Genomic DNA, 72,089 nt, shown 5'->3' on the forward strand with positions numbered 1-72,089 from the left:
AAGGAGCAGGGCCCATAAAAGGCCCTAAGTTCCTGGTATGAGCCAATCCCTGTGTCAACATGACAGGCAGGTGTTTGTAATGGAAGTGGATGACAGAGTCTGACATAGCTCCTCAGTGTGCATGGGCTGCTCAGTGGCGTAGGAGTTTTCAAACAACCCATCCAAGTCCTGAAGAGGCACACAGAGGGGGAAGGCGGCTCCTGGAAAGAGTGGGTTGGAATAGCAGCGGAGGGATCTGGGTTCTGGGGTTATCTGCTCCATCAGGCACTGTGTTATGGGCCGTGGGCGCTGGGCCCCAAGAAGCTCAGGGAAGTAGAGAAAACCTTGAATTAGAGCTGGGCCCACACCAGAGCTGCTGGGGGAGAGCTGAGGTTACTTTTCTCCAAAGGTAAAAGAAAAAAGTTTAGCTCACAGCAAGTAGAGGTTTCAATCCATAATCAGCTGGCTCCCAGGCATGGGGGCTTCACAGAGGAGAACACTTCTTGGAGCCCACAAGGCAGCAAAAGCAACAAGGGACCCTAACAGCATCTTTCTGCTCTTTTTATCTTATTCAGACTACTTAGGGTTGGCAGTACCCACATTCTGAATCCGGGCATCCTTGAGCCTAGCATCATTCTTTTTTGAGACAGGGTCAGCCATGCAGTTGAAGCTGTCCTTGAACTCACTATGTAGCCCAAACTGAGCTTGAACTCCCAGCAATTCTCCCCTCAGCCTCTTGAGTACTGGGATTACAGGCATGTACCATCACCCCCAATTTGAGCTTAGCACTGTACTGTGAATCAGTTCTAGGTTCACACTCTCTAGATCCAGCTGCCTCTGAAGAAGCCCCACCTGTGACTGCTTGAGGCTTTGAGAGGCCACCTAGACACAAACCATAACCAACAGCAAAGGCACCAGGGACGCTGCTGGGAGCTGACACCACACACCACCACTGTGAGAGGTCATCAGGACCAGCCATGAAGAAAACCACGCTTGGCAGATGGTTGTTTACCCAGAGCTGTGCTCTGGCCCTGTGTTACTGGGTTAGAGTCAGCTGCCCAAACACGTCCCTACAGAAAGCCAGGAACTCGGAGCACCACTTTAGAATTCAATTCCTTGGAGTTATGTTCCCCTTGTTAAGAGGTGAACATCTCTGTCATGAGAGACGAACCAATTTTCTTTTTCCCTGCTGGAGCTTCCATTTGAGAGCCACACCCCTCCACAAGAGAAGCAGAAGTAAAATATGAGGAAATCAGGCCGGTTGGGAACTTCCCTTCAACTCTCTCAAGACCAGTGAAGGGCACTGGCTCCCAGGAGAGTCCTCACCCAGCAGGTAGCCTGTGCTAGCTTGGGCTGTGGGTTGTTCTGATGTTTTTGGCACTCTTAAGGCAGAGTCCATGGGGCTCGGTTACAGACATAGTTCAGAGAGTTTGGAAGCTGTAACTGTCACATCTAGGCCCAGAGCAGGAAGACAGGGTCTCAAGCAGGAGCTGCGGGGACTTCTGGGACCAGGGACCAGCGTGCTGGCTTGACAGGCCTTCAAGGCAGGACTGAAGGCAGGGATGCGGGGGGAAGGTGGCCTGCACCCTGAAATGTTCCCTGCCTGGGCTCAGCGAGGCCTGGCATTCCTTTAACCTGGAACAGAGGAAACAGTAGGCTTGAAATGGGAGGGAAGCCCCAAGGAGGAGGAGGGGAGGGAGGAGAGGAGGCGAGGAGAGCCAGGGGCCGGGCATCAGTGCGCGCCTCGGATGCACCGCCGCCTCGAAGTGCGGCACTGCCCCCTGCTGGCCGCGGCGGGCATGGTGCGCCGGAACCCAGCAGGGCTCCAGGCCTCTCCGCTGTGAAGTGGAGAAGCCCGACGTGAGTCCTCTCCATCGCCTCCTGAAACACACCTGGGCTCTTTCGGACTCGAAAATAAACAGGTGCCTCGATTTCCCCAGCCAGCGCACACTGGCTTTCAGGTCCAGAGAAGAATGGTTTAGAGCTGTGCCACCCGCCGGGCCCCCCATGGACCCATTTGGAGGGTCACAGCCTGGCTCGCTGCAGCTGGGCTGCGCTGGGCTGGGCAATGTCTCCTCTCCTCCTGGCCCCGGGAGGGACGGTTCCCTCTGGCACCCTAGGGACCTGCTGCCCCCTGAGTCACGCCCGAACCCCACCTCTGCAAAAGGGGCACAGCAGAGGCCTGGGTTTACCCGGCGGGATGACGCACAGCTCCAGGCTGGAGCTCTGGTTGCCTGGTACTGTGTGTGTACAGAGGCGCCACGCTTCAGGGACCTTCTCTCCTGCGAAACTCCTGACGTCAGGCCCAGTCTCTCTCTCCTCCCCTGACGTCTTCCTCAGGGTCTGTACCCACTTCCTTTGAAAACCTCCCCAGCGAATCGAAGCGTGGCCCCAGTCCAGGTGCTGTTGGGTGAGGAGGGAGCAGAAGGGAGGGAACTTTCCCAGCACGGCCCTACGGGGACCTGTGTATTAAATTCCTCCCTGGGGAGAGGCTGGAAGATGTTTCCGGGTTTATTGACCTTTCTCAGTGGCACAGTGAGAAATCTGGGTCTGAATTCAGAGGATGACAAGGGCTAGCATAGCCAGGTTTTGTGGGGCTGTTTATTTATGTATTTATTTATTTAGTCTTTTTGAGACAGGGACTTGCTAGTAGTAGAGGCTGACCTTTAACTCACAGCAATCATCCTGCCTCAGTCTCTCAAATGCTGGGATGACAGGCGTGCACCACCATGCCTGACCATATTCAGTTTTGGAAGCAAATCAAATGCAACTCATTCTTGTGACACAGAGTTCTTGAAGATTCCTTCACCTATCTGGGTCAGAGAGAAGAGCGAGTGACTCAGGATGAGGAAAGAATTGAGTCTGGAGATCTGTTCAGTTTGGTACTGGGATGACAATAAGGACCCACAGTCAGAGTGACTGACGCTCTCTGCAAACTCCATTCTGCGGGGCCTTTGCTGGGGAGGTGAGTACCGAGTGTCCCCTTTCTGTGCTGCTGGGGCATCGGCTCTGTGCGTGGTCTGGCAGGAGCATGGGCAGAACGGGACGGTGCTGCCCAGGCAAGCGAGGGCAGGGAGTGAGCACAGGGCAAGCAGGAGTGGATTCATCCCTCCAGCTGCTCTAACTTGGGGTACGGAAGTGGGGGCGCTATTCCCAGCTGTTGAGGCCTAGGCATTTCCAGCTTCTCCTGGTGGTGCTGTAGAAGGTCTACCAGTCAGTTAGCAACCACAGTTGCCGTGCAAAAAGTGGCCATGTAAGGCAGCTCAAGTGCTGAGGGTTCTGGGGCCAGGAAAACAGTGCCTCTGGGAGGGGCTGGAGAAGGGGATCACAAGAGTGGGGGTGAGGGCAGGGCCGCCTGAGAGTAGAGGGCAGGGGGCACCGGGCCTGGATGTGAGCCACACCATGAAGGGCTATGGGGACAGAGGGCTCTTGAAGGGCGGGAAGCGCCTCCAAGGCACCCTGAGTGTGAAGCCAGCAGAAGGACCTGGTGTCCACACGCCACAGGTCAGTGTGCAGCTTGACAGTATTTCCATGTGTTCGTAATGTCCAGTGTTTTTTCTCCTTCCTTCCTTCTTTCTTTCCTTCCTTCCCTCCCTGCAGTTTGTCCCTCCCTCCCTTCCTCCCTTCTTTTTCTTTTTTGCAGACCTTGGGGGTTGAACCCAAGGTCTTTGTACTGAGCCATATCCCTGACCCCTTCTCAAAATAGGTTCTCACCGAGTCTTTAAATTTCCCAGACTTGCCTTAATCGCAAAGATCGTTCTCAGCCTTCTGGAATGCTGGGGTTACAGGCACTCACTGCCAGCTAGTTTTCAAAGCACAGGAACTGCCAGTCACTTTCTTGGTCCTAGATTATTTATGTCTTTGATTTTAAAAAAAAAATTGGTCAAGTTACACAGGCAAGGACAGGGACATAGCTCAGTGGCACAGCACCTGCCTGGCAAGCACTAGATGGTGAGTTCGATTCTCTGTAGAAGAGAAATGATGCACAGGCGGCCAGTTATTGTAAAGTAAATAGAGGGAGTTACATCTTCCTTCAGGGGGGAAGTGACAGTGCCATACAGGTGACCGTGCGGGTTGCAACTTTGGATACATTTATATGCTCCCAAGAATTACTCCTGGGAATTACTCTGGGGAACCATGAGGTTATGATACTGACCTGCAGGCTTAGGGGTGACTTTGGTTTTTTTTTTTTTTTTTTTTTTGTCTTTTTCTTTTTCATCGGTACCAGGGATCGAACTCATGACTGCCTGCTTGCAAGGCAGGCGCTTATGCCGCTGAGCTAAATCCCCAGCCCCTTAGGGGTGACTTTGGAATGTCCCCATCTCAGAATGTCTCTGTGCTCTTTCAGGTGGTCAGTGGATCTCAGGGGCTGATCTACGTGGTTATGTTCTTATATAACCACATAGGAATCTAAGTGGGGGTCTCAGCCCCAGGAGGGAGGGTCTCTAAAGAGTACTCCCCTTCCAGATATCATCAGGGGGAGTCAGTGGCACCCAGGAGTGCTGCATGCCTTGTGGTCTAGATGGTCAGGTGGCTGCAAGGAATATGCATGATATACAGCTAGATGGTCAGGTGGCTGCAAGGAATATGCATGATACACAACCTAAATAAATGTCACTGTGTTCTGTGGGATCACTTTAGGTCTGAGACCTAACAAATGATTGTAAATGTATTCTTCATTGAAGGCTTTGTTTCTTAACTACAATAGCAGGCAGAGCATGATATTTTGGACACTCCCACCCCAGTCCTCAGGCCACTGATGTTGAGCTACCAGCCTAACAATGGTCCATGTCTGTAAGTCTAGCAGTCTGGAAGGCTGAGGTAGGAGGATTGAAAGTATAAGTACAATCTGGGCAACTTCATGAAACCCTGTCTCTAAATTAAAAATTTTAACAAAGCGCTAAGCTTAGTGTGAAGATGGTGGGTTCAATCCCCAGTACCACAGGAAGAAGCAGGAAAGAGAAAAGGAGGGGGAGGAGGAAGGATGAAGAAAAGACAGAACTGTCTTTGCTTATAAACTTCCGATTTGCAATTATGCAGATTCCTCAAAACTATAAGCCAAAGCAAAATGAGTCCCTTCTGGCCTGCTGTCATGGAGGGGACTTTGGAGTGAGGGGCTGGACCAAGCTGGTACTCTCAGCTTGTTCTAGATGCCCAAGGCCCTGCACTATGCCTCCTCCTGCTAAATCTGGGGTGCAGTTGTCATTGGACAGGGTCTGAGGAGGTCCCCAAAGTGGAGACAGGGAACCTTCACTCATTCTATCCACAGGGCGGGTTGTAGGTTTCCTGACCTTTACGACAGAAAAAGAAATTTCAAGACCCATCAGTAAGAGACAGGCAAAAAGAGATTTGTCATGCAGAATTTTACAAGCATATATGCAAGGAAACAGAGTGTAGACCCTCAAGAGGGACAGGGACAGGGAGAGGGACGGGGACACTTGTGGCCTTGGCCTGGAGCTGTGCGGGGTAGAGTCGTGGGGATTTGAAGTTTTCCAAGGTAGGTTCCCTTAGGAGTGCATTCTGGCATCTGCTGGGCTTGCCCTTTTGGTAGACTGTGTTAAAATGCAAACAGTTGACTTCCGGGAGAAGATGGTGGATAGATAACAGCAGCTATGGAGGCTCTCTGAGATATCCAGCTTAGAATCCAGGAATGGTGCAGTGTGAGGAGTCCTAAGCAAGGGGAGATATACCCTGCTGACCCAGGAACGAACTAAGCTGAGAGAAACCAACTGGAAATGCAATCCCGATGCTATGACCAGAACAGATAAAATCTCAGTGCTGAAGGTGGAACCCATGTCTCAAAACTGCGATTTGAATTTGCTGCCGCCACTGCTGCATCTGAATCAGCTCAGCAGGGATAGAGATGCGAAAGTTCTAAGAGCAGGAATTGGCGAACTGAGTTGAGAAAACTGGCAGGGAGCCCCGCATCGACCTGTGAGAGAGAGGAATGGGGTCCCTTCCATAGATAAGGAGGCTCCAACAGAGGACATTCTGGGACTGGGCAGACTAGCCGGAACAGGACGCTGCAGTGACTTTAGTCGCATATTCCCCTCTCAAGCGGGACTGGTGGGGAGCGCCTGACCTGGGTGAAGCCGAGGACTAATACCCAGTAGGCTAGCCCAAACCAGGTCTCTGCGCCTGGCAGTGTACCCTAGCAGTGAAGCCTGCAGCAGGTTGACCTGGAGGGGCGGGCCCAACATATGCTGCCTTGGTCTGTGTCTCCCTAGTACACTGCAGTGGGCAGGAACACCTAGCCGACCAGATTCAAACAAACTGTAACCCACAAAGAAAGAAACTGGGCCTCTTATATATGTCTGTATGGAAGGAACAAAAAATATGAGAAGAGGGAGCACTAAGAAAGGGTTCTTGGTCCCCAATCCTGAGAACACTGATCCAGGAAAGGTAAATGTAAAGGAGAATGAGGACAGAAATCATGCAATATCAGACACAGCACCAATAGATACAAAGTGATATCTCCGGAGCCTCATAGACGAGTTCAAAAGTGAAGTATTCAACGAAAGAAAGCAAGATATAAGTAGAATAGTTAGAGAAATGCTAAGCACCGCCCAAGAAAAGACAGATGGTGGAATGGAAGAACAGAAAAAAAGGGGAGAATTGTTTGATGGAGAAAATAGAGAAAACATAGAATAAGTGAAGCAGGTTCAAAGAGATTACCAGGAAACTAAAAACTCTATTGAAAGCTGGCATAACAGCTTGAAAGAAACTAAGGATAGGTTATCTGAACTGGAGGGCAGATTTGTAATGTAGGAGCATGAAATGAAAAACTTCTTAAAAATAACAAGGAAACAAACAGCAATAATACAAAGGCTAGAAGATGATAAGAGGATCTATAACTTAAGAATTAAGAACGTAAAGGAAGAAGTAGGGACACAAACAGATGAACTACAAAGGCTATTCACAGAAATAATCCAGGAGAATTTCCCTAATTTAGCAAAAGGTAAAGATACTCAGATGTATGAGGCATACAGGACTCCAGCCACCTACAACCCAAACAGAGCTACACCCAAGCATATAATAATCAAAATTCCAGAAATCCAATATAAGAACAGAATATTAAAAGCCATCAGAGACAAGAAACAGATCACTTACAAGAGAATACCCATCAGAATTACAGCAGACTTCTTGGCACAAACCATCAAATCATGAAGAGCATGGGGGGAAATAATTCAAGCTTTGAAAGATAATAACCTCCAGCCAAGATTGATATATCCTACACAACTGTCCTTAGAAATTAATGGAGAAACAAGGTGCTTCCAGGATAAAAAGGAACTAGGGGAATTTGCAACCACGAATTCAACTCTACAGAGAATATTGCAGGACACTCTCTTTTTTTTTGTCTTTTTCCTTTTCTTTGGTACTGGAGATCGAACTCATGACTGCCTGCTTGCAAGACAGGCGCTTATGCCACTGAGCTAATATCCCCAGCCCCTAGGACATTCTAAAAAAGAAAAATACCAAGATTTCACAAACAGTGGCAGAGAGGCCACAATGAATGGAGCAGAAAGCAAAATGAAGAAGACAAACTGACAACTAATGACAGAAAAAGAGCTCAACAGAAATGAGACAGAGAAGGTTGGATGGTAAGAACAGATATTTTGGAGAAAACAAGACATCATAATAGCTAGTGCTGATTTAATATCATCTTGTTTTGAAGTTTCATCAAACTTTTATTCTTCTGTCTCCATTGGTCTTAACATGTTGAATCTTATTGGATTTTATTATATGTGATAATATAAACAAAAACTTTTATAGACAAGGAGATTATACAGAAACCATTGTTCATTTTCTGTTAGTTGGTTCTAAATACCTTGTAATCCTGTCATTCTCTTGAATGGTTTTACACTGTCTTGATATGTTTGATGCTACAGTATATGAAGTTAAACTCAAAGATTTCAAGGAAAGAGACACTGTGGTAACTACTTTTATGTCGGGATATTTTGTAGTGAAACATTATTTTGTTTAAATGGTTATGTTCTGACCTGTGCTATTTTGTTGTTATGTACTCTTTTATCTCAATCTCCTTTTTTAATTATTTACTTTTTTATTTTTATCTTTTTAATTAAGGGAAAAAATAAATAAAAAATAGCAGGATATATTATAGTAACCCACTTTGATTTCCTATTAACTTGATTTGAAACCCTGTATTGCTCTCACCATCTTGTTTTGACTGATTTTCCTCTATTCTGTTTTGCTTGATAGTATCAAGTTCTAGAGTATAGGCAAAAACTGTGAAGACAATAAGATTCACTATGATGCCCATTCTGGTTTGACTATTATCTTCTTTTTTTATTTTTATTTTTTTGTCTTTTTCCTTTTTATTGGTACCAGGGATCAAACTTACGACTGCCTGCTTGCAAGGCAGGAGCTAATGCCGCTGAGCTAAATCCCCAGCCCCGACTATTATCTTCTTTTGAAGTCCTGTAATGTCTCCAATGTTTTGGTTTTATTGGTTTTGTTCTTTACTGTTTTGTTCAATTTTATTATAACTGATGATATAGGCAATTCTTTTTAAGATAGCAAGAGGCATTATGGTAACCATTGTTGATCACCTTGTATTCTGTTTTTACTTTATACATTATGTCCATCCTTTTGATTTGACTGACTCTGTTTTGTTATGTCACATTTGGTTTTATTCCCTTCAAAAAAAAAGTAATAAGAACTGTGGGAATAATAAAACCCAAAATGTGTAATTGTCATTGTACAAAATAGAGGAAAAGAAAGTGCTCTAAAGGCTATAACTGCATGTATATTTAAGTGTATAAGATAGATAACCATATTACTGAGTTTTGTTGGGTCATTGAACAGAATTGTTTGCAGTCTCATTGTTTGAATGTCCACTTTATATGCTTTAATTTTGTAACTTGAACAACTATTTCTAAGATGACAATATGTAATCTATTAACTAGTGATTTTCTACTGTTTATTTTTTCTGAAATTCTGTATAACTTGTACCCTTTTTCTGTTTTTTTTTCTTTTTCTCCTTAAATAAAATTTTTTAAAAATTTTTAAAAATGCAAACAGTTTACCTTGGCTTGAAGCTGAGGCCTGCTGTCCCCTCCGCGGTAGCTTCCCAAGGGTGGGCTTTGTAGGAGTTTATAGGTGCAAAGCTCAGGGCCTGAGCCCAGTGTACAGGCTGTCTTTCAGACTCTTAGAAATTTTTTCTTATTTTTTTCCCTGGATTAAAAAAAAAACAAGCTTGAATAACTTTTGTGCCCTGAAGCTACATTTTTAAAAAGAAAGTATACTTTTAATACCACAGTTTTCCTTTCCCTTTTTTACTTTTTTAAATAAAATTCTACCTCAGGATGGCCCAGCCAGGAGCCAAGCCACAAGTCCTGTCTTCTTTGGACCCTCCAGTGTGTTGTCATCTGGTCATCGCAGGGCTGATGCTGCAAGGTCCTGTTATGATAGACAGATAAGTTAGGGAGAAATATTCTAAGCGGCCAGCCCAGGGCTGGGCCTTCACGGGAGTCAGTGCAGAAGACAGAACACCAGGCCTCAAGTTAACACAGAATGCCCAGGCCTGCATGTCTCCCCGGGGAAAAGCAATATATTATAATTGGTATCATCTCGTCCAGTGAAGTCTAGACAGACATCAGTCAGCCACCCAGCTAGGTGGCCAGGACCTCCTGATACATCTCTTCCAAAAAAGCCCTTGTGCTTTCCATGCATCCTTGCTATGTGACCTGCTGTCCCATTGGATCAACATTACCTAATCGGCTCTACTTGTAATCTGATTGGTTGATCATAGTTTTGACCCACCTCATGATTCTGTAACCCACCTCATGATTTTTGCTCTATAAAGCTTCCTCTGGAAAGTGGGAACCTCAGTAACCCACTTGGCCCCCCTCCTGTCTCTCTCAGGAACTGTGTCTCTCAATAAAATTTCCTATTCTTAACCTCCGCTGTTCTTTAGAATTAATGCTTTGATTTGGGGGATGTCTTATCTGACATCTCGAAGGTTGGGAGTTGTAATATTTCCCCTGTATCACTGGGAGGTTCTGTGTCACTGTCAGGGAGTGGCTGAAAGCACACACAATTGACTTGATAGAAGGAGCTCTGAGGTGTGTACACTGAACTAGAGAAAGTTTCTCTATAAGCTCCTGGCCTCTGCCCAGCAAATGTACTCTTCAGACCCTGGTTTTCCTGGCTTTGCTATGGTAGATGGTGGTGAGAACCCAGAGGCAATTACTTATCTGCAAGTCAAAGGGCAGTTTTTAGATGAAAAGCGCAGTAAAAAGTGTTTTTCAGCCAGGTTGCGTACAACACCTGTGTAACTCCCAGGAGGCTGAGGCAGGAGGATTATAAGCTCAAATCTAGCCTGGCCACCACCTTAGTGACTTACTCCTGGCTCAAAGTAAAAAATATAAGGGATGGGAATGTTGCTCAGTGGAAAGGCAGGGCTCACTCCCCAGTAACACACAACACACACACACACACACACACACACACATACACACACACACACACACACATCTTCTTCCTACTTCTTAGAACAGAACTATACATTCCCTTCCAGCAACTTCCCAAGGAGACCAGTGCCTTCCCAGCCCCAAGGCAGATGTGGCCAGGTGCTGCAGCTTGGAAAGGAGAAACAGAGGGCTGCAGTGACTTCAGGCACAGGCAGCTGTGAGCCGGTGAACTTGAACTGAACAGGAAAATAAAACAACCGTTTCGGACTATTGAGGAAGAAAAGTTATTGCAATTCTAATGAGTTAATTGCAATCGACCACTTGCAGTGCAACCCACAGTGAGAATACAGACACCAAGACATGTCTGTAGCCACGGGGAGCTAAGGGAATCCTAGATGCAGCTGGGGTGGTGGCTCACCAGAACAAAGGCCTCAACCCTGGGATAAACCAGGGTTTCATTCATTCATGAAGGGAGTGGCTCAAGGATGAGTGGCCCTGAGTGTGGCAGGAAATACGTGAGTGCCATGAGCTGGCTCTGTAGGAGGCCTGAAATCACCTCTGCAATATGCAGAGAGGAGGATATGGGGAAGGAGTAATCTGCATAACACAGTCAAGGTAGCATCTAATGTTTTGGAGTCAGGGCTTCAGCTGTGATGTATAATTTTTTATGCCCTGAGAGGTCATAGCCTCTTATCTCAAGGCTCGATCCCAGATGATGGCATGGGGTGTGGCCCTCCATCCTACCTGGCTCATGCATGCTTTTTTGGGGAGTTACACAGTGGGACAGCACTGTTGCCTCACTTCAGAGACTAACACCAGCACCTCAGCTAGCCTGAGGTGCATTGCTTCAAGCCAATTGAAGGGATAAGGAACAATCCTAGCCAGCTCTGTACACATCAATACACAGAAGTAGGGCCAGGTTTAGCCAAGATGGAGAAAATTGCTCTTCTCTCAAGGAGAGTCGTCCAGGTGGCCCTCCATAGCTAACATCCACCAAGCACCACAATGCCATACACCCTCTGACACACCCTATCTCTGACCTTTGCCTTCGTGTCCCTGCCATAAATGCAGGAGCCAAGGTCACAGAGAACTAGAAAGCGCCGGCTCTGGTGCTTAAACCCTTGCAGCCTGTTCCAGCCTGTTCCTTTATTCCCCTACTTATTTTCTTATTCCAGAGATGGAGGTCTCACTGTGTACCCAGGCAGACCTGGAACTCCTGGGCTCGAGAGACCCTCCCACCTCAGCCTGCCAAGTAGGTGGGACCCCAGGCATGGGCTGTTGAAGGAGGACCAAAGGGTCTGACCTGCTGAGAATGCAGTTCTAGCGAGGGTGAGAACAACAAGGGCAGACGGTTGCTGGCTGGCAGAGGCTTCCTGCTTGTCCTACTCCAGATAATCTGATGACTCATAGACCAACGAGTTCCCCCTCAGATTGGGTATTTGCCCTTTTAAAATGTCAAGTAAAAGCATTTATTTATTTTTCAAATTTTTATTTATTATTATTATGGTTTTTTAAAAATTTGTTTTGTTTTTTTGGAAACAGTCTTGCTAGGTAGCCCAGGCTAGCCTTGAACTCAAAGCAGTCCTCCTGCCTCAGCCTCCCAAGTGCTAAGATTATAGACATGCATCACCATGCCTGGCTATATTTTTTAAATGTTTTTTAAAAATTGAAGAATCTTTTAACAACATCATCATTTCATAAAGTCAGTGTAAATCAGCCTCAGAAGGATGCACCGTCACAGGACAATCTTGTAAGTCAGGCAGCCCTCTGTTGGTAAGAGCCTCTTTCCACTGTCCTAATTTCCCTCATCTCACAGAGGGCTGGTGACAGTATCCTCATGGGTGGCACCTGTTTAAGGACCCCTCTCGAAGGACCACACTGGTGCCTCATTTTCCCGTTGTTTTGGGGTGCTGGGAATGGAACCAGGGACTTGTACACACTAGGCAAGTGCTCTGCCACCGTGCCACACCATCTGACAGATGTGGGGGAGGCACTCTGAGTAGGGAGGATGGGGAGGGCAGTGAGGCCATCTGTCCCTGGAGGGGAACAGAGAGTGGCTGGGAGCCGCACCGACTGTGGCTCCCACTGTTCTCAGGAGCCAGGCAGCCACACTCCTGGCGAGAGCCCCTCGTGCCTACTGGCTTGTCTCCTCCACTGCTCTGGTGATTTCTGTACACAGCCACACTGGCCCAGAGACACTGCCTCAGGACCTGTGAGCACAGTGTCTCTGCTTCTAGGAACACTGGCTCATTATTTGGTGACTTCCCTGACTCTGGTCTGCTAGCGGGAGGGCGTACAGCTCAGGGCTGCATGTACCCAGGTCCACAAGCAGTGGGCATGCAGAACTTCCCCGTGCACATGGGGTCCAGGGTCAGCACCTCGGGCAGCAGATGCATGTGAGGCCCATAGGAGCATCAAGGAGCACGCCTTGTCCTGTCCTGGGCGAACACAGCGTGGGAGCCTTTCCCTCAGATCTTTGTTACATTCCCCTTGGCCACTGAGGGGCAGTGTTGCTCCACCAGGAAGAAGCTGGGGTTCCAGTGCCAGCAGTGTGCGAGTCCCTTTGAATACGCTCTTTGATTGCACAAGAGATGGATGATGAACCCTATTTTAAAGGTGAAGTAGAGAGGATCGAGCGTGAGAGAAGTTCTCAGTCTTGAACCTTGTAAATGTCAAGCCCGAATACAGACGTGGGTCAGCCTGTACCCAGCCCCTGCATCTGCTCGCTCTCAGCACCCAGGCCTATCTCCGGGCTCCCCCTAGCAGCTGCCTGCTGTGCTGTGCCCCCTTCTTTCCCCTCTTCAGTATGGGTCGAACTAGGGGTCTCGTTGATGGTAGCCAAGCTCTCCACCGCTGGGCTACAGCTCCAGCCCTTCAGAAATTTTTATTTTGACTTTGTGGAGATGAGAAAGGGATCTGAGAGTGGGGGAGGACCAAGGGGATGAAGATAACGTATGAATCTGTACCAATTCCCCGCCATGCATGTATGTATTATAGATCTCAGGTGTATAAAGAAAATACAGTTAAAATGCCCAACAACAGAGAAACAGCTGCATAGAGGCTACGTCTCTTGGCGTCCCTCCCCTGACCCCTGGAAAGTCCAGTACCACCTACAAATATGGTGGGGGGTGGCCACGGTCCATACGGTGCAGTCCGCTGGGTCCTCAGCAAATGCCAGCAGAGGTGCTGGACTTGCCTGAGTGGATGCTGATGAAGGCTTTTTCTATGCTGCCTTCACTCTGCAAGCCCTGAGGTGACCGAGCACCTCCTAAGCTCCTAGATGCTAACCTCCCTGAGGACAGGGACAAGACTATGACCCTCTGGACATGCCCTCTGTCCAACCCAGCTCTGTGTCTTCCATGGCATCTCTAGGAAGATTAACTGGTCTGTTGTGAGAAGTGGCAGGCACAAGCAGGTCACCTCAGGCCACCGTCATTTGAAATAGAGGCAGCATTGTCTCCGGTGGCTGTTGTAGCCCCAAGGAGGACCGTGAGGTGCTTGTCCCTTCCAGGTTCTTTCACCTGACCGAGACAAGGAAGCCACCAGTCATGCATGGAGGGGCTGGGTCTGAGGGCTCCACTCTTGGGGTGACAATGGTGAAGAATCTGGAGAACCCACTCCTGGAGTTCTCAGAGTGGGCTTGGCCCACTGTCTTCTCCTGGTTTTCTTTTTTGACATCTGAAGAGATGTAAATGACCTGTATGCAAAATCTATGAGGTCTTGCCTGGTCCCAGAAACTCTCCCAACAGGACAACTGGGATCTAGAACTCAGCCTCTTCCAGGAAGGGGAAGTTAAGAAATGGGGATCCCACCCTCTGCCTGCACTGTTGTGGCCCCAGCCCCGCCTCTCTCTCCCCTTCAATTCCGGGTCTCCCATCCATTGCTACGTGAAGCCTGCTTGCTCTGGGTTTGCATGGTAGGTAAATTTTCTAATCGTACGGATTTGCCTACTCCCACTCCATGACCAAAGAACCTGGCTGTTGTTTGTGTCCCTATGTGTGCTCTCAAAAAGCTGAAGTCTTCAGATGCCCCTTACACATTCTGAGCCTGGTATGCACAGGTTATCTTCACACTCAGCCAAGCAGCATGTTCCACATTATACGGCATTCAGAGAATCGGGGAGGTCTTGTTCAAAACTACAGGGAAAGCATTGCTATTATTCCCATAAGGACTCTCAGCTGGGCACTGTGGGGCATGCCTATAATCCTAACCTGGACTACATTGTGAAAAGCTGTCTGAACAAAACCAAAAATAACAAGAAGAAGAAGGAGGAGGAGAAGGAGAAGTTCTGTATTCAGCTATAGAATTGCCCTCAAGCTTTATGATATTACAAGTTTATTTAAGTGCCAGGATATAGTTCAGTAGTACAGGTCCTGCCTGGCAAGGATAAAGTCCTTAGTTCAATTCCTGGTACCAAAAAAATTTTTTTTAAGTTTATTTAATAAAAAGACACCCAGATATATGAGGAAAGGAAGATGTGATTCAAATTTTTAATTTTTTTTTTGTCTTTTTCATTTTTATCGGTACCAGGGATTGAACTCATGACCACACACTTGCAAGGTAGGCGCTTTTGCTGCTGAGCTAAATCCCCAGCCCCCGATTCAAATTTTTACTAGAACTAAAATTGAAATGAGACAAGGGCCTTTCCAGAGAGAAAAATAGTAGAAACTGCATTTATTGCATACTTCTCTATGTTGGCATTCTCTGTATATTTTTGTTTAATTTGAGGGATGACCGCAGCCCCTTCCCAACTATGTCACTGAGTGGGCTGTAGCTCTTCACCCTTATTTGACAGACAGGAAGGTGAGGCTTGAAGGGAGTTTCCCAAATCCAGCTCCTCTGACTCAGTGTGTGGTTTGCATTGCTTGGGGCGCTGGGGAGGCAGCAGAGATGCTGTGAGGAGAGCACGGGAGCAGGGATCAGGGAAGACACTGGGGTGCACACAAAGGATGGGAGGGACAGAGCTTCCTGAATGCTCAGATACTGTCCCCTGTAAGACTTGTAACTGTGGGGCTTCTGATACCATTTCATTTTCGATTCGCAGCCACATTGATGGAGCAGCCCTCGCCGCTGTGGCGCATGCGCATGGCGCCGTGAGAGAGCATCTTGGTGCAGACGGCGCTAGCTCTGGCCTCCTTTTGTTCCCTGGGCCTTCGGTTCACAGCTCTCCCTGCTGTTCAGGGCAAAGTAAGGGCCAGTGCTTTCTTTACTTGTTAGATTTCATTAAAGAGGAGTTCCTTTCAGGCCAGGCATAATCCCTCAATTGCTTAAGCAATCCCTACATTGCTTAAGATCTGCCGCTGGGGGCCCACTGCAAGCCTGCATTCACGGGGTACATACTCGAACAAGGCAGAGGCCCAAGGTCAGCTGGTCACCTCACCAACATGCGCATGTCCATGAGGCTTGGCGCTGACCCCCACTTGTGTAGGCATTCGATGGAGGAAGGTGTCCTCCAGAGGCCAAGTGTCTGGCCTGGGCCACACGAGCACCAGGACCAATGCCCACTCTTCTGATTTCCAGCCTGGTCATTCTCCCCTGGCTCACTCACAGCTCTCCTGCCATTTTTCTCTCCTAAAGGCCCAGACAACAGAGTGGAAAAAACAGCCAGGATGTGGGCAGGAAGCCATCAGGTCATGTGTGCGGGATCCAGGGGCTTGACTACCATCCAAAGATAAGCAGGGAACAGCTGGCCTCTGGGCACAGAAGGCAGGACAGGACCCTTGGAGAGAGCAGGTGTGGAGCACATCAGGTGGGAACGTGCGTTTTCTGGGCCCTGAGGTCTCAGTCTGGCCTGGCCGCTGGTGCCCCAGTAGCTTCTAAGGGCTCTGAACCACTGGCACCAGGCCCTGCTCTGGAGCTCAGGGGTAGCTGGACTATGGCCCAGAGCAGCTGAGCCCCTCAGATGGTCCTTGTGAGCAGCCAGGTGACCCCCAGGGGACAGGAACACTGACCTGTTCCCCTTTCCTCTCATACAGAAGCACTGTGCATGCAGAAGGTCCACGTGTGAATATGCCAAGTACAAAGATGTGAGAGTGATCACACCATGTACAGGAGGATCACAGCCACTGAAAATCAGGTTGAAGAATACATCATAAAATGGGATCAGGTCGATTCTTTCTTTGTCTGTACAAGTAATACAAAGCCACATTTGTAAAGGAAAAAAAAATAAAAATTCAAACATCAAGATAAGCTGGGCCTGGTATGCCTACCTGTAATTTAGGCCCTCTGGGAGGCTGAAGCAAGAAGATCAAAAGATTGAACCTAGCCAGAACAATTTAGGGAGAATTTAAAAAAAAAAAAAAAAAAAAAAGGCTGCCATGTAGGTCCTGGGTTCTATGTCCAGTACAGGGGACAAAAAAATAACATACTAATGCTCTTTATCTTTTGAGTGGCTGAGCTATGGGTACCAGTGTTTCTGGGGCAGACTGCCTGGGATTCTTGTAATTCACATGTAATCAACCACTCTGCCTTGGTCTCCAGGTTTCTCAGGGATAATAATAGTACCAACTCATATCACACAGCTAGTCAAGGAAAACTCTGAAATAGAAGCCCTCAGAAATGAAAAGAAAAAAGTTACTTGTAAAGCATACAAGAGAGTCAGATTTCAGGACTGTGCCTCCAAATATGAAAGCGTAGTAATAGCTCTGAAAACTGACAAAACCTGCAAAATTACCAAGACCACTATCATAGTAATCTTGGCATTGAATGGTGGCCATCAAAAGATATGCCCATGATCATGCATGGGCTGCTGGGGGGAGATCCAGATGCCAGCCTTTTCCAGTGAGTTGGCATCATTCGTGGATTGTAGGAGAAGAGAACAAGAAGCAAGTCCTCCCTGTGAATCAGCACCATGCATGTGCCACTGGAGAAAGAACCGGACCCCACCCCTACCTGTGCATGGACTGGGAGATAAGAAGAGCCAACCCCCCCACCATTCACCATAATCAACCAGCTGATCCAGAGAAACACAGGCCGTAATGGTGGCTATTGAGGTAAAATACAACTTAATGCTCATAGTGTTTAGTGTTTCACTGACTTTGCAGGCCTAAAGCCAAGAGTCTGACCATCTATTCAGAGGATCATAATATGCATTGTAGCATCTATGGGAGATCTCCTTCTGAGGGTGGTGGGCATTGTTAATTCCTTATTAATCTTGTTTTGAAGTTCTGTATCATTTTCATTGTTTTGTTGGGTTGGGTTTTATTCTGTTCTGTCTTGTTTGATTTTATCATGTCCAATGGCATGGACAGCTATTTCAAAGATAACAAGGTATACTACTGTAGCCATTTTGGATTCACTATTATCTTCTTTTGAAGTCCTTTACTGTGTTATTATTTTGTTTTTATTGCTTCTATTCTGTTCTCTTTTGTTTGATTTTTACTATGTCTAAAGGTTGCTGCAGCTATTTTGAAGACAACAAGAGGCATTACGTTAACCATTGTTGATTTCCTATTATCTTGTTTTGAAGTCCTGTATCACTTTTGTTTTGATTGGCTTTGTTCTGTTTTATTTTGCTTGGCTTTACTGTCTTTAAAATAAAAATTACCAAAAAAAGATATGCCCATGCTGTTACTCCCAACCCCTAGGAAGTGAATGGGAACTGATTTGAAGAAAGGGCCTTGGGGCTGGGGGTTTAGCTCAGTGGCATAAGTGCCTGCTTGGCAAGCACAAGGTCATGAGTTTGATCTCCGGTATAAAAAAAAAAAAAGAGAGAGAGAAAGAAAAGAAAAAGGGCCTTTGCATATGTAATTAAAGCTCTTGAGATGAGTTTATCCTGGATTATTGTGGTGGACCCTAAGTCTAATGACAAAGGTCTTATAAGAGATAGGAGAGAATGAGGGAGGCAGAGAAAGCCACGGGAAGCTAGCATGCTGCAGCCACAAACCACAGGACCCCTGGGCTACCCTAAGCCAGAAGATGCACGGATTCTTCCTCCAAGTCTTCAGGGGAGCAGAGTCCCATGATACTTTGATTCTGTACTTCTGGGCTCAGAGCTATGAGATAAGACATTTCTGTCGCTTAATTCAGTTTACCCAAGATTAAACCCAGGGCCTCAGGTACGATGAGTAAGTGGAGCTACACTCCTAGGCCTCCCCTCTGTTTCGTAAGGAACTCTTTTTTTTTTTTCTTTTTCCTTTTTATCGGTACCGGGGATTGAACTCATGACTGCCTGCTGGCAAGGCAGGCGCTTATGCCGCTGAGCTAAATCCCCAGCCCCTCGTAAGGAACTCTTTTGTTTTTTAGAAAAGGTTCAGAAGCACTGGTGGGAGTTTAATTAATGTGTGGTGGAGCAAATGGCATTTTTTGCCTAACTGATCTTTATGGGATGGAAGAGAAGGAAGGAAGCAGAAGCAGCGGAGGTCAAAGGACACAGTGTCAGGCCTCCAGGCGCCAGTTACAAGCAGAATACAGAACATTCAAGAGCAAAGAAGTGAGGGGTACAGTGGTTGGAAGGGGGGCCTTAGCCCAGCGTTAAAGGGGCGCCTCCCACAGTTCAGACCTGGACACCCATCCCAAAGCTTATTTTTTTCTTTGACCACAAATTTTTGAGGGGCTGGGGATTTAGCTTAGTGGCATAAGCACCTGTCTTGCAAGAAGGCAGTCGTGAGTTCGATCCCTGGTACCGATAAAAAAGAAAAAGACAAAAAAAAAAATTTTTTTTTTTTGAGCACCTACTATGTTCCAGTCCAGACACTGAGGTTATTAGTGGGGACAGAGCCAAAAAACGTGGTTGACCTTGAGGAGGTTCTGTCTTAGTGGAGAGAAGGATGATTAGCAAGATAGAAAAAGATAATTTCAGCAGGTGAGGCAGCAATTGCTAAGGAGAGAGAAGTGGGGGAGGAAGATGACACAGGGTGGAGGGAGCACGGCCTGGCTGATAAGGTAACACAGGAGTCAACAGCCGGGGAGGGTGCTGGGCGTGAGTCATGCAGGTGTCTGGGGAAATGTTTGCTGCGCTCCCAAAGCAGCTGAACCTTTGTTGCCAGGAGCGGGCAGGGTCTGACCCCGGCAAGAAGTTCGCAGAGAGCCACAGGAGAAGGGAGCCCTGGAGGGCAATGCCAGGAGGCACCCCTCAGTGTTCATAACTCAGTCAATGCGAGGTGTGTCACCCCTCTCAGTACTGAACCCCATCTCCTTTCTAGAAGACTGTGGATGCAAATTAAAGACCACAGCCTGGCCTGGAACCTTAGCAACCATCCGGCATGTGTTTCCACACACGCTGGGTGATAAGAATCCACCAGACTGTTTGATTTAAAGGTGTGCCGCAGCCAAGCATGTTGCCGCGCACCTGCAATCCCAGAACTCTGGGAGGATGAGGCGGAAGGGTGGAAAGTTCAAGCCCAGGTGAGGAAGACCCTGTCTTGGGATAAAAAATTTAAAAAGTGCCGGGAATGTAACTCAGTGTGAAGGCCCAAGGTGGAGAAGGGAAAGGACTCCGACCCCCTCCTCCATCCCAGGGGAGGCCTTGGCATCCAGCATATTTAGTCAGCACCCAGGTGACTCAATGACAGGCAGGCTTGGGAGACAAGGAGAGGTATCACAAACAAGGAAACAGAGCCCTAGGGAGAGGGGACATCTTGCTCAACCTGGAACCGGTCAGTCAGGCAGAGCCAGGAATGATATTTAGATTTCCCAATGAATTTTTGTTTTTGAAACGGGGTCTCACTATGTAATCCAAGCTGCCTCTGCTCTCCATATGTGGCCCAGGATGGCCTCAAACTTTCCATCCTCCTGCCTCAGCCTCCAAAATGCTAGGATTACAGGCACGAACCACCACACCTGGCTCACCTGCAATATTTAAACTTGAGGCAAGACACAAAACCTAAATACAGAGCAGGCAGACGGCTGTTAGCACCCTGGTGGGCAAGCCTGCACGGGAAGTGGGTTGGGTTATTCCCTTCACAGAGTCCTATAAAACAGTGCATAACTATTTTATTTTGTAAGAAAGTTTCCCCCCACCTAACAGATTTTAAAGCCCACTGAATTGTCAATCACAGGAGCACAGGAAGAGGGGAGAAAGAGAAGAACTCCAGGAACTCTGGGCCGATCAGAAGGATTTGTTCTGGGGAGTTTGTCTCCCAAGGGCAGCCTGGATTTGAGCCATGTGTGTGAAGGGGCCCAGGGTAGATTTCTTGAAAGAAGATCTTTCTCCATGCTGCCTAACGTTCTTCCCAGGTACAGGCTGGGAAATACAAGCCTGGTGTGGCTGGTGCTACACCACCCGCCCAAAGGGCCAAGGACAGCCATGGCCCTGGATGGTGGAGCTGGCTGCCTTCCAGGCCGCACACCCTGGCAGTTTGTGCGTCTGTGTGATTGCGTGTGCTGTGTGTATGGCAGCACCATGCCACTCTCATGGTAACCCAGATGCCCGCTCCTCCCAGACCCCCTTTCACTGTGTCTGGAGTTCAGCCTTCCCAGGAGAGTTGAACTTCTGCAAGAAAGTTTCTTTCCAAGTTTGCTAAGCAGGCTGCAAGCAGACACACAGTGGCCTTTGTTGTTTGTTCTTCCTGTGTGGGGACAAAAGCTCTTTCAGCTGATATGGACCATGCACCAAGTTTCATGCAAAAGGCTGCGGGCCTGGCTGGAAATCCAGCAAATCAGGCTGAATGGGGTCCCCCTGCTTCAGCCTGGTGCTTCTGAGGTCCCGCAATCTTGCTTCCACATGGCCAGGGACTACCTATCCCCTTCCTATGAGCACCTCCAGGTGCTGCATCAACCCCAGGCAGGGGCGGTTTGCTGTCTCCTCCACTTACCGCCCCCACCCATGGCAGTGGTATCACCACCACTTTGCTGCCCAGGAATCAATCTTCAGAGGAAAGCCTTGAGGGGACAGCCAGTGACAGGAGAGAGGACACTCCATCCCCACAACCTGCCCTTGCAGCGGAGCAGAGCATGCCTCAGACAGCAGGGTTTACTTCTTGTCTAGAGTTTCAGCAAAGCAAAAAATACAAAATACAAAAATACAACTTCAGTAGATACAGAAAAACAAAACAACCCGGCCACCTTGGGACGGTGAAAGTGGCCTTTCCTCTTTGCATATTTCCAGGCCTGGGTGTTTCCATATGGCCAGAGACTCACCCCAGAGAAACCTGTCACTAAGAGGCTGAACCTCTCTCAGATTATTGTCTGCTTTTGTCCAATCAGAGTCTGGCACCTTTTAAGTTACCAAAGTCAAATACAGTATTGAACTTTGGTCTAGTTTCAAAATGTCGATGAAACCAGAGCCAAAGGGAAGTGCCCAGGAGAAGGTGGGCAGTTGGCCAAATTGGACAACAGGCAGAGGAGGGAGGGCAGGCAAGGGACTGACCTGGGCCACTGGAGGTGTGTGGGAGAGACAGTTGACCCTTTGGATTGTACAATCTTGCCATCTTACAACTAGAGAGGAAAAAAGGAAAGAGAGGAGCCAAGTGGAGATGAGTGTGGGGACCAGACAGGCTTTTCTATGTGATTCTGGGCAAACAAGACTCTTATCAAAGAGTAATACTAAACTTCGCTCCTTCCTGCTATCCCAGCTCCCTGGAGAAGGCATGTGTGACTTTTGCATTCCACTAGGGAGGATTAAATTGCCGGTTTGAAGATAAGCACCCCAAAGAAACAGATAAGGCTGATAGACATGGGGGGGGGGGTTCACTTGTGTCCAGCAGGGATGGACTCTGCTCTCACTGTCTGGATCCATGTCCTCCACACTCAGACTGTGGGACAGAAGAGAGCCACTATCTCATCACACAGCAGACCTGATGGCATTGCCTCCTCTGTGCCACTCTGGGCTATGGGCACCAAATAGTGGTACCAGGGAAAGATGAACCGTGGAGGAATGAACTGGTTAGGGAGGTCCAGTCCCAGGGGATTGAATGGGTTCAGGACTTGAGTTTTACTTTTTATTAAACCGGTACCAGGGATTGAACTCATGACCGTGGGCTTGCAAGGTGGGCACTTATGCCACTGAGCTAAATCCCCAGCCCCTGGGACTTGAGTTTTAAATGCCTGCTGAATCACTATTATGTACCTAACAGGGTCCTTGGTGCTCTGGGGAAAACCCCAAGCAGACGTCCAACTGTTGGATCTGTATTCACTGTCTTATAAAGTTTACAGCGCCACGTTAGAGAAGGAAGGAACACCACAGCCAGCCGGAGAAGGAAGTGCAGGTCCCACAGCCTGCAGGAGCCCACTGCCTCCCCAACTGGCTGAGTGGCTGAGTCATTCCTCTCTTTGCCCTTTTTCTCACATATAAAATGGGAATGATTTCATGGTAGTTGTGCAGATTAAATGTAAAGTGCTGAGCCCAGTGCCTGGCACAGAGTAAGAAGTTAGTCATGGCTTATTATTACTATCTAATGCCTTTGCTCTTGGCCTTCAGCTGTTTACTCCTAGAAGGGAAAGTGCACATTTGGCAAGTCCCGAAATACAGCATCCCAAGCTGGTATTGCTCACAAATGTGCTATGGATGGTGGAGGGCAAAGACCCTTCAAGCAGGACTCATTAAAAGGCTTCAGGAACTTGGGGGTACAGGTCTGTGCTAGAGCATTTACTTCACAGGTGGGAAACTCTGGATTCCGACCTCAGTGCTGTAAAATGAAGGGTTTGGGCTTCCGAGATGGGCTGAAGAACAGCTGGAGAACCAGTAGGAGCAGAGTAAGTGCAGGCAGACAAGCTGGGAGTCAGAGCACACCCGAGGCTGCAACGGCAGGGAAATGCAGGGCAAGTGGGTACTGGGTTGCTATGGCTCGGTGATAGCTAAGGTCCCTGTATGTGAGTCCTGAGAAAGAGAAACTGACACTGGGAGAGACCTCAAAGTGCAGCAGAGCTTTCTTTTGCATGCAGGAAGAAGCCTTTGGAGGCCCCTGAGCAGTGGGATCGAATCCTCCTTTTTCCCTGAACTTGATTGAGAAGTTGCTGTGCACATCAGCAGCAGATCTGCAGAGGCACCTTGAGCTTTGACTTCTTGGTAACTGGTAGGCTGGAGGGCAGGGACTGACCAGTGTATGAAGCAGCCCTTTCTCCACTCCTTCAGGTCCCGTAGGACCAGTGACAGGATGTCCCAGGGATGAGGAGGGGGAGGCTGCTGGTCAGCACAGGAAGCTAAAATTGTCCTGCCACTGCAGTGTCCGATGTGGCTGCCTAGCTCAAGCCTCTAGAGCTTGACCTGTGGCTGCTCCAAATTGAGAGGTGTTGCAGGGGTAACATACACAACCAGACTTCAAAGGCTTAGCCCTAGGAAAAGAATGGACATCCGTAATGATTGGACTACTATCTGCTGATATACTATTTTGGTATTTGGGGTAAATAAAATGGTATTAAAATTAATTTTGCTTTTTAAAAAAATGTGGCTACTACAAAATTTAAAATTACTGTGCAGCTCACATTATATTTTGAACAATACCAGTCCAAAGGGCTGGGTGATCTGTATGTGATCAGGGCTGTAACTATCACTCATGCTAGCTCAGGAGATGTGACTTCCTTCTTATGAAGTCAGGCTCAGATTTGAACAAATTCATCATTATGTGTAAGGTTAGAAGTTCAGTGAGAAAAGAATGTACCAATTTTGCAAATTTTTCCATTATTTGGCTCCAAACTCTTGAGGCTAAAAAGTAGCAGGACTCTTCGCTGAGAAGGTCCTCACCAGTGACAGTAAAGGGAGAAGATCCCAGAAGGTAAGGTTGGCCTGCCATTATTTCTGTTAGTGGCTATTTCGCTGAGCTCCTCTATAAATATCGCCAATACTCAGAAGTCAGGAACCAGAGGGGGAGGAGATCTGGGACTGCTGGAGCACAACTATAATGTAAGAACACATTTATAAAATAGCAAAAGTATAGATATTTCATGATACAAATTAGCAATTAGACATCTCTGACCAAGTTTCTGCTGTGGAATTCAGCTGACCTTAACAGTTTCTAAAGCCTAGCCGAACATCTCTGATGAGCACTGAGTCAGAATAATTGTCTACACCTTAAAGCACCCTGGGCTAGTCAAGGACACCTTTAACTATGCTCACCCTATAAGGGCCCCCTCCCCTTGTTCCCAGAATGTCTCTATATTGTGATAAACAATTCCCTTGTTTCAGCAAATCTGTTCCAGACTAGCCTGCCTGTTAGTATATGACTCAATGAATGTAACTAATTTAATGATGTTTTGTCACTTGCTTTGTGCCTCCCACTTCTAAATGCTGTATGAACTAAGCTCTTTGTAAACTCAGTGCTGTTGCCTTTGGAAGTGATCCCGCAACAGACCACTGCTTGTAAAGATTAAATATTGTCTTCTTGTCTTCTTGGTGCAGTCTTTCAGTTTGACTGGAGAATTTTCTTGCAACAGGACCAATAGTGTTTTGAAAATTACATTAAACTGTTTAAAATGATTATCTCAATCAGGCATCGTGGTACAGGTCTATATCCCAGCACTCTGGGAGGCTGAGGTCAGAGAGTTAGAGCCTTGCCTGCCAAATTAGGGACTTAAAAAGATAGCATCTCAAAATAAAAAAATATACTGAAGTTATGATATAGCTAAGTGCAAAGGCCCTCAGTTCAGGACTGAGAAACAAAACAAAAACACAAAATCTCAAGGTTTTATAATCAGGGATGATTTAACTTTTCTCCTATGCTTTTCTAGATTTTTGTAGCTTTTTTCCTCCCCCTTTGTTTTGTTTTTGTGTTTTGCTTTCTACTGGGAATCAAACTGAAAACCTCACATTGCCTTAGCAAACCCTTTGGGTTTTTTTGAGACAGGGTCTTATTGTGTGTATGTGGTCTGGGCTGAATTTGCAGACATCCTCCTGCCTCAGTCTCCCAAGTGCTGAGTTTTTAGACGTGCAGCACTGTATCTGGCTTCAAAACTTTTCTTTTTAAACACATTTCCAGACCAAAGGGAGGCGATAGTTAAGTTCTCAGAGATTGTCTGGGGAGGGGGCTCAGGAAAGATGCTGGGAGGCCCCAGGCTTGATGTTTCGAAGGCTGGGAGGGCTCCAAAGGCTCCATGAGCAGCAGCCCATGTAGATGGGATAAAGAATGTGTGAAAGCTACCAGGAGCCACAAGACTGAGTTGATTCTCACACTACCCCTTACCATCCATGTGCTATGAGTCACAGTACTCAGCTCCTCAGCAGCTGTGGCTTGGCAGCACCTCCAAAGGTAGGAAGTGCTCTACAGATGCTGGCTATCATTATCACAGGGACTTAGCCTCTGAAACACTCAGGAATAGGAAAAGATTCCTGGCTTCCACCATGGGTCTCTGGGAACCTGTCTTCCTAGGAAAGTCAGAAGGGGACCGGTCGCAGAAGGCCCATGGGGAGGTGAGGTGCCTCAGCCCAGCTCTGTCCCAGTGCTGCCCCTGACATTCCATTCCCAAATTAAGGCCCCAAGGAAATTGTGTGGTTCCAGGAACTCTTTAACTAGGAGAAATTGGCAGAATGACAAACATTTGCAAAGAATTACTACATTAATGGCCTGGAGGGGAGGAGATAATCTCTCAACACCTTTCTGGTCTAAATCCAGGCCTCAAATTGGTTTGAGGCTATGTCTGATTTGACAGTTTTGATTGCCAGGCCCAACTCTGGGGCAATTCAAGTGTGTCACTTTATTGCCAGGAGTGGGCTCCATGTGTAGAAGGAGATGGAACCTTCTTCCATTGTTCTAGATGTTCATATTAAGTCGCCTCAGAGCGTTCTGTACATGTTCACCCCTATCTTAGTTGCAGGCCTCATCTCTACTAGGAGGCTGGCCCACCCCTTTAGCTCTTGGCCTGTGGCATTTTCCCTGTTCTTTCTCTCCCTGCAGCATTTTCCAGCATTTTCTGGCCAGGCTGAAGTAAGGCTGCCCTACTTCACACAGTTAGGGCTGGAGAGGGACAGAAGTCTGGTTTTTCTGTAGCCTGAGAGTCACCACTTACACCCTGAGCCCTGGGGCCCTGAAGGTGTGTGGGAAAACCAGGACAAGAAAAATCACACACAAGCCACGCTCCATCATGAAGCCCTAACCTGGTGGTTCTCAACCCATGAGTTTGCCCCCGAGAGGCCACTGGGCAATGTCTAAAAATATTTTTGTGTGTCCTACCTGGGAGCAGAGGGCCACACAAGTAGCAGTGAGGGCACCACTGGTGCCTGGGAGGTGAAACAGGGGTGCCACTTCTCATCCAGCAATGCACTGAAGGGTGTCCCATCCTGCTACCCTCACACACAGGAGAAGGTGCTGTGGTCTGAAATGCTCACCTTTCTCCCAGCCTGAGGCTGGGGCTGCGCTGCCCATACAAGGGGGGTTCTGTCTGGCACCCCCCAGGGAGGTCATGTCCCCGCCTGTCTTTATTCTGATCTCTGTACTTTTGCCTTTGCTCCTCTGGTCTTTCTGCCTGAAACTTGTTCCTACATACTGTTGGAACCCTGGTTTTCCTTCAAAGCTCAAGCATCTCCCCGCCTGTGAATCAGGGTTCAGCTGCCCTGGATGGAGCTCTGAGTGTCCCCTGAAGCAGCTCCAGCCATGTGTCATTCATGATGCCTAGTTGCAGGCTGTAGTGAGGTGCCCAGTGCCTAACTTTGAAGGCAGGGACTGATGCTTAGTGTATCTGGATCCCCCACAGTGTTTAACCCTTCAATGCCTAGCAGTCTATTTTTGCGCACCCATAACCTTGGGACCTAAAGAAATGTGTTCCCTTCACAAAGAACAAATTCTTGTCTGTGTCTGCTCTAAGCCCCAGAAACAGGCCAAAAACCAGAATGGAAGGTTGCAGTCTACCCAGTGCTGGAGCACTTACCTAGTGTGCAAGGCCCACGGTTCCATCCCCCAGCACCACAAAATGCATACATATATTACGTAGGTACATACACTCCTAGGTACGTGTACATACACATAAATCAAAATGGAGTCACACTGAAGTTCCTTGTTTTTTCTTTTTTCTGTACTAAAGGCTGAACACAGAGACCTTCCCACTGAGCTACATTTCCAGGTCTTTTTTATTTCTGATTTTGAGGCAAGGTCTCCCTAACTCACTAAATTACCAAAACTCAATTTGAATTTGGTATCCTCCTGCCTTAGCCTCCTGGAGTACTGGCATTATAATGATGCTCCATGATGCCCATCTCCTATGTTTCTTTAAAGTAGTTGAGGCAGAAATGTTTGTATATTTGTCTATTTATTTTTGCTTTTTTTTTTTTTTGAGATAGGGTCTTGCTATGTAGTCTGGAATGGCCTTAAACTCACTATTGTAGCCAAGGGTGGCCTCGAACTTGTGGCAATCCTCCCGCCTCAGCCTTCTGAGTGCCACCACACCCAATTTGGGGGTTTTGTCAGATGAGGAGACAACTTCAAGGTAGGAGCCGCAGGGAAATCACATCATAGTTACAGTGTCACAGAGGTCCTCACATGTCTGGAAATGCACTGGCTTCTTGAAAATCAGGCTTCCTTACCACCTTCTCGTTCCTTTTCCTTTTGCTTTAGAATTTATAGGTGGGTGGAAAGGAACATTATGTCCCTATACATTTTTTTCTTTAGGCAATCTCATCCCCACACTGGTCTATAATTACCCTCTACACACAGATGACTCATGAGTAGATCTTTAGAGCTCGCCTCTGAGTTCCTGCTTATCATCCACGCCTAGATTTCGCAGATGCACCCCAAGTTCACCAGACATCATCCGGCAGCTCTCCTGCTTAAAATCCCCCATTCTTCCTGTCATTCTTAGGAAAAGCATGGCACTAACATAGCCATGTTGTTTATCATCTTGCCCCTCCTAGAACCCCAGAGTTGGTATGAAAATTACTTTAAGCTGAAGTTATTAAGATGCAGCAAGTGTAGAAAACTTCACAGAGCTTACATATCTAAGAGCAGAAACGAGATTGTCATAAACTCCCTCTTTAGGGCAGCTTTTCATTCCAGGAAGGTGATCAAGAGTAATCCTATATATGTGGAGAGGGAGGAGAGAGAGAGAGAGAGAGAGAGAGAGAGAGAGAGAGAGAGAGAGAGAAGGGGGAAGGAAGAGGGACAAGTTAAAAGGATCATGAACACTTCAGCAGTTTGTTGTAGTAACAAATATGTGTAAGCCAACACCCAGCACTGTGGAGACCAAAGGTAATTTGTATTAATTTCATGATGTCTCAATAAATTCAGTATTAAAACATTTGCACAAGTGTTTCTTTCCCTGATGTATACGTTTTGGGGGGAGAGGCTCTGTGTATCTGTATCTCCTCACCACGGCAAGTTCCTGCTACTGCAGGAACAGGAAAGACCACCCACTTGCAAGAACGAAGCTAATCACAAACTTTCCGGCCTTCCCCTTGTTTTCCTGACAGAAGCCTTTTTTTCCTTTCTCTTTCCCCTACTCTGTTGGGTAAATAATACTTTAATCATTCATTGAGTTTGGTTGGGGCTTTTTGGTAAACTCCTGCAGGCACACCGATAAGTATTTCTCCCTTGTTGAGCCCTCTGGGGTTAATGTAATTTGCAAAGCCCGGGTGGGGAAGACCATAAGAGGATGGAGGGGGTGGTTTTGCCTCCCTGCTGCTTCCTTGGCTCTATGCTCTTCTCTCTAGCATGCTTTTTGCTTCTTGATTTCTCCTGCCACTGCCTCCTGCCCGTGCTCTTTCCTCTGCCAGGAACGCTATTCTCTCCTCTTGACACATATGTACTACTGCTTATCCTGCAGAACTCAGTCTGGACAGCTCCTCCCTGGGAAGCCTTTGGCTTCCTACTGTAAGATCAGGGGATCCTGTACTTTTCCTTCCAGAGTTTGTTACAGTAACAGCAAAATCCCTATGATTATTTTGATTGACGTCATCTCCTTCCATACACTGTGTGCACCTTCCTCCTCCTCCTCCTCTTCCTCCTCTTCCTCCTCCTCCTCTTCCTCCTCCTCAGGACTGGGGATGGGACCCAGGGTTTACTCATCCCTGCTAGGCGAGTGCTCCACTGCTGAGCTGTAATCCTAGCCTAACTATAAGCTGCTTCTTTTTTCTTCACATTGCAAATGCATTTATTCTTCACCTTAGATTCCCACCATAGATTCATTTACTGTACTTTCTTTGTGTATTGTAGAATTGTTTATTTGCAGACTGGATGTGGCTCAGGCGGCGGGATTGCCACAGATTAAAAACCAGTCCAGGCTATATAGTGAGTTTAAGGCTATCCTGTGCTACACAGCAAAATCCTGTTTCAAAACAAGAACAAAAAAATCAGAAAGACAAAAGAATTGTTTATCAGTGCCTATTAATCTTACAACATGTTGGGTTTCAGTGCATACAATACCTTTTGATCATATTCACCCCCGTTCCTTCCCTTGCATGGCTCCTTCTTGCCTGATGATGGTCTCCCTTCTGCTCTCATGTCATCTCTTTTAGATTCCATATATTAGAAAACATGCAATATTTGTGTTTCTGAATCTGGCTTATTTCCCTTCACATGATGATCTCCTCTAGGGCTGAATAATGTCAGTGAGTACGCACATTACATCTTTTTTTATCCATTCATCTGTCGATGGGCACTCGGACTGCTTCTGTATCTTGGCTAATGTGAATCGTGCCGTGGTAAGCAGAGGTACTCCTGATACAGTAGCATGCTGCCCTAATTCCTTTGGTCACTGATTCTTGGCTTGGATAGTAGGGGTCTTGTTAATTTTTTCCTTACCATTGTATTCTAAATTTCTAGCACAAAGTTGGCACACAACAGAAATTTCTGAATGAGGCATTGGAGATATATCTCAGTGGTAGAGTTGGAGCCCTCTCTCCTGATGGAAGAAAAGGAACTGCTCAATCCCAGTGGCATAGTTATTTATACACTCAGGAGGATGTAACTTCAACCCTTCCACCTAGCAACGTGTTTACCTGGCCAGTCTGGGCCTTTGCAGAACTAGAACAGTATCGGAGACCTGGTCAAGATCCCCAACTTCCTGGATGAGGGGTATGGTGAAAGGATAAACCAAAAAATAGAGACAAATTTAGTGATATACGATGGGGAACTGGGAGGTCAGTGCCTCAGGATGGGAAAAGACAAGATACTGCAAACCAGCCACTATTATTGGCTGTATACAATGTGGGAGGGTTAGTGGAACCTTCAAAGTCAGTGGAAGATTCAGAGGTCAGTGACTCAGCAGGCAACACATAATTCTGGGATGACTCAACAGGGCAGAGATGATCTTACGCTAAGAAGGATCTTACTCTGGAGTATTTTCTCTAATCTTAGCTGATCTTAGTGGATGGGAGATGATGGCCCATCCCAAAAGAGTTAAAGCAAAGTCTCAAAAGGATGATACCATAACCCCAAGCCTCCATTTACCCCTCAGAGAAGTATGCTGAATTAGCCATTGTGAATTCAAGATCCCCACAGGACAGCTTGTGTATCTGGCTTGCTTTGGGCTCTCCATGTTCTCAGGGCTGGCCTTGCTTTAGCCCCACCTGTGACTGATCTCTAGTTTCAGCTCCTCCCTACATTTCTGTGATCTCCATGAGACATCTGTGCTAAGTACAGCAGACCCATAAATGCTTTTAGTTCAGCTAGTGAGGTGTCCTAATAAATACATTTTCGCCTATGATTATTGGTGCATACAGAACATCTTACTTGCATTTATGCCTCTGTTTATTTCCATAGCACGTTGTAGCTTTTTCTCTGTGACAGTTTCCAACACTGAATGGCGGTGCTGGCATTCGGTCCAATGCATTTCATCCCTGTCAAGACCTTCACTCTGTTTTTGGATCTAGTTTTAACATTGGAGCACTCCATTTGGTCAGGTGACCAAATGCTCACAACATTTCAACTAATCAAATATACACTCACATTGTTGTTTTCTTTGTCATCTGAATTAAAGAGGTCTGTGTTTCCTGTGTCTGTATCAGCCAACTCTTGCTCCATTTCACTGTCACAGAAACCTTGGCTCACATGGCCAATGTCAAAGTCACCATCATCACCACCACCGCAACCACCATCTTCATCATCTACCCACACCATTCTTCTGTTAGGAAAGCATTTATTTTACCACAATGGATCATCTTCATCATCCACTGCTGATGCACTTTGACTCCTCTAAAACTTGCAAATCTGTATTTTCATGTGCCATTATAGTGAATTGGGTTACTTCTACCAGAAAAATCAAAAGAAAACTTTTTTTATTTTAATAAATCCTGAAGTAGTGTGGGTCTACTGGACCCTCTGTGATGCTTGGGTAAACATATGCAAAAACTGTCCTATAGAGCATGGTCCAAACCCTGTTCTGCCTCTTTTACACAGGTGCATACTCCTTGCCATTCATCATACCAAGATTGCTTCCTGTATCCCTTGGGAAAAGGTACTGTGATGCACAGCTGTGTACTGTTACACTGAAACACAAATTTACAGTAAAAGAATAAAGAATGGTCTCACTGAACCTTGTCTTATGTTCTAAATCAAGGACCACTCTGGCACTCTCCATATGAGCTATGCCCTTCAGCTCCTCAAGTTGAAGTCTCTTTTCTGTTTTCTCCTACTTTCTAAATCTGAGGCAGGAGATGAGGGCATGGCAAGCTGGCTGTGGCAGCGGGCATTACAAAGGTCCAGAGCACATGTATGGAACAGTTCTCAAAGCCCTGCACCTGGCACCAGAGAATGTACATACAGTTTTCTCATGAGAGCTGGAACACATTTTCCGGAGGACAGCATAAGCATAAGCTTCGTAAGATTATGCTTATAAGCTTTATAATTTGGTAAAATTTTGGTTGGGTGTGGTGGAACACTCCTGTAAGCTCAGCGCACTACCGGCTGAGGCTAGAGGATTGCAAGTTTGAGGCTGTCAGGGGCAGTGTAGCTAGTTTAAGGCTAACCTGGATGACATAGCAAGAGCTTCAAAATTAAAAAAAAAAAAGTGAACATTTGAACTCAAAAGCTCTTAAATACTTTTAATATCTGTTTTAAAATAATTTGCTAATAGTTTTACATTTCTTAGGAACCAAAATGGCTTATCTTCTAGTTTCTAGAAAGGAAGATTTTTGTTGTATTTGTTTTTGAGACAGTCCTGCTGAGTAGGCCAAGCTGGCCTAAACTCACAATGATCCTCTTACCTCAGCCTCCCAAGTGCTGGGATCATAGGTGTGCACCACCACAGCTGGCTTAGAAAGGAAATTGTATCCAGGCAACATGATATAAAGTTTGGGTATAAGGCAGAGAAATATTTGCGTGTGTCTTATCCAAGCTACTTGGCAGGCTAAGGCAGGAGGATCCCAAGTTTGAAGCCAACCTGGGAAACTTAGTGAGATCCTAGAACTATAAACCATATGTGCTGGGTATAGGTCAGAGGTAGAGGGCTTGCCTAGCAGTATGACCCCTGGGTTCTATCCCCAGCCTATAAAGAAAAGCACAAATCAAACCAAAAAACCCACCTGTGAGACTGTCCTAGCCAGCTCATGGGAAGGTGAGCTGGTCTTCTGAAAGAATATAACTTCAAATGAGTAATAGTTGTCCCTTAAGGTACAGGGAATTAAACCCAGATCTTTCACACTGAGCTAAATCCCCAGCCTTTTTTTTTTTTAAACATTCTGAGACAGGACCCCACTATGTAATAAATTGCCCAGGTGGGGCTTAAATTTGGAATCCTCTTGCTTCATCCTCCCAAAATGCTGGGATTGCACCACTTCCCACTGATAGGTGCTGTTATTTTTAACCTGCTCATGGTTTTCACCTCACCTCGGACTCACTTGAGCAGCCCCTCCATCATGGCCCTGTGAGTGAATACAACTTTAGGTCCTATTTGCCTTTCTGACCCCACTAGTTTTAGGTGGCTTCAATCAGTCAGTGAATGTTTGCCAATTTATGGCAAATTAGCTCACGATCTGAGCTTTTAATCATAAAAATATGAGGCTCATTTCTGTGTAATCATCCTGTCTTTCAAAAAATACAGTTCTGTGAGCCATGCCTGCCTGTTGACCACTCACCAGGCCTAGATTGGTCTTTTGGAGACGGGACAGTTTGAAAGGGCTGCTCTGGGTCCCAGAGGCATTGGCCAGAGGCTAACAGGTCAGCAGGGTACAAGACCACGGTCCGCCTTCTTGTGCCAGGAAGCTCTTGGAAACTTCCAAAGGCGAGGTAGTAACCTGGTCCTGCAGGTTTCTGTCAGTATTTCTTTGCTTAGAGGACTCCGTGGGATGGAGCTGGCAGCCTGAGAGAGAATGAGCAGGAAGCTGCAACTTCTGGGGATGAGAGGCCGAGGTAAACCAGGCTGGGAAGCAAGAAGCACCCCGCTGTCCTCCTAGATAAGAAAGTGGGGTGCCTGGTAAACAGGATGAGACTGGAACAGGCAGAAAAGGCAACACCTCTGACTGAGAGCTGACCTTAACAGAGAGACCCACTCCTTGCTGAAAAATACCCTTTAATGATGCTGTCTTAGCGCCCAGGAAAAGGCAGTGGTCCCTTCCTCCACGGCTGCTCCATCTATGGAGGAGCTGGCTCTGCAGTGCTTTTCCCCGCCTGCGCTGTCCAGGGAGCAGCCTACCTTCTTCCTCCTGCTGTGGTGGTCTGCTGGACTCCTTCCCTGTGATGGACTTCCACTTTAATCATCATAACTCATGTATGCGTGATTTCCAGCTTCTGTGAGGCAGCTGCCTGAGGTGACAGACTCGGGAAACACCCCAGAGTGGATGGGAATGAAGTTGTGATCAGAAGGCCAGGGGAGACTTGTTTTTGTTCCCTTGTTGGTTTTGTGTGTATTTTCCTGAAGGCATAGTGGGTCAGGAGGCAGGAGGGTAGAGTCTGGCCCATAACATACATGTCTTGGGATCTTCACCAGTAGACATAGATAAAACACCGCTGGTATCCTGAGTAAGCTTAGGATTGGAGAGTTTGAAGAACTGGGCTCAAGTGATCCTCCTGCCTCAGCATCCAGAGTAGTTGGAACTACAAGTGTGCACTACCACACCCAGCACATGAAATATTTTTAATACTGTATTTGACAAGTAAACACATAACTACATCTGAATTTATGTTCATTAATACTCATCAGATTTGAATCTTCACATAGATAATACTGATTTCATAATTTTAAAATTTATTTTTATAAACAAAGAAAAGCAGAAAAGAGGTAGAAATGATACAGAATTTCAAAAAATAACAAGAAATCATCACTAGTTGGTATGTAACATTATCTTAGAAGTAGTTGTGCAAGTTACAAAATCAAAACAAGAAATGGGGGCTGGGGATTTAGCTCAGCGGCATAAGCGCCTGCCTTGTAAGCACATGGTTGTGAGTTCGTTCCGTGGTACCGATTAGGAAAAAAAACATAAAAAATGAACAGACAATGAAACAATGACAGCACAAACTATTCTATTTGATGAACAAAAACTTAGTAGTGTGGTTATCTGCCTTGTACACTTATGCATACAGTTATATGTGTATACTTACAAGTTGTTCTTTCCTTTCAAGCGCTTTATTTCTCTTTATTACAATGTCTACTATACATTTTGAATCTTATTACTCTTTCAGTTTATTGTTATTTATTTTTTACACTGGAGGGGCAATTCGATATTTATGAATGTGAATCTGATTTATTTCACTTACGAAGATAGTCACAGGTTGCCTCCATTTACATATAAAAGCCTCAAGACCATCCTTTTTATAGCTGAGTAATATTCCATCGTATAAAAATACCACATCTTTTTCATCCATTCTGCAGTTGGTGGGCCTTTTGGTTGCTTCCAAAATTTAGCTATCACAAATTATGTTGCCATGAACATAGGTGCACACATATCATTATGACATGATCTTTTCAGTTTTTCTGGGAAAATACGCAGGAAGGGAATACCTGATTGAATAGAACTTCCAATCCTAGTCTTCTGAGAATTCTCCATACTGATTTCCAGAGTGGCTGCATCTGTCTACACTCCCACCAAGTGTTCTGTTTTCCCCTGCAGCCCTGCCAATATTTGTTATCAGTTGATTTCTCTATGGTAGCCATTCTTTCTGAAGTGAGATAAAATCTCAGTGCTGTTTTAATTTGCATTTCTTGAGTGATTTTGGTTTAAAAACAATTGTACATATTTATCTTGATTTTTTTTTGTGGTACTGGGGAATTGATCTCATAACCTTGCATTCGCCAGGCAGGCACTTATGCCCTTGAGCTAAATCCCCAGCTCTATTTGTCTTGATTTTATCACAGCACGGGATGTAACATAAATGTATATAACATTTTAGGTAGGAGTTGGGTTTGGTTTTGTTTGGCAGTCCTAATTTGAACTTTCTAATTTTTGACACTGGTTTATGATTAGACCATTGTTTCACAAAATATTTAAGATTATGAAATTGTAAATATGTGTTGGTAACTAAGTTGAATTGTAACAAGTAAAGTGTTGATTAAAAAAAACAAACAAGAGGCTGAGGCAGGAGGGTTACCATGAGTTTGACACCAGCCTGGGCTACACAGTCAGTTTAAGGCCAACTTGAACTACATAGACCCTATCTTAAAACAAAATAAAACAGAGAAAATGAAATGAATGACCTCTTGTGAATCTCATATAGTGCTACAATTTGCCCAGATCCTATTACCTCACTTTCAATGACCATGGAAAATTTCTTTCTTTTCTTTTAATTTATAAGCTTATTGGTACATTGTAGATGTATATAATAATCACATTCATCATAAGGCATTTATACTTTTCCCCCCATCCTCCACCTTCCCTTCAACCCTTCCTTATTTACAAAAGCTTTGTTTGACCACAGAAAACTTCTAATAGTCATCTCTCTGGCAATAACTTAATATCAGCGATGATTTCATTATCCTGCAGCTGCAATTCTTCTTCTTCTTCTTCTTCTTCTTCTTCTTCTTCTTCTTCTTCTTCTTCTTCTTCTTCTTTTTGTCTTTTTGAGACAGGGTCTCACTGTGCAGTTCAGGCTGGCCTTGAGCTCATTTTGTAGCCCAGGCTGCTCTCGAACTCTCAAAGATCCTCCTGCCTCAGCCTCCCAAGGGCTAGGATTACACGCCTGGCTCTGCAACTGCAAATTAAGCATAATTTTCAAGGTTCTCAAATAATTTTAAGACTGAGACTAAGTTATTTAATGAAAAATCTTTGGTTATTTTTAAGAAAATTAAAGTTTATATAGCAACAGAGATAGAAAAATACTGAGTCTCCAAGCACACTTTTAACCATTCTTAGCAGTCATTAAAAAAACTGAGTTCAGTATAGTATATCCTTTATGTTGCAATGTAAGTTTAATTATGTTTTATTTTTGTTAGTATCGCTTAATTAGAATGATTTCCATCAGGAAGAACAACTTGATTTTCTCCTCCTTTTTATTAGTGTGTGTTTATGAGGCAGAATAAAAGCACACCTAGCAGGGATCATTGCAGACACACGTGGCCTCTCGGCCTCTTTCCTTCCCCTGCTCTGTCCCTCCCTTGGTAAGTGATGCATGTATTTTTTTGGTTCCAGGAATCAAACTCATGAATTTGCACTTGACAGGCAGGTGTTGTACCCTGAGCTAAATACCTGGCCTGGTTAATTATATTTTAAAGCTACGATGGAAAGTTTTAATTAATAGTGTCATCTAACTTTATATATAATTATGTGTGGGTTTTTTTTTCTTTTTTTGTCCTTTTGAGACAGGGTTTCACTGTGCCATTCAGGCTGGCTTTGAGATCACTTTGTAGCCCAGATTGACCTCAAACTGGAAGCAATCTTCCTGCCTCAGCCTTCTGAGGATTGTGATTACAGGAATGTACCACTACGCCTGGCAATTATATATATACGTACATATAATTATAAAAACAAGGGGGCTGGGAATTTAGCTCAGCGGCATAAGCTCCTGCCTTGTAAGCAGGCAGTCGTGAGTTCGATCCCCAGTACCGATAAAAAGGAAAAAGACAAAAAAAAAGTATAAAAACAAATACATATTTTATATGAGGCAAGAGATTGTATGTTTAAACCCAGGATGGGCAATTTAGCAATTTAGTAAGACACTGTTTCAAAAAAATTTTTCCAAAATAAGATAAAATTTTAAAAGACTGGGTATGTACTGTAGTTTAATTTGAAGGTCCTGAGTTCCATCCCCAGTGGAATAATTTTTTTTGGTACTAGGGATTGAATTCATGACCTCACACTTGCCAGGCAGGCACTTGTACCACTGAGCTAAATTCTTTGCCCAATAAATAATTATTTTAACTGGGCATAGTGGCACACATCTGTAGTTCCAGCACTCAGGAGGCTGAGGCAGGAGGATCACCATGAGTTCAAGGAGAGCTGGGGCTACATAGTAAATTCAAGGCCATCCTGGAATACGTAGTGAATACATAGTGATATCCTATTTTGAAAAAGTACAATATTTTTTTTAAATTTAAAAATAGGTGGGTGTGGTAGTACATACTTATAGTCCCAGCACTTGGGAAGCTGAGGCAGGAGGATCTTTGTGAGTTTGAGACCAGCCTGCGCTACAAAGTGAGCTCAAGGCCAGCATGAACTGCAGGCAAAAAATTAAAAATTAAAAAATTAAAAATACGTTAAATATTTTAAAGTAAATAAAGAATAAATGATTAAGCCAGGCACGGTAGCATACTCCTGTAATCCCAGTTGGGAGGCTGAGGCAGGCAGATCGTTGCAAGTTCTAGACCAGCCTGGGCTACAAAGTGAGCCCAAAGACAGCCTGAACCACACAGTAAATGATTAAGAAAAATAAATTATATGTGCTAAAGAGGAGGCAGTGTTTAGCTCAAAACTAGCCTTGGAAATTTTAATCTGCTTTTTACCAAAGATAGTAGAAAATTACTTATCATCTGTGGAATCTGCCCTGATGGCAGAAACACTGTATGTCAACTGAGTATTCTTTTTTTTCCTTGTGAGACAGGGTTTTACCGTGCAGTTCAGGTTGGCCCTGAACTCACTTTGTAGCCCAGGCTGGCCTCGAACTCACAGCAATCCTCCTACCTCAGCCTCCTGAGTGTTAGGACTATAGGCGTGTGTCACCATGCCTGCCAGGCTGAACAGAGTATTTTTTGTTTATTTTTTATTTTTTGAGGCTAGTAAAACACAACAAAATAAGACAGAACAAAGCCAATCAAGACAATGCAGTGAAATTGGTATAGAACTTCTGGGCAAGATACTGGGATAACAGTAATAGGTTCCATAGTATATCTCATTATCTTCACAATAGTTGTCCATTCAATCAGGTGTAGCAAAATCAAACCAAAACAGAACACTATAAAACCTATCAAAACAGAATATTGAGTAGAACAAAACAATCAGAACAAAGCAAAACTGAAAACAATACTGGCCTTCAAAGACAAGGCAGAAGGAAATCCCCCATATTTGCTATATTGCATACTGTCGTCCTCCCAAGAGATGCTCAGACCTCTGGCCCCAGGTCAGCGTAATCAACCCAACAGTACAAGCATTTAGCTGCCTTATGTGCCTTAGCTGCTATCAGCTCCTGCTGTCCTGGACACCATCCAGTTGCTAGTGAAGGGTGGGGAGGTGGGGGGCTGGGATGTTTGATTCTCAGCCCGAGCCCCCTAGGCTCACGGGAGACGCTGACTTGTTCTCTCTCAGGCGCACCTGCTGCTCGCTCACGCCATGCTTACCAGGAAGGAGGGCTCCTTGCTTTCTTGCTCAGCCCCCCAAGTTCCAGCATGGCTGGATCTCAAGAGACGCTGACTTGTTCTCGTGAACAGAGTATTCTTGAGAGCCTACTCAGTTTTGGTGTTCTTAAACAAACATCCAAAGTTATTCACATCTGGAAGCGCTGCGTGACACCATGGTGATGAGAAGGCTGCTTGGTAACCCCAAAGTCTTGTTTTCTAAGAGGAAATGTGACAGAAATTTCAAAATTTCAAAACTAAGTATCAGCCTGCTATTATATTGAGGCAAGATGCTCTTGTCCTGCCCACCAGGTAGGTAGCTGGACCGCTAAACCCAGTCAGCCCTGACTGGTCCACCACTTGCCTTCCATAGATGCCTGATTCAGGTCAGCCTGACCACGTCCAGCTGCAATGTCTGCACTTTCCCTCCTAAGTCTATATTCTATTTTTCTAACATATTTCAAGGACTTTCTGCCCAGCAACAGACAATGACTAACTTAGCCAAGCTTTTAAGCTTCTATACTTTCTGCTTACAAAACATATATAAGCTAAACCCAAACTGACTGGGGGCTGGTGAAGTGGAACTGGCTCCCACCAGCCTGCTGACATAATAAAAAATTGTCTTCCAACTCTTTAGTGGGAAGCATCTGCCTTTTGGTGGGAACTGGTTCTGCAAAAGAAAGATGCTACAATAATTAGTTATGTTGGGTTATCTCTGTGGTTTTATTCCTCAACTCATAGTGACAGCTCTTGTGTTTACCAAACACAATTGTGGGAAGAGCTATCCATCAAAAAAAGTTAAATGCTTCCAAGTCAATTATGAACACATAAAGTGTTATTAAAGCACAGATTCCCTTTCTGGACAGTTACAGGCAAGAACAGCAGTGAAGAAGAATTTCTTGGTATTGGTCAAGGACTCGGAACTGAATATTTCATGAAAAAAATTCCATTAAACCCTTTGTGGAATATATGGCTATGGAAGGTTCTGCCCTAGACGCTTTGCATAGTCTCCTGATGGAAGCTAGTTCTCAGCCAGTCTTAGCTGATCAGCATCTATGACCCTAAATTTGCAGACTGAAGGGTTGTTCACTTATTTCTCCTGCTGCATCTGTACAATGGACCAGGCCAAACAGAAGCTATATAATAACAAAAAGGCAACAGATTCACAGGGGACAGGTATCATGGAATATAAGTATTTAGGTTGTCATAATTAGATCTCTGTGCATCATTTTTTTTTAGCTTTTTATCGGTACCAGGGATCGAACTCACGACCGCCTGCTTGCAAGGCAGGTGCTTATGCCACTGAGCTAAATCCCCAGCCCCAACATCTGTGCATCATTTATACCTGATCCAATTTCTGTCACAGGAAGAAGGGTAGAAAACAGTCAACTAAACAAGCAGTTCAAATAATGATCTTGGCATGATAACATGTCCTTATCTTTAGAGATTATTGACAGATATAAGGGGAATTGTTTAGGAAAATTTCAGAAATAAAACAAATAAACAACTGCATGATCTTTTTTTCTATCCAGTTCTTAAAATTGTACTTAGAGGCTGGGATGTGGCTTGGAGTTAGAACATCTTCCCATCATACCCCAGGCTCTGGGTTTGAGCCCCAGCACCAGTAAAAAATAGGCAAAATCATGTGTTAGGAAATGGTGTAGGGCTGGGCATGGTGGAGTATGCCCATGATCCCAGCACTCAGAAGGCTGAGGCAGGAGGATCACTGTGAGTTTGAGGCTAGCCTGGGCTACCGAGTGAGACCCTGTCTCAAAGCATCAAAAAAAGAAAGAAGGGAAGACAAAGTTCGTTCTTAAATATATGACATAAAATCTGCCCTCTTAGCCACTTTTCAGTGCACAGTTCAGCAGTAGAGATACAATCACAATGCTGTACACCTCCACCACTGTCCCTCTCCATAGCTCCTCATCTTGTAAGGCTGAGACCAACGCCCACTGACCATGATTCCTACTTCCTTCTGTCTTGTCTGTCTGCAGATTCCTACACTCTACTGTCTGTCTGTCTCTAGGAATGTGACAAAGTGCCACAGGTAAGTAGAGTCTTGCAGTATTAGTCATTTTGTCATACGCTTCCTCTATTTAGCATAATGTCCCCAAAGCTCACCCATGTTGTAGCACAGGTCACAGTTCCATTCTTTTTTTGGGGTATGTGTGAGTTACTAAGGCTTGAACCGGGGCCTTTGCACTAAGCTACGTGTCCAGCCCATTTTATTTTTTCTTTAGAGGCAAAGTCTCATTAAGGTACTCAGTTGCCCAGGCTGGGCCCCAGGATGTGATCCTCCTGCCTCAGCCTCTGAGAGAGCTGGGATTACAGGCCTGTGCCAGCATGCCCAGCTGTTCAGTCATTTTTAAGACTGAATAATATTCCCAGTGTGCTTACATGTCACATTTTCCTTATCCATTTGTAGGTCAGTGTATTTGGGTTCCTTCCTCCCTTTTGCTGTTGTGACTAATGCTATATGAACATGGGTGTACCAGTATCTTCCTGAGACCATTTTTAATCTTTTAAGTTCATCTCCAGAAATGAAAGCATGAGATCAGAAAATCAGGTCTTAAATTTTCTTTAGGAAATAGAATATAGCCTCCCATAGTGACTGTACCATTTTACATTCCTATTAATAATGTCCAAAAGTTCCAGTTTCTCCACATCCTTAAGTTTCTACCACTGTGACAAAATACCTTAGATAAACAATTTAAGAAGACAAAAGGCGTATTTGGCTCATGGTATGAAAGGGTTCAGTCCATGTCAGCTGGCACCAGTGTTCTGCTCCCTGTGATGAGGCAGAATATCATGGCGGGTTCTACACGGCTGAGGAAGCCACTTCACCTGCTCACAACTGCTGCCTCTTCTCACCCAGTCCCCCATCTTCCTTCCAATAGACCCGACCTCTTCATGGCCCACCACCTCTCAACAGCAACATGGCCCGTGACTGAGGCGTTAGCACACAGGGCTTTTGTGGCTTGTGTTTAGACCTCCCCGCAGAGCCTCATCAGACCCCCCAGAGGTCATAGGTGGGGCTTTTCAGGGGTGGCCAGATCCGCAGTGTGCCGGAACCAAGGTTGTGTGACTGATGACTCAGCTCACCCACTGATTGGATTGGTCTTGCTCTGCTGTGCATAATGGGAAGGCCCAGGCTAGGTGTGTGTGTTACCCACCACCAGGGCACGAAGGCCGAATAGAAGGTAAGAGAGAGGGTCGCTTGCTGCTGGTTGCTGGCTGCTGCTTTTCACTGCTCTGCCGCCTTCTGCCCACCATGACTGTTTCTCCTCCACGATTCCCCTCTGCCATGCCACTGCCTCAGAGCCAGCCAGCTATGAGGTGAAACCTCTGTAAACCAGGAGCTATAATAAACCTTTCCTCTTTTAATTTTGGGTGTCAGGTGTTTTTTCTCGAAATGAGAAAAAAGTAACTGAGACAAAGCCTTTGGCCAACAGTTCAGATCCAAACTAACCAGTGTTTTTTTGTTTCTTTGATAGTAGTCATCCTCATAAATGTAAGCTGGACACAGTCTTTTAATACAGAGCATTTTAAAATAAGTCCATCTGAGAGTTACCTGATTCTTGGGGGGAATGTGATATTGCTTAGCACCTGGAAATTTTACAACCTCAAAAATTATGAGTAGATGGGCACGGTGGTAGACACCTGTAATCCCAGCACTCAAGAGGCTGAGGCAGAGAGACTTCTGTGAGTTCAAGGCCAACCTGAACTAATAGTGAGATCCTGACTCAAAAAAAAGGGAGCAGGGGCAGATGTGGTGATGCACATCTGTAATCCCAGCATTTAGGAGGTAGAGGCAGGAGGATTGCTGTGAATTTGAGGCAAGTTTGAATTACCTAGCAAGTTCAAGACCACCCTGAACTACATAGTGAGACCCTGTCTCAAAAAAATTATGCATAATGCACAGAAAACAAACTAGGGGGAGTGTGTTTGTGTGTGTGTGTGTGTGTGTGTGTGTGTGTGTGTGTGTGTGTGCCTGTCTGGTAAATGTATGGTAACCAAATATATGGTTTATTGTTCCCTGTCTTAGTCATTTCCTTCATCCCAGGAACAAAATACCTAACACCTACAATTTAGAGAAGATGTTCTCATTGTTTTAATTTTTTGAGACAGGGTTTTATTTTGTAGTTCAGGCTGGCCTCAAACTTGCCATGTAACCCAGGCTGCCTTCAAACTCAAGGCAATCCTTCTGCCTCAGCCTCCCAAGTGCTGGGATTACAAGTGCACACCACTATGCCCAGCTTGACATATTTTTTTATATACACACAAGTTTCCTTAAAAACTGCTCACTGTAAATTCCAAATGGCCATCAACTAGATGAGTGGACAAACAAGACATAGTACTGTTTTACTATTTTAAAATGAAGTTGTTTTGTTGTTGTTGTTGTTTGTCCTTTTGGAGCAGGGTCTCTCTATGTGGTTCAGGCTGGCCTTGGGCTCACTTTGTAGCCCAGGCTGGTCTTGAACTTGGCTGGTCTCACCTGCCTCAGCCTTCCGAGGCTTACAGGAGTGCGTCCCCACACCTGGCCTGTTGTTGTTGTAGTTGCTACTGTTGTCTTGTTCTGAGTCTGGGCCTCATTACACAGTTCAACAGGCTGGCCTTGAATTTGCAATCCTCCGACCTCAGCCACCCACTGCTGAGACAGCAGGGTCCACAACAACGCCCCCGTTAGGAATACATTACTGGTTCCTACTATAACATGAATTATCCTGGAAAATATCTTGTTATGTGAAAGAAACCAATCAAAAGTGACTAGGTAATAAGTACTTATTTATATGAAATACCTAGAATGGCTACTCTATAGAAACAGATAGCAGATCAGTGTTTGCCAGGGACTGGAGAAAAGGAGGAATGGAAAGTGACCACTAACAGATACAGAATTTTCTCATAGGGCAGTGAAAATATCCTGGAATCAAATAGTGCTAATGGTTGCACAACCTTATGCTGTTGTACATTAAAAAATAGATTTTTATTTTTTAAAAAATTTGTTATCAGGAGGGGAGTTACAATTAAGGCTGCTGAAGAAGAAGAAGCAGGAAGTGGGGATTCAACTAGCTGACCCATCAGCCTGAAGGGACTTTCACATTTGCAGGGATGGATTCTTCTTTTCATTCAAGTTTCAACCCCAAAAGTCACCTTTTTACAGAATTTTTGCATGAAACTCTTTCTAAAGAATCTGCTGACTAGAGCTTCGAGGAGAACATGGTGGATAGATAACAGCAGCTATGGAGGCTCTCTGAGATACCCAGCTTAGAAACCAGGAATGGTGTGGTGTGAGGAGTCCTGAGCAAGGGGAGACATACCCTGCCAACCCAGGAACAAACTAAGCTGAGAGAAACCAACTGGAAATGCAATACCGGTACTATAACCAGAACAGATAAAATCTCAGCATGGAAGCTGGAACCCACACCTCTGCAAGCTGTGATTTGAATTTCTTGCTGCCGCTGCTGCGTTCAAATCGGCACAACAGGGAAAGAGACGAACGAAAGCTCTGAGAGCCGGAATCGGGGAACAGAGTTGAGAGCGGGACTGGCAGGGAGCCCTGCATCGACCTGCGGTGAATGAGAGGAATGAGCACCCTTCCAAAGACTAGGAGGCTCCAAAAGAGGACATTCTGGGACTGGGCAGACTAACTGGAATAGGACGCTGCAATGACTTTAGTCACATATTCCCCTCCCAAGCAGGTGCGGAGAGCTTGACCTGGGTGATGCTTCTGACTAAGACCCAGTAGGCTAGCCCAAACCAGGTCCCAGTGCCTGGCGGTGCACCCTAGAAGTGAAGCCTTCAGTAGGTTGACTGACCTGGAGGAGCAGGCCCAGCAGAAGCTGCCCAGGTCTGTGTCTCCCTGGTACACTGCAGTGGGTGGGAACACCTAGCCAATGAGATTGAAACAAACTGTAACCCACAAAGAAAGAAACTGGCCCCTCCTATATACACTTGTATGGAAGGAACAAAAAGTATGGGAAGAGGGAGCAACAAGAAAGGGTCCTTGGCCCCCAATCCTGAGAACACTGATCCAGGAAAGGTAAATGCAGAGGAGAATGAGGACAGAAAACATGCAATATCAGACACAGCACCAATAGACATAAAGGAATATCTCCGGAGCCTCATAGACGAGTTCAAAAGTGAAGTATTCAACGAAAGAAAGCAAGATATAAGTATTATAGTTAGAGAAATGCTGAGCACCACCCAAGAAAAAACAAATGGTGGAATGGAAGAACAGAAAAAAAGGGGAGAATTGTTTGATGGAGAAAATAGAGAAAACATAGAATACGTGAAGCAGGTTCAAAGAGATTACCAGGAAACTAAAAACTCTATTGAAAGCTGGCATAACACCTTGAAAGAAACTAAGGATAGATTATCTGAACTGGAGGGCAGATTTGTTATGTGGGAGCATGAAATGAAAAACTTCTTAAAAATAACAAGGAAACAAACAGCAATAATACAAAGGCTAGAAGATGATAAGAAGATCTATAACTTAAGAATTAAGAACATAAAAGAAGAAATAGGGACACAAACAGATGAACTACAAAAGCTATTCACAGAGATAATCCAGGAGAATTTCCCTAATTTAGCAAAAGGTAAAGATACTCAGATGTATGAGGCATATAGGATGCCAGCCAACTACAAACAAAGCTACACCCAGGCATATAATAATCAAAATTTCAGAAATCCAATATAAGAACAGAATATTAAAAGCCGTCAGAGACAAGAAACAGATCACTTACAAGGGAACACCTATCAGAATTACAGCAGACTTCTCGGCACAAACCATCAAATCATGAAGAGCGTGGGGGGAAATAATTCAAACTTTGAAAGATAATAACCTCCAGCCAAGATTGATATATCCTGCACAACTGTCCCTAGAAATTGATGGGAAAACAAGGTGCTTCCAGAATAAAGAGGCACTAGGGGAATTTGCAACAACCAATTCAACTCTACAGAGAATACTGCAGAACATTCTAAAAAAGAAAAATATCAAGATTCCAGAAACAGTGGCAGAGAGGCCACAATGAATGGAGCAGAAAGCAAAATGAAGAAGACAAACTGACAACTAATGACAGAAAAAGAGCTCAACAGAAATGAGGCAGAGAAGGTTGGATGGTAGGAACAGCTATTTTGGAGAAAACAAAACATCATAATAGCTAGTGTTGATTTAGTATCATCTTGTTTTGAAGTCCCATCAAGCTTTTGTTCTTCTTCTCCATCAGTCTTAACAGGTTGTATCTTATTGGATTTTATTATATGTGATAATATAAACAAAAACTTTTATAGACAATGAGATTATACAGAAACCATTGTTCATGTTCTGATAGTTGGTTCTAAATACCCTGTAATACTGTCATTCTCTTGAATGGTTTTACATTGTCTTGATATGTTGGATGCTACAGTATACGAAGTTATACTCAAAGATTTCAAGGAAAGAGACACTATGGTAACTACTTTTTATGTCGGGATATCTTGTGGTGAAACACTATTTTGCTTAAATGGTTATGTTTTGACCTGCGCTGTTTTGTTGTTATGCCCTCTTTTGTCTTAATCTCCTTTTTTTATTATTTATTTTTATTTTATCTTTTTAATTAAGGGAAAAATGAATGAAAGATAGCAGGATATATTATAGTAACCCACTTTGATTTCTTATTAACTTGACTGAAGCCCTGTATTGCTCTCACCAGCTTGGTTTTTTTTTTTTTTTTTTTTTTTTTTTTTTTTTTTTTGTCTTTTTCGTTTTTATTGGTACCAGGGATCGAACTCACGACTGCCTGCTTGCAAGGCAGGCACTTATGCCGCTGAGCTAAATCCCCAGCCCCATCACCAGCTTGTTTTGACTGATTTTTCCTCTATTCTGTTTTGCTTGATAGTACCAAGTTCAAAAGTATAGGCAACAACTGTGAAGACAATAAGATTCATTATGACGCCCATTCTGGTTGACTATTGTCTTCTTTTGAAGTCCTGTGATGTCTCCAACATTTTGGTTTTATTCTTTACTGTTTTGCTCAATTTTATTATAACTGATGATATAGGCAATTCTTTTTAAGATAGCAAGAGGCAGTATGGTAACCATTGTTGATCACCTTGTATTCTGTTTTTATATTATGTATTATGTCCATCCTTTTGATTTGACTGACTCTGTTTTATTATGTCACATTTGGTTTTATTCTCTTCAAAAAAAAAAGTAATAAGAACTGTGGGAGTAATAAAACCCAAAATGTGTAATTGTCATTGTACAAAAGAGAGGAAAAGAAAGTGCTCTAAAGGATATAACTGCATGTATATTTAAGTGTATAAGATAGATAACCATATTACCAAGTTTTGTTGGATCATTGAACAGAACTGTTTGCAGTCTCACTGTTTGAATGTCCACTTTATATGCTTTAATTTTGTAACTTGAACAACTATTTCTAAGATGACAATACATAATCTATTAACTAGTAATTTCCTACTGTTTATTTTTTCTGAAATTCTGTATAAATTGTACCCTTTTTCTGTTTTTTTTCTTTTTCTTCTTAAATAAAATTTTTAAAAAATTGTTATTATTGTTTTCAATTTTTTTTTTATTGGTTTCTGTTTTGTGGTGCTAGGGATCAAACTAGACCTTCTGCATGGAAGGCAAGAGGTCTGCCATGGAGCCACATCCCCAGCCCAATTTATTTATGTTTTAAATAGGTGTCACTGTGCAGTTCAGGCTGGCCTTGAACTCAGTAGGTAGCACAAGTTGGCCTTGAGCTCATGGTGATTCTCTTGCCTCAGACTCCCAAGTGCTGGGATTACAAGCACGTGCCACTATGCCTAAAAGTTGGATTTTTAAAAATTTTTATATTTATTTATTTATTTTTTGGTACCGGCACTTGAACTCACAATCTCACGCTTGCCAGGCAGGCCCTGTGCTGCTGAGCTATATCTCTGCAGCTTGCCCATTATATGTCAATTCTTAAAAAACAAAAAACAAAACCCTGATAAATTTTCAGGTGTTGTGTTCTAAGTGGCTAAAGATTTCCATGGCTTTTGGAGGTCAGCGTTTCACAGAACGTGGTAATGGCAAGATACAATAAGCTGACAGCAAAGGCAATTTTTACAGAAATATACATAGAATTTGCTTCAGAATTAAGTTTTAAAGTCTATCCAACTGAGTTAAAAATCTGTGTTGGCCTGAATTGTGATATTTCTTCCTAATGGAGAAGGCTGTCTATTTAGACTGAAAGTTACAGAAAGAGGACATTTTTTTGCCATCTCTTGTTTTCTCTATACCTATATTCCCTGTTTAGAAGAAGGAGACAAATTTCTTCCCATTTTTCCTAATTTAGGAGAAAAAACCCCACAGCACTACAAAGTCTAGTACGGGGTTCAATTCATTTCATCATTTCATGTGGTGCTGGGTTGAACCCAGGCCCTTGCACATGTAAAGAGGGCCGAGCCACCTCCTGACTCCCGTTTACCATTTATAAATAGATGGAAGCGAATGACACCTCCAGCTCGCCTCAAAGAACCAGGCACAGGAATTAATATCGAAGTCAGTGTAGTTACTCGGAACTTTCCACTTTTCTAATTTTCAACTGGGCAGATGTGGGCACTTTGCAGTCTTTCTGTGTATGTTTGTCCATGTGATTACCTTTCCTTGGAATGCTTCATTGCAAGAGAAAAAGGCAGCTCAGCTCACACTTCTACAAGATTCCATGAGAAAGGGGTCAGGGAGACAGAGAGCCCAGTGTGCCACGCAGGGCCAGGAGCCCGGGTATCGCTGTGTCAGAACTGGAATAACCTGGCAGAGTTCTGCACAGTCCTTACATTCTGTCCTTTGCCTAGGTGTATAATGTTACCAGCTGCATTGCTTATCTAACCTTCTGTAACAGACAGCCCCAAACCGCTGTGGCTCAGAAACTAGAGAGGGCCTTGGCTGGGGGCTCTCTGTGGTGATCAGGGATGCAGTCAACAGAGGCAGAACCGGGTCTGGAGACTCCTGTGGGTTTTGGTTCTCAAATGGACAGGAAGTCTGTGCTAGGTGCATGTCGACCACATGGCTGTCCCCCCAGGGCTGTTCCTTGTTCTGCTGACATGGTGGCTGGCTTCCACAGACCCAGTGAACCACGAGGTGGAAGCTGCAGCGTCTATTTATTTATTTGTCTGTGACTGGGGACTGAACCCTGGGCCTTCACACTGAGTAACAGCCACAGTCCTTTGGTTATTTTTCTCTTTTGAGGCAGGGTCTTACTAAGTGGACCAGGCAGGCCTCAAACTTGCAATCCTCCTGCCTCAGCCTCTTAGAGTACTGGGATTATAGGAATGTGCCACTATGCCGGGTTGCATGTCTCAGAAGTCACATTCCATCATTTTCACAATATAACCCCTTAGTGTGGGAGGGGGCTTTCCAGGGGCGTGAGTCTCAGGTGACTTAGTCCCTGGGGCCATCTTGGAGGCTGGCTGCCATAGGAGACAGAGGTCAATTTCGGCTGCACTGAGTGGGAACTTCTTCCTGTCCCTATAGAAAGCCCTTCTGGATCTTATTTCAGTCTAGAAAAGCCTGCATTTGTAATCCCATGGAAAAGGTACTGGAATTCTAATAAATTAATTCCACTCTGCCACTTCTAGGGAACCCATGGTGAGAATAAAGATGCCAAGGCATATTTGTAGTTGTGGGCAGGGGGGTCCCAAATCCAGTCAGAATAATAACTAATCCAAACAAAGGCCTTGACCCAGGGCCAATCCCAAGATTTATTAATTCATGAAGAGGGGAATGGCTCAGGCATGGGTGACTGCGAGAAAGGCAGGAAATACATGACTGTGGTGAGCGGGGCTGGTAGGCAGCCTGAATCACCTTTGCAATAAGGAGAGGGAGAGAGAGAGACAGAGAGAGATGCACACAGAGTAACCTGCATATCACAGACTGGGGCAGGACCTGGAGTCCTGCAGTGCTGCTTCAGCTCTGATGTGTAACCGTCATGCCCTGAGACGTCACACCCTCTTTCTCCAAGTTCAGTCTCTGAGTATGGTGTCACTCAGCCCAGCTCACACATGCTACATGGGAGCTCCAGGTGGAGCATCACTGACCTGTCACATTGCTTTAAAGACTATATGTCAGCACCTCCATGCAGTTGCATTGCTTAAAGCCAATTGAGGGGATAAACAAATATTCTAGCCAGCTCTGTACATATCAAGACAGAAGTAGGGCCAAGTTCTCTCCTTTCCATCCAGGTGGTCCCCCACAGGTCCTTCAACAAAACCTCGAATCCTAATTAGAGCACCTCAAAGGAGACATGTTATATACTTTGCAGAAGAGTTGCTGGAATGGGCAGGAATTACACTGAACAGTCTAAGAAGGATTGAGACTCAGCCACCGGGAAATAGAGGGGGACATGGCTGGAATGTAGCAATCAGGAAAGAGGTACAGGAGAGCCCATTTTGAAATTAGAAAGAGGAGGTTCCCTCTGAAAACCAAAAAGTTATAGGAACATCCAAAGTCCACCCTCATGAATCTGAGTCCCCCAGAGGCCTTGAACTGAAAATGCAGACAGCCTTCAGGTTCCTCCGTGCCTCCCCCAGCCTGCCCTACAGTGAGTGGTCTCCCTGGGCTTGGAACCTTGCCCTGGAGGAGTCACATGCATGTTTCCCCAGTGAGAACTGGTCCTAGTTGTGCTGGGTTCCCCGGTGGCCTAATTAGGACAAAGCCACTGCAGGGCTCTGGGCCTCCCCCTCTAGCTGTTTTCCCTTCTTGTTTTGGTTGTTAGGTTTGGTTCTGAGCTGTCCTGGGTGGGGCTGTTTTACTAGGTGACACCAAGTCAAAAGGCCTGGCTCAGATTTGTGCTGGGGACTGGCTTTCTCTCTGTCACATGCTGCAGGCTGACTTGCACATAGTTGTGGCTTGGAGGATTGTAGGTATCACAGGGACATATGTTTGCATGTGTGTTGGGCCCTGATGCTCCTGTTGTTTCCAGCCTGGATCTTGTAGAAAAGTTCTTAGCACCCATGGGTGGAACATTTTTGTTTATGTTTAGTATAAATACAGCTGACCCAAATGGCTTGGGAGCAGGAACACAACGCTCAAGAAGACAACAAGGGGAGAGCATCCCCCTCCAGAGTTCTTGGACTTTGCTGATCCTGTTATTCTAGCCTGCATTCTGTGCTGCAGGCCCATCTATGGTCTCCTTGTCCCCAAGACCAGGACAGAGGTGTTTGTGTGTCTCTCCAGGTCCAGAGCGGTGGATCTTTACACTGAGCTTTGGCATGATGCTATGGTTCTGAATCAGGAAACTGAAGAGCCTGGAGCTGGTCATGAGAAAGTCCTGGGTTACAGTCTTTGTTGTGGTTTGGATCTAAAATGTTCCCCCAAAGCCTCATGTGTGTGAAAGTAACGGGATAACGAGGGTGCTGTTCCCATCAGTAATTAGCCCACTGACGAGTCCATAGCTGATGTGCTGGTGGGGAGGGATCCGGTTGGAAGTGGGTCACGGGGTGTGACCTGGAAGAGGGGAATCTGACCATGGGATTTAGTCCCTGGTCAGCTGGATCCTCTCACCCACAGCTCCTTGCCCGCTGCTTCCTGACCACCATGCACCAATCAGCTTTCCCCCAGCGTGCTGCTCTGCCGTGACATTTCTGCCTTAGAGCCATCCAACCACTCTCTGAAGCCACTGAAATTGTGAGCCAGAATAAACAGGTCCTCCTTTAAATTATGAGTGTCAGGAATTTCTCCCAGTCACGGGAAAGTGACTAATACAAGGTCTTTAATTCATCAGTGGATTCAACCACTGAAGGATTCATGATTTGATGGCATAGTTGGGAAGAGATAGAAACTTAGAAAGTGGGACCCTAGTTTAAGGGAGTGGGTCACAGAGGCTTGAACTTGGGGACAATATCTTGTTACTGGCTCCTTCCTCTCTGGCTCTTTCCCTCTCTCTTTGCTTCCTGGATGCCATGACGTAGGTGGTTTTCCTCCACTCCACCACTCTACCATGTTTTTGCTTCCCCACACACCTAGAAGCAATAGAGTCAACAACCATGGACTGAAGCTTCTGAAACCATGAGCCAAATTAAACAGCGGCAGATAGCTGACCAACAGTCTTGCTTCTGTTTCCAGCTAGGCTTGAAAACCACATAAGCCTTCAAGTTTCCCCAAGCATCAGTTTTATCAGCTCTAAAGCAGAGGACTAGGGAAGACTGACCTGGATAACTAAGGAGAAAATGGGATAAGTCAGGGAGATATTGTTAGTTGCATCAGATATAAATGGATAAGCATGTTTCAGGCCATCAATAGTGCAGCCAGCCTGCTGTATGTTGCTATGTCTTGCCCTCTGATTTAAAGTGTGTCCTCCACTTGAGTTATCACTAGGACACAGTACCCAGTATCACAATTTAAATGAGGAAAGGTTTGATTTAGCTCAGTTTCAAGGGGATTTAGTCCATGGTCAGCTGGATCTAAGACCAGAACATTATGGTAGAAGGGTGTAGCAGAGCAAAGATGTTTAGCTCATGGCAGCCAGGAAGAGGAGCAAGGAACAATGTAAGCTGGGAAATGGGACAGTGACCATATACAGTGCCCAGAGTCATGGCTCCATGGCCTGCCCAGACACATCTAGAAGTATGACCACCAGTGCCTCAAGCAGATCTAAAAGTCAATCAGATTGACACCACTACAACCTGCCACAAAGAAGGCTTGAAACCATAGGTGACCAGTAGGCTGGGTTTTGTGAGGCCTGAAGCTTACACATTTGAGAACACTGTCCTTAAGGAAAAGACTGAACACATGAATTGGGCTTCTTTAAGTAGGGAACCTTGAAACTTCTTTAGTTTTATAACTGTACCTCTAGCTTCTAGATTTTATGCAGGTCTAGGACTGGAGCATCTTTGAGGAAGGCCAACATCTAAATGATTTCCTCCTGTCATGCTATCCGCACTGGGTTTTCTGGGAAGTGGAGTGGGTGGGTAACCCTTTGCAATTGTTGAAGCTCAGACCCACCATGGAATGCTAGGAGTCACCCCTTCAGTCATCCCTGAAGTTCTTTGGCTCACTTTTCCTCTGTGATGATCTGGACACAGATGTCTATCTGAAGTGTCCTTGCCAGGCTTTAAGCCAAAGTCCCTCTTTTTCATGAGGAACTGCGGCCCTGAGACAAATAGTGATCGTCTGAAGATGGCAGAGCCCAGACTGAAGCTCCCAAATTCTTGGGCTTTCTTCACAAGGTCCCCTTGGAAACAAATCTTTTTGAAGTTATTCCTGTCACCCAGTCATCTGTCAGGAATCTGTGGTCTTTAATTCTGTTTGTAGTCATGTACGTTTCCAATGAGGGAGGACCCAAGGGTGCTTACTCTTGGCAGAATAGGCTGGCCTGCGACTTGGCCTGCATGAATTCTCCAGGGCCAGATAGATTGAAAGCCCTTCCTCCTCTTTCCACAGATCTGGGAAATAGACAAGAGGTCAGCCACGTGCAGCCCCCTACCTCACAGCTGGCCTAGGCTTTGCTTCCAACACCACTGGAGGGTCCAAGCCCAGATGTTGGTCCCCTCGCGCTGCCCTTTCCCATAGCTCTCATTGGTGCCCTGTGCCTTCTGGCTAGAAACTGACCTTGCAGGCTGACTGTGCCTCGGAATTTGACCTTTTGCTCCCTTTGGCTCAACAAAGCAACTGTAGCCCCAAGGAGCCCCTTACCTGCCCTGTGCTCCAGTCAGATCACTGACTCGGTCATGGCAGAAATCTTAAATCCTACTCAGGCCTCCCACACAGAGGCCCCGGTGAACACGAGATCAGTGTACACTTGTGTGTGTGTGTGTGTGTGTGTGTGTGTGTGTGTGTGTGTGTGCATGTGCTCAAGAAGCCAAAGGTGTGAGAGAGGGAGATAAGCCAGAGAACGTCCTTCAAATTATTCAGTCTCTCTCTCTGTTCTCTTCTCTCACTCTCTCTCTCTGCCTCTGCCTCTGTCTCTCTGCCTCTGTCTCCACATTGGATCTTTAACCCAGGGTTCTTCACACATGCTAGGCAAGCACTCTACCTACCACTGAGATATTTTCCCAGGCCGAGACTGAGACTTCTCTGTATGAGTGGCATTCGCTATCCTCCTCCTTCCTACTGCCTGGAATCCACAGGTATTAGCTGGAGTTCTAGCTCCAGTCATGTAAGACACAATAGGACAGGAGCCCGGTTCCCCAGAGCCGTCACAGCAGCTGAGATCAGCCTACCTGAGTTTTTTTTTAATGTGAAATAATAAAAACTTGGGTTTAAATTATTGCAGTCAGTTTTTATTTTTATTTTTTTTGGTACTGGGGATCGAACTCACAACCTCGAGCTTGCCAGGCAGGTGCTTAAGCCACTAAGTTAGATCCCCAGTTTTTATTTCTTAAATATGAATTAAATTTCTAACATTTTAGAAATCAGGGATTAACATATGATGCTGACAAAACTGAATTTCCACATTAAAAAGAATGAGACTGGACCCTTACCTAATACAATATACAAAAGTAACTCAAAATAGATCAAATGTAAACATAAGAAATAAAATAATAAAACTTTTAAAAGAAGATATAAGGGAAAATCTTTATGACACTGGATTTGGCAATGATTTTTTTTTGGATGGGACACTAACAAAAGAAAAATAGACATATTGGACTTCATCAAAATTAAGAACTTTTGTGGATCAAAAGTTTTCAATTGTCAACAGTATAAAAGGAGAAAATATTTGCAAACTATATATCTGATACAGGCAGAATATTCAGAATAAAAAAGAGTTCATGAAATGTAACAAATACCAAACAACCTGTGCTTTCCATCCCTGAGACAAAATACTTCAGATAATCGACTTAAAGGAGAAAGTTTCGTTTTGACTTATGGTTACAGAGGGTTCAGTCTGTGGTCACTTGACCCAGGTGCTTTGGACCTGTGCAGATGTAGTACATCACAGAGGGACCATGGAGTGTGTATGTGTGCATGTATGCATGTGTGCAAGAAGCCAGCAGCGGTCATGTTCACCTCATGGTAGCCCATGAAAAAGCCAAGAGAAGGAGAAGCAGATTCATCCCAACTCCCCTCCCAGAGCACATGCACTAATGATCTATTTTCATTCCCCAAGACTCTTCTGCCAAAGATTTTACCACCTCCCAGCAGTGCCCTAGGCTACAGATTAAGACTTCTTCACTGGGCCTTTGGGGGGACATTTAGGATCCAGCCTATGCCACAACCCAATTTTGAAACAGGCAAAGACTCTGGTTAGAAATTTCTTCAGTGTGGGAGTAGGGATTTAGCTCAGCGACATAAGACATAAGCGCCTGCCTTGCAAGCAGGCCGTCGTGAGTTTGATCCCTGGCACCGATAAAAAAAAAAAGAAAGAAATTTCTTCAGTGAAAAATATACTAACAAAGAAAGAGAAGGGAAAAAAGTGCTCTAAAGGATACAACTGCAGGTGTGTTTAGGTGTGTTAAATAAATGACCACATTACTAAGTTTTTGTTGGATCATTGAACACAACTGTTTGCAGTCTCACTGTTTGAATGTCCACTTTGTATGTTTTAATCCTGTAACTTGAACAACTATTTCTAAGATGACAATATGTAATCTATTAACTAGTGATTTCTTACTGTTTTTTTGAAATTCTGTATTACTTGTACCCTTATATTGTTTTGTTTTGTTTTTCTCCTTTAAATAAAAAAAGAAAAATATACAAACAGCCAAGAAGTACACAAAAATATGCTCAATATTAGTCATTAGGTAAATGTAAATTATAATAAGAGATGGCTACTACTAAAAAACAGAAAATCACAAATGTTGGAAAAGATGTAGAGTAATTAGGTCCATTCTGCACTCCTGATGGGATTGTACAATCATGCAGTCACTGTAGAAAACAATATAATTGTTTATCAAAAATTATACATAGAATTACTATTTAATCCAGGGCTTTCACTTCTGGATATACACATAAAATAACTGAAAACAAGAAATTATTTGTATATTTATTTTCAGTAGAAGAGATTGAGCCCAAGGCCTCATACTTGCTAGACAATGCCTACAACTAAGCTAATATTCCCAGCTTGGAAACAAGGAATTGAAAAGATATTAGTATTCTCTTGTTCATAGCAGCATTATTCACAATAGCAAAATGAAGAAAATAACCCAAATATTCATTAAAAAGATAAACAAATTTTTAAAAAGCACACACACAATGGAATATTATCCAGCTTTGAAAAGGGGTGAAATTCTGATACATCCTACAACACGGATGAATCTTGATGACACTATGCTTATAGAAATAACCCAGACACAAAAGAATGTATGAGGAAGCAGAGTAGCTGTAGCCATGGAGACAGAGTATAGTGGTGGTTACGAGGAGGTGGGGAAGGAAGTAATGGGGAATTATTGGGTTTTTGTTTTTGTTTCTTAAGGGTAGTAAAGTTTTTATTAAAGGCAGGAAAGGAAACAGGCTCTGCAGCGTGAGTTTGGGCCAAGTAAAGGTAGGAAAAGAAGCAGACTCCACAGTATGAGGGTGACCAATAATGCAAGAACAAATACAGTGGCCGAGCTATCATTTCTATGGATACAGAGTTTTAGTTGGAGATGAACCTCGCTAATGGTTGGATAACACTGTAAAAACACTTAGTGCCCTGAATCAAGGTCGGCAGCTCACTGACGCTGCTGGTCTCAAGCAGGAGTCTAAAGAGATGTCTTTCTATGGTCTGTTGGCCATTTCAGAACTTGGGCAGTGAAAAGGTCAATTCGTTAGAGAGAAACAGCTTGAAGCAACCTCCACCCCCATCCCCATGAGCGGCTGTGAGCATGGCAGGCTGCGGTGGCCCAGGACAGGAGCCACCAGCATTTACTGGGACCTGTATGCCAAGACCAACTCCTCCCTGACTGGTGAGCAGCTGTGAGTGTGGTAGGCCGGCGGCCTGGGATGGGAGCCACCAGTGTTTACTGGGACCCGAGCCATGCTGGGACCTGGAGCACCGGGAAACCAAGCAACCCCTCCTCCCTGCCTGTTCTGTTTTGTTGAACTTCAAAGTACATGAAGGTATAGACAGCTATTTTGAAGAGAAAGAGAGACTACAACAGCCATTAGTGACTTCCCTATTGTCTAGTTCTGAAGACCTAAAATGCCTTCCTCATTCTGTTTGGATCAGTTTATAGTATGTTGTTTTATATGAATTCTCTGTATGTGAAGCCGTGGACAATTATTTGGAAGAAAACAAGAGACAATATGACAGTCAGTGAAGATCTCAGGTCATCTAGCTTTGAAATTTATATCTCTTACATTGCTTTCTTATGTCCTATTTTGTTCTGTTTTGTTGTGTTTAATTTTACCCCCTTTAAAGTAAAAAACAAAACAAAACAAAAAAAAAAAAACAGTGCCACTGAAGCATACACTTAAAAATGGTGAAAATGTTGCACCCAGTTACTCATACCTATAATCCCAGCACTGAGGGAAGCTGAAGCAGGAAGATAACAAGTTTAAACCTCATCTGAGCTAACTTAGCAATACTCTGTCTTAAAAAATTCAAAAGGGCTTAGTTGTAGTGCTTCCCTGAGTTCAACACCCAGTTTAAAAACAAAAGTTAAAGAGACATTGTATTAGTCAGGATCCCATTTTCAGATTCTTCTGTGAACTAACTGCACCAGCTTCTTGGATCCCTCACCAAGGAAGAGTTAAAGTTACTGAAGTGTGTTCGTTTTATATATGCACAAGAATTAAGATTTTTCCTTTAAATAAGTATTCAGCAATTTAAAATGTCTAGCACTTAAGCTGAAGGATGGAGGAGAAAACAGAGGAGTGGGTGGAGTGGATGAAATAGGAAAGGAAAGGAAAATAAAAGAAAGGGAAAGTCCACGTGGACAGGGTGGAGGGTGTTGATGGGCCGGGAAGGTTAGGGGGTGGGGGAGGGGGAGGGGCAAGCTCATGAGAGAACGCCAGAGGAAAGGACCTTGGGGCTGGAAGTGGACAGACTCCCTCCTCTTGGAGGAAGTCTTTATTATTTTGACGCGGCTAGGAGAGGCCCTCTCAGTTCCTCAGTTAGAGATGGAATTTATTTTCTGCCTCCGTCATTTCCCAGGTCACCAGTTATATTAAGCCAAAGTTCCCGGGTGGCTGCTGTCTATAGATTTTCCACTCCCCACCCTTCCGAGGCAGACTGCAGAATAAGGACATTTTGAAACTTGGATTCTTCAAGCTTGAGGCAGCAGAGGTGGGACCCCGGCTCTCTCAGGCTGGTGAGCCATGCATAAGCAGGTTATCCAGTAGATAAGCAAGAGAAAGCCAACCAGGGCAGCCACAGCTGTGCAACCCAGCCTGGCCGCCTGTGACACCACCCAGGGGGAGGATGGGGCTGCTCCCAAACCGCCATTTCTGGGGTTAGAGGCAGACTCTTGACCCCAAAATGCTTCCAATGGCCTGGCACGGATCTGAAATTTAGGGCATCAATCTTTACGGCTCCATAAGCCACTTCCTGAGACAACTCCAGCCGTGTGTGCAAACCTCACTCCCTGCCCTGTATCCCCGGCTCCAATGCAGCCGCCCCACTTGCCACTCTTTGGACACGTTAGCTAGTGCCACCCTGCCTGTGCTGTTCCCTCTGCTTGGACTGCCTTTTCCCTTTCATGTCCACCCCACGACCTCGCCCCCTGCTCTCTTATTTCCAGGCACAGTGCATTACTTCCTCCCTTGAGCTTTTATGTGTACTCCATACATATCTCTACTTAGACACACACTCTTGCCCTGCTGTGTAGTTACTGCCTGTCCGCCAGTCTGTTCTTCAAGGGCAACAACCCAGCCTCACTCACGGCCCATCCCAGGCCTTGACTTGGTGCCTGGTACATTCATTGGGTCATTTCACACATTTCTTGAATACTCTGTGTCAGACTGCTTTCTAGATACTGGGCGTTGGACACAACTGATAAGTTCTCTATTCTGCTAAGGGTGGTGGGTGGCACACTCCTGTAATCTCAGCTGCTTGGGACACTGAGGCAGGAGGATCACACAGAAGATCCTGTTTCAAAAATAAATACATAAAATAGCTCAGTAAAGAGTTTACCTCCCATGGGCAGGTAGGCCCAGGTTCAATGGACAGCACTGGCAGAACAAAACAAAACAGAACTCTCTTTTCTGTTGGGAAGAGAAACCACATACAAGTAAACAGAAGCAATTAATAGGTCAGGTCATGATCTACGTTAGAACAACCAATGGGGCCAACAGCACAGTGACTGGGGAGGGTGTTCCAAGCCAGGATGCTCAGGGCCAGCCTTGGATAAGGTGGCATTTACACAAAATGGGTAGAAGGAACGGCAGGTGCAAATGTGTGTCTGGCGTGTGTAGGGAGCAGTGAAGACAGCCTTAAGGGCATAGAGAAGACAGTAACAGAGGCCAGGATGCCTGGGGCCTTCAGGACCTGAGAGCAACTTCAGCTTTTACTGTAATGGAGCTGTTGCAGGAGTCTGAGTGGGGGCCGCTAATTTAAATTTCAGAGCCCTGGCATTCTCAGATGACCTCCTGGATACTCTGCAGAACGGACTGTCCCTGGGTCAGATTTCGTGGGCCCTCACAAAGGTAACAGCAGTGTGGGACCAGATGCCAGGGGCCCTTGAGGACAGCTCGGAGGAAATGGAACAGGAAGTGGGAGGGTTTACTTTAATCTGTTTCCCTTTTCTTAACCCTGGTGCGGCCCAGGCTGTGGAAGATTGCAAATTCGAGCCCAGGGAGACCCTGCTTAAACAGACAAACAAGCAAGCAAAAGCTGAACACCTCGCTCAGCGGTAGAGTGCTCTCCTGGCATGCACTAGGCCCCGGGTACCAGCCCCAGTAGCAGCGGGGTAGTAGAGGCTGTAGAGCTGTCCCCTGGCACTGAATAGGGTCAGTCTGTAGAGAGAGATGACAGAACTCTTGGAGATAAGCAGAGGACCCCGGCCAGCTCCTCTGGGAGACACTAGCTTTGCCAGTCCCAAACGTTTGTTTATCCAGAAGATCCAGACCGACCTCTCCGGGGGAGGAGCTGAAAGACCAGGGATTCCGGGAAAGCAAACCTGGGTGCAGGAGAACTAGTGTTTGGCCACTCCAGCCCTCTGGCACCATGTTGGATCTCAGTCCCTTGTGGCAGGCCAGGTCGAGGCAGGAACCAATGACTGCGACTGCCCGCTCCTCCCAGGCCCTTTTCGCAGGCTCGGCCTGTAAACCCTCCTCGGGACAACCCACTGTGGCCACAGACCTTCCCTCTCCACTCATCAAGAGAGTGCATCTTTAGAGTGCAGTTTCGGGCAGTGGGGAAGGCGGCTTCCAGGAAGGCCTCTATCCCTGAACAGAAAGCTCCTCCTCCTAGGAGGACAATGACAGGGTGGGGATGACCTCGGGCGCGGGGCGGCGGCTTCCCAGCCTGGGGGGCTGGGGGCTCGGGGGAGCTGCAGAGCCGGCGGTGCGCGGCAGAGGGCGCAGAGGAGACGCCGCCGCCCGCCTCGGCCCAGGCGGGTCCGTGCGTGCGCCCTTCCGTGGCCTCCCGGGGCCGCTCCTCCGCCACCCTCGGCCCGGGGGCCCTCGGAGGCCGGGTTGGCTCCTCGCCACCCTCAGCTGCAGCCCGGGGAGTGTCTGTGGAAGGTCACCCTAGGGCCGCGCCCTCGGTCCGCCCGGGACGCACCACCCCTTCCCGCCCCCCCCCCCCCCCCCCCCCGCTTCCTCTCCAGGTGTGGGTGTGCAGGAGGTGGGCAGGGTGGGGCGCGGTCCGAGGCTCGGGCCAGCACCCGGGCCGTGGGGGTTGGGGCTGTGCAGCTCGTAGGTGAGAGGCCAGAGCGTGTGTCACCCTGGGCAGAGCGTGTGCAGCCCTGGGCCCGAGGAGCTGAGAGCTTGGCGGGGGCACAGAGCAGCAGTGGGCCTCCAGGGAAGGACAGCGGGCAGGGGCGTCTGCGAATACACTGCTGCGGGCCTGGCACGCGACAGGAGCTCCAGGGTTTGAATGAACGAAATGACAGGTGATCGGTTTGCCTCAGACCAGTGACCTCCCACCACCTAGCAGGCCTTGCTTCTGTCCATACCCGCATCTGCACGAATGCCCCCACAAAGACTTGCTCCAAATCCCTTATCCTAGGATTCAAAGCTGTGCAGTTTCGCCCCATCCCACTGAGGGGTGACAAAACACTGCATCCCAACGTCTGCCACTTGAGTGGAGGATTTTTTTTTTTTTAGCTGATGGCAAATTGAGAAAAAAAATACATATATACAAGAAAAGGCCTCTGCCTTTTGCTTAAAAGCAAGACAAATTTAAAAGGGTGTCCCCACCTCCCTCTACCAGAAAGGACAAAGGTGGATCCTCAGGACAACTGTAGACCCTAATCAGCCTGGAGATGGCACCAGAGGAAGTTAGGTGACTAGCTTTCCTGAGCCTTGAGCTTTGTTAGTTTCCCGTGGAATTGCCTTCCCACAGCTTCCCACCCCTAGAGACCCAGTGTCCTTTGCTTTTGTCTTGTGGCTTCTCTAAAACTGTTCAGTCCTTCGTCGAACATGCTAAGCAGGAGTTCTAACCCATCTCTGAGAGTTCCTCAGTTTTTCCCATGTATACCTGTGAATCAGCTTCCAGGGACAGAGAGAGCGCTCAGGGGTAGAGTGTTTGCCTCGTGTGTGCAAGGCCCTGGGTTCAGTGCCCAGTGTTGCAAAGGAACATCTTCCTCCTGTGAGTCTCTCTTGTTACAGGAGTTCTGGCTAAGAACTTGAAAGGGAAAATTATTCTTCCTCCCTTCTGCTATGTGACAGTGCAGGCACTCCTTTCCTTGACCCTGCTCTATGGGTACACTTACTCCACTGGAGTCCGTGTAACTTGACCTGACCTTCCTCCTGGGAGCCACCCATCTGCTGTGTCCTTATCAGGACACCTTCTCCCGGAGCTCTGTGCCTCCAGATCCTTCTCATTGTTCACGATGAGTCCCAAATTCCATCTGACTTCTTCAAGAAGCTGCTCCTGACTTTGCAGCCCACTGCGAGTTTTCCCAGCCCTCCTGCCTGTCGCATGCACTGCCTTGACCCTTCTCTGTTCCAGTTACTGTTTTTCTTTGCCACACAGCACTTATGTATCCCTTTTTTTCTACTACACTGTAAACATTAGGAAAGCAGAATGTAAGTCTTATTTTTCTTTCTAGCTCCTCCCTTCAACACACACTTATTAAGCATCTGTTATATACCAGTATGTAGTTTAACGTTTAGGGTCCCAAAGAAATGTAGGACTCCCAGCAATGAAATTGAGGTAACAAGAAGACACAGGGGACTTGTGTGGCTTCTTCATGGAACACTCACCAGGAAAGCCCAGGGGACTTCCTTCGAAAGCACTTAGCATCCCGGAGTAGAGAGCAGTCTCATTCTTGGAGGGAGTGGCTGCCCACTCATGGAGATATTCACTCACCCACCCTCTCATTCATTCATTCATTCATTCATTCATTCATTCATTCATTTGATAAATATTTGTTGAGCTCTACTTTTTCCAAATGAGTCAAGTGTTAGTCATACTACAGCTTAGGAGCCTGGGAAACTTTGGACTGAGTTGCTTGTTTGTCAGTTCCGGTTCTCAGGTGTAAGTGCCTCCTGGGAATGGTCTTGGGGAAGACAGGCTGAGTGTGGCAAGGGCAGGAAAACCTGGTATGTATGGAGGGAAGAAGGACATCAGCCTGCCTGAGGGCAAGTGCCAGCCAGCCTGTGGCTCACCTTGGAAGAGCTTACTCTGTCTGCCAAATTAGTGTATCATAGAGTCCTTTCCTGCTATGATCATTTGGGGTTTTCCAAATAGGCTTGTGAGATTTTAGGTCCATATGCCAGATGGGGAAACTGAGGAGAGGAGACTGATGATATCCCCACAGCCAGTGGGCTGTGGCAGGCTGGGCCTAGGCCTAGTCTGCCCAGCTTCATTATAACAGATTGTATCCAAGACACTCTGGGGACCCTGTATGCTAGGTTTGATACCAGGTATATAGTGGATACTTAACCTGCTCCATCTGCGGGTTCACCAGGCCTGCTCAAGAGCCAGCCGATCAGAGAGGAACCTGGCTTTGCAGGAAGGCAGCAGTGCCCAGAACAGAACTAACCAAATCTCAGCTCAAACTGACAGCTTCAGTTGGATCTGGCCACTAGCAGCTCTCCAGCTCTCCCTCAGAAATTCATAACTTATTTCTGAATCCTAAGTGCCACTGATTTCCAAACTCTAATCTTAAAAAACACACTTTAATCTTAATGCCCTAACTCTAGCCTGTCTCTTAATCGTTTGTTCCCTGGTTCTAACTGGAATGTGTCACTCTGCTCCTAAAGGCAACTGGCCCCCTCACTGGTGATCTATCTTTCTTACCCTTTATCTACTCCCAAAGGGGTCCAAGTATCCTGGTGTGAAGAGAAGGTCCAAAGTAAGGGTGCAGGCAGAGAGAGGGGCTAGGAACACCACAGATTTCCCTTCATTTAAAAGAGATCCCTTTCCTCTCAAGTTGTTCAGGACTTAATGTTGTTATAGGCTCTTCTGGTGGGAGGGAGGCAGTATGTTAATCCTTATAGATATTTTTCAGAGAAGTCTCAAATATGCAAGTTTTGTCAGAAGAGACTAGTATTAATGGGATTCCGGGATTCCGAAACCTTGTAATGAGATAGAGAATTCCTGCTCTCTGGCAGATTGTGTTTGTAAAGACAATTGATCTATCTATCTATCTTTGTAACACTTGAAATGAATTAGGGACCTCTGTTAAAATTTTTCTCCATGAATTTTATTGAATTGCTGTAACCCTCTGGAAAAGCAACTATTATCCAATTCTATGGATGAATCAACTGAGGCTCAGTTCTAGTTTCTCAGGCAAAACTGGAGAATAACAGGCTCCTAAATTACTTTTTTCTGTACTGACTCTGGGTGGGACAGGGGAGTTTTCCAACTGTGTGGTCTGTTCCTGAACCAACAAGGTTCTAGCACCACCCAGAGGGTCAGCAAATTGTAGAACCGGTGGATTGGTTATGTTCTTTCCAGCACTCTGATGGCAGGCCCTGTGGGAGGGACAGTTAGCAGAGCCCTGGCCCCCAGGAGTCCTCTTGTTCTCCCTGTATGGCTTCTTCCCCATTCCTTGTTGACCCCCAGGGTTCCAAGTCACCGGAGAGTCATGGCCACAGTCAGACCAGCTCTGTCCACAAAGCACAAAGGAAATGGTTCTGCTTCCTCTTTATAGCCCTGTAAAACTGTCAAATGTGAGGAAGCTACTCTGTGCTCAGCCTTGTGGAGGGAAATGACCCCTGCCCTTAAGTACTCACCAGTCAGTTACAAAAAACAGGAACTGATGAATAGGACATCACCATAAGCCCACATCACATCTGCGAGGCGCTAACTGCCTGCTACCTCTTTGAACAGGATTCTCTCATTTGCAACAGATTATATCAACACATATCACAGCAGCTTTGCTCCTGCAACATGGAGTAGGGGCAGGGACATCCAAGTTTACATCTTGTCTGTTGCTAGCTCTCTGGTGCTTGGGAGGTACTAACCAGTCTGAACCTGAGCTTCCATAACTGCAAAATGGAAATCTTTTCTTTTTTAGCTAGGGTCTAACTATATAGTTCAGCCAGGCCTTGAACTTACTTTGTAGCCCAGGCTGAAAGCACAGCAAGCCTCCTGCCTCAGCCTCTCAAGTGCTGGCATGGTAGGCATGTGCCATCATATCTGGCAGGAAATATTTTCTGCCCTGTGGCAAAGAGCCATTTGTGAGGGTTAAGGGAGATCCGTAGTGCCTATGAAACATCAAGCAAGGAGTCTGCCACAAATGCTTATATTTTCATTCATTTTATAAACAGGGACTGAGTACCTGTTACATGCCAAGCCTGTGTTAAGCATCTGATGATAAAATATTGAACAAAGCACAGATGTAAGCAATGATTTACTGAATCTGGGGTTCTTCCCTGCAGCTTGTTATTTCTATATGCTTTCATGTTGATTAGCTCTTTTTAAGCAGATATGTTTATGTGCTCCTTCTTTGTACCACGTTGGTAAAGTGGGGATAAAAGAGGATTAATTCCGTGTAGTGGAGAAATGGAGGTTCAGAGGTTAGATGATTTACACAATATCTGTCTTGGTTACTTTTCTCTCATTGCTGAGACAAAATACCTGACACCCAAAATGAAGGAAGGAAAGGTTTGTTTAGTTCACAATTTGTGGAGGTTTTAGTCCATAATCAGTTGGCTCAGAGTTAGTGTGATGTGGCACAGGGGCAACCAGTAGGAGTGGCAAAACACAGCAAAAGCAACAAGAAAAAAGGAGAGAGGGCCACGGAGAGAAGACTTTTGTATACAAGCCACACCCACTTGGGTGTAGCAGTCACACCCATAATCCCAGTTTAGGACCATGAATCATTCACAAACTCTAGCAGCCACCCCCCACGACTGTATGAGGCTTTGGGGGACATCCGGACACAAACCATAACAACCTCTGCACTAAAATCTTTTTTCCTTTCTTTGGTTTTTTGACACAGGGTCTCACTGGGTAGTTCAGGTTGGCCTTAGACTCACTATATAGCCCAGGCTGGCCTCAAACTCACAGTGATCCTCCCACCTCAGTCACTTCAGTGCTAGGATTACAGATATGTATCACTATACCCAGCTCTGTAACAAAATCTTAACCACAGATTGGTCTGTGGTCCCCGCGTCCATTCCCCTCAGATTCTCTTTTGCCATTCATTTAGGTCAGCCCCACTTTTTTCCCTGTAGCTCCGAGTCTTCCAGGAAAACTTCCTGCTAGAGGTCTAAGCCCCTCACACCCTTGGAGCTTATCTACCCAGGGGAGGCTGAGTGCTGAGCACCAAGACAAAGCCCTCTGGCAGTGTAGAGAGGTTTGGTCCCCACTGATGTGGAAGAACAAGGTCAGTGGTGGCTGTGCTTTCTGTGTTAACCTTCCCAACTGCCAACCCCATCCAGCCCAAAACAGTTGCACACTTAAGCTTCTTCTCATCCTCCTGTACTCTTCCATCCTTTCTTCCAGACTTGCTTGGTGTAAAAGAACCCAGCAAAGTAATGGCGAACCTTTTAGCACTATCAGTGATACAAGCAGTCCACTGTAGCACGCATGCCATAGGTTCTCTACCACTGACCTACAGGATCCCTGCACAGAGCGGGAAGAGCACTAGAGATGGAGTGTGCAGACTCAACAGGTAAGAGAACTTGGATTTAACAAAGCTGACCCTCAGATTTATGGCTATGTAGCAGAATTTACCCCAAGCAAAAGTCCAAGGAGTGGGGAAGATGATGCACAAAATTGTCTATTTACTGGAGTTACTGAAGTTTGTAAAACAATAGAAATAAGCTAATTGTCCAACAGTAGGGGGTCCATTGAGTGAAACTGTGTTTTTCTGTACTCTGTAATTCCCATAAAAATAATATTTCCTGGGAAAATAACTGATACATTGCTAAGAAGAGGAGGCTGGGCTCTCCAGCTTTGCCGCCCAAGCAAACATGGCCTAGACCTGTTTTAGAGCCAGCTCTCAAACTCCTAGATGAGATTCATCTGCTGGAGACTTTCCTCTTGATTTCACATTCTTCTTTCTCCTACTTTTTGAAAACAAAAACAATTTTTTTGTAAGCATAATCCTTGATGCTTCCTAAATTCCAGTAAGAGAAAGAGTTCATGAAAGTCTTGGTAGTTCTGAGGCTCAGCCAGGGCCTTTGCACAAATCGTTGCTGTGGAAGGAACCAACCACTGGGCACACTTTCTCTATCCTCCGGTCACCTTTGTATCTGGGGCCTTCCTTGACTTCCCCGGAGATCAGTCTCCGGTTTGAGGCGTCCTCCCAGCACCAGGCACTTCTTTCTCTTTGTTGTCAGGGTTGTTAGTTTCAGCGATGTCTGTGATTAGCTGGCGATTGTCTTTTCCCATCTATGCTGTCTCCCACCATGATGTCAGCCGTGGAGTCTGCTGATGCTGCCCCCCAGTCTCTACCTCTCCATGTGCTTCCTGGAGACTTTCAGCAGAGCTGATGAACAGGCAGGTGACTGACTGGTGCCCACTGGGGTGGGGGGGTAGCAGGCCTGCAGGAAATCACAGGCAGGAGGGAGGGGAGTGACTACCACAGATGTGCCCTCAAGGGGGAATTCAGCTCTGGAATCAGGGAAGGCTTTCTCTCTGAGTAGCCCAGAAGGTGGCTGTCTATGGTGCAGTTTCAGGGTCAGTAGGAATGCACTCCCCCACTTCCACTCCCATAGGAGACAATGTCTTCAGTTCCCTAAAGTTCACACAGAGTTCAGGCTTCAATCCCACAGAGGAGTGTGTTATTTAGTGGTTGACATTCACACTAAGGGGTAAATGACTGATAGAGGCTTTCCTAAGAACACATTGCTATACAGGAGAGGAAGAGAGGATTGGGAACTGGGGGTCTAGGCTGGGACCCACAAAGGGGAAAAAGACACAATGAGGCCCAAGGCCAACTTCTTCTTTTTTTTGGGTTTGGGCTTTTGTCCTTTGACCTTTGGCTTTTGGCTTTTGGTTTTTTTGAGAGAGGATCTTGCTAATGTAGTACAGGCTGGCCTTGAACTCCCGCGGCTGACGTTGACCTGCAGTATTATTTTGCCTTTGTGACTCGCAAGCAGCCCAGTCCTACTGGGTATTAACATCCTTTTTGGTAAATCTGGTTCTGCAAATATTTTATGTCTGGAAAACTTTCAACAAAGATGGCGTTTGGAAACCTGGCTCGGAGGCCCCAGGATGACAACCTAATTACGTTCCTTTTAATAGCTCCTTCCCAAGTGCTCAGTCAGGGACATCTGCTCTGCTGCGGTGGCCCCTTCAGGGAGGAATATTTTTAACACCACCGTGCCACAAAAGGAAGCTTCTAAAGGCTGGAGGAAAATGGCCTCTGCATTCCGGTGCCCCAGGGCCCAGGTAGGGCCTAATGCTCTCCTTGCTTCCCCCTCACCCGCCTGGCACCAGGGCCAGGCTCTTCCTCACAGACGGAGGTACCAGGTTACTAGGAAGCAGCCATTTTCTTTGTAAATCCCTTTCCCATTGCACAAAGAGAAACTACATATGCCAGGCTGCCTCACCCAGCTTTCTGGGCAAGCAGGGTACCTGTCACCAGCCCTCTGTGCCCATGGGGACCCCACTCAGCCATCTACTCATGAGCTGTACCTACTCCTCCCTCTACTGAGGGTCCTCACTCAGACCCCTTGTTATGAAAAGGACAGCACGTGATGGAGGGCTTCCACGCATGGCTTAACAGGAGATGAGCTTGCAAGGACAGTCAAGTCTGATGAACCAAAGGAGATGTATCCTGCAGGTCCCGTGACCAAGAAGTAAAGAGCAAGGGGCTCTGGAGATGACCTAGCTCACATCCTGGGCTCATCCCCCAACCACCACCCAGCTGGGTTTCCAAGACCCCAAAACCTATTGGCTGCCCCAGATCCGGACCTTCCCTAAACCCCGCCCCCAAGGCCGAGGCCCCACCCCCGGGTCCCTGTGCTACAGGCTCCCTCTCCTGTTCATTCACTTGTTTTAGCAGTTTGAATCAATGCATCACAACCCGTGGGCAGACCTCCACTGAAGAATGGCCTCTTTCCTGGGAAGACTGTTCCCTTTGACTGAGGAACACAGTGGAAGGAGAGAGAGCACCCAGTGGATCATCCCTGACCCCTGACGCCTTATGCCAGTCTGGAAGGGGCAGCTGAGCAGGAGGGAGCATCGCACTGTCCTGGCACTGAGATTTTCCACCCACACATCAGTCATTTTAATGACGACTGCTTCTTTTTACTGAAAGATGCAGCACATCATCAAGATGCTATGGAGACTTTCTCCGGTCCCTCCCCCACTCTAATGAGGACAGAAGTGGCAGGAGCATCAGGAGCCTGACCCTGGTCCCCTTATCTCCAACGTGTTCACTCCTGGAGAGAGGAATCTGTCGAGGCTCTTGCCTCAGCTCCACTTGCCCTCCTTCCGGAGTGCTGGACTCTGGCGTGCTGGTCTTGGTCACGTGGGCCTTCAGACCTACAGACTTTCAGACCCTGCCTGTGGTTGAGTCTAGGCAGCTTTCCCCAAGGGCTCTGGGGTCCTGTGGCAGCATACTGCTCGGCCTGGGCAGGCTCAGGTAGTGCAGGTACGGGCAAAATATGGTAACAGTGGTAGGACAAGGTCTTAGTGACATAGTTCAGGAATCACACTTAAAACTAAAGGACAAGGTTAGGCATGGTGATGTATGCCTTTCACCCCAACACTTGAGGGGCCCACAGTGGACTATTTCAAGCAGGAAGCCAGCCTGGGGTACACAGCTAGTTCAAGTTCACTCTGGACTAAATAGTGAGACCCTGTCTCAAAAAAAACCCAACTAAAACCAAAACAAAACTAAAGGAACAAACAACTAATGGAAAATCTCAAGGACACGGGGGAGGTGGCAGGAGGCAATGTACCCAGCAGGGCTTGTACCACTGGCACTCCGGTGGTCAAGCCTTACCACTGCTGTTGCTCCACTGTGAGCTGACACTGGTCCACGCCAGACGCTGCCCTAAGGGCCTTCTACCCACTCACTCATAGAATCTTTACAATGCCCTCGGAAGTAAGTACCACCTCCATCTTCCTTCTGAAGAAACTGAGGCTCAGAGAGATGATGGGTGGCCCAGGCCACACAAGGTAAGTGGAAGAGCTAGGATTTCAACCCAGCAGACCTGTGCCCTTAATTACCTGGCCAACTACCCCGCTGATAGAAGCAGTGACCACCTCCGCCAGTGGTTTGCAGGACACTCCTCCCTCCCTGGGTCCTAAAGTGCTTGCTGTTTGTTCAGGAGGGTTTGGAAGTTCCTGCTGGGAGTCACTAACTAACACAGTGGAAGATACCGATAAGCTCAGAAAGCCCTTCACCTGCTTCAGCTGGACTTTTGGTCCTAAGCAGGCACAGTAAGCACAGAATGCTTTTACTCCTAGGAGGGAGGGAGTGCTCAAAGGCTAGGGTACAGGAAGTATCAAGAAAAGGGACCCAGCGCTAACTTTGTGCTTTGGAGAGAAGGATGTTAATAGTGGGCTTGCTTTGGGCCACCTCAGGGAAGAAAACTGCCACCCCAGTACAATACTTATCACTGACCAGCATGGTCTTAGAACAACTCTCTGTGACAACTGAATCCTTCTGCCCTGTCCAATTTCTTTCTTTTTTTTTTTTTTCTTCCTATTTTTAATTTTTTATCGGTACCGGGGATTGAACTCATGACCGCCTGCTTGCAAGGCAGGTGCTTATGCCGCTGAGCTAAATCCCCAGCCCCTGCCCTGTCCAATTCCATAGCCACCAGTCAGGAAGACTTGGGAGGTCTTAGGCATTTGACATTGAATCATGTGACTGAAGAGCTAAAATTTAGAGTTAACTTAAATTTAAGTTTCAGCACATGGCTAGTGGCTATCACAATGTACAGGGGAGTTCTTGAAGCCTCCTTGGAATATGGATCCTCCAAGGAACATTGTACCTGTAGCCATCAGTGGCAGACCTTAGCAGGAGAATGCAAACTAGGGACAGAGCTGTCACCCAGGTGGTCTCATTTGGCCAGTGTAAGGATTCAGGATCTAAACACAGATGTCTACAGGCTGGGCTGTCCCTTTCCCCTTATTTGCTCCAGGTTGTGTCTTGCTGCTTCTGGTATTACACAGTGTCACTAGGGACCTTGCCACATTCTGGCTGCTGGCTCCCACAATGCCTTGTGCTCCCAGTGCTCCATTCTTGCTTTTATTCAAACATCATCCTGATTTATTTTTAATGCAACCCAGATGCTGTTCCATGGCTTACTTCCTATGGCATATCCACTTGCCCACGAGCCTCTTAGTGCCTGCCACGTGACAGACACCCCAGCAGCCTCCACCTCTAGCACCAGCCTGTCCGCACACAGACCTGGGCTCCATGTCAAACTTGATCCTAGCCCCATCCCAGTTTTCCACTGGCAGCATGCTGCTTATCTGTGGGCTTCTGGAATTTAACACCGACATGACCCCTGCCCCCGTCCTGAATGACCACTTCTGTCCCTCTCACCTACTATGAGGGCTGGCTCAGGTTCCCTGCCTCCTGCCTCCTGCCTCCTGCCTCCCGCCTCCTGCCTCCTGGCCTCTACAGCCCACACTGAACCCCACCTGCTCCCCCAATCTCCCCACACTAATTTCCCCTTTTAGCTACTGAGATTCTGTACTACTTTATGGCAGAGTAGCAGGGAAAAGAGGCCCACTAGCAATCCAGAGCTCAGGCAGCTTGGGCTTGGGCAAGTACTTAGACCTCTAAGAGGCTCTATTTCTAAATTTGGGATTTCCAGGGTTTGGATCAGATCTGTGACTTTTCCTGAGACAAGACTGGATAGGGACGGAGGAGGAAGGACAGAGACACAGGTCTTCAGGATTGCCCTCTTCCCTTTAGCCAGAGAACCCACCTTGATTGGGGTAATGGATTAGACTTCTAAAATGCTATTGCTGGGTTGGGGAATTAGCTCAGTGGCATAAGCACCTGCCAGGCAAGTGCAAGGTCCTGAGTTCAATTCCTAACAAAAATAAAAAAATAGAGATTGAAAAACTCAGGTTGACAGAAGATATACAACTTTAACACGGCATGATCTTTTGTCCCCAAGTGCATTATGGGCACCCTGGTGTGTTTACAGACCTCACTATAGGACCCCTTCAGCACCTGTGGAGGGAACGAGGACGAGTGGACACTGTGGCTTTGGAACCCAGCACTCCAGGGTATCACCAGCAGACTGAAGCCTAGGTTCCAGCTTTTCTTATGGATTCTCCAGAGAATCTGTCACCTCCTGCAGTCTGTCCTAAAACCCTCTTTCTAACTGGTGATGAAGCCTGGGTGGGTAAGGGGAGCTCCTCTGGGAGGCAGTCTCCATCCTGGGTGAGAAACCTAAGCAAACAAATTCTGGAGGCCTGAGTGTGCAGCCTGCCTCCTAGCCTAGCTCCTGCACCTCCCCCAGAGGGCTCTCAGCTTGACCTTGCCACTTGTGATTTGCATATTAATTTGAAGCTGGCCCTATGTATAGACCACTGGCTGGGTGGCTGATGTCACAAGTTCCTCTCTGGTCATGGGAAAGTGTAGGAACACATCGGTTCTCCAGTGTCCACCAGGCCAAAGTGGAAACCACCATGGAAAGACTCATAATTAAATCTGGAGGGATAATCACTTGCTAATAAAACCCACACAAAGAGATGGGTCCTATAAAAACCACCACAGCTAACAGGGGTCAGAGAAGCTGGGCCAGGAGGAGGG

General features: G+C 46.0%; 1 long non-coding RNA gene and 1 other non-coding gene across 2 annotated transcripts; both read left to right on the plus strand.

Annotated features, from left to right (window-relative positions):
* The first annotated feature begins 457 nt into the window (after positions 1-457).
* On the plus strand, positions 458-17,985 carry LOC106028286 (uncharacterized). The gene is made up of 3 exons (XR_001201905.3): positions 458-2,944; positions 15,457-15,599; positions 16,388-17,985. It is a non-coding gene; the product is annotated as an uncharacterized LOC106028286 (long non-coding RNA).
* Positions 17,986-56,499: 38,514 nt separating this feature from the next.
* Positions 56,500-56,637, plus strand: LOC111757787 (small nucleolar RNA SNORA2/SNORA34 family). Its single transcript, XR_002792074.1, has one exon. It is a non-coding gene; the product is annotated as a small nucleolar RNA SNORA2/SNORA34 family (small nucleolar RNA).
* Positions 56,638-72,089: the final 15,452 nt, after the last annotated feature.

Source organism: Cavia porcellus, unplaced genomic scaffold (genome assembly GCF_034190915.1).
Source record: "Cavia porcellus strain 051 isolate PalLab524CR breed Dunkin Hartley unplaced genomic scaffold, mCavPor4.1 scaffold_1, whole genome shotgun sequence".
Classification (NCBI taxonomy): domain Eukaryota; kingdom Metazoa; phylum Chordata; class Mammalia; order Rodentia; family Caviidae; genus Cavia; species Cavia porcellus.